The sequence below is a fragment of the Onychostruthus taczanowskii genome, unplaced genomic scaffold, assembly GCF_017590055.1.
Source record: "Onychostruthus taczanowskii isolate IOZ18803 unplaced genomic scaffold, ASM1759005v1 scaffold14, whole genome shotgun sequence".
NCBI classification, from domain to species: domain Eukaryota; kingdom Metazoa; phylum Chordata; class Aves; order Passeriformes; family Passeridae; genus Onychostruthus; species Onychostruthus taczanowskii.
Window position 1 is genome coordinate 3414134 of NW_024498573.1, and position 70205 is coordinate 3484338.

Below are 70205 nucleotides of genomic sequence, written 5' to 3' on the forward strand. Positions count from 1 at the left end.
TTGACCAGCAAAGTATTCACACAGCGGAAGAGCCTGCATCCCCTTCAGAAATGGGAAGAGGGAGCCACTCCTACCAGGAATGAGTGTGGAAAATTCCTGTGAGCCATCGTGGAACACCAGGGAAGGGACAGAGATAATTACACCCTTGATTCTGCTTCTACAGTGCTCCACACACCAGTGAATCAACACAGGAGTCACCTCTCACCACCTTGGGTGCAATTAGGGCTGACCCAGGACTAAGGACCAGGTGACTGGATCCCTCCAACACAGCAAGAGAGCAGCACAGCCTTGGCACGGAGCTGTTGCACAGGTCTGAGCCCAGCAGGAGGCTGCAGCAGTGTCTCCCACAGTCTGCCAGGGGTATGAGTTACTTTGTCTCTACCCTCTACTTTTAAAATCCCTCGTGATTCAAACTGGCTGAATTCTGAAGGCAGCAACAAATGGCAACAAACAAACCCAAATGCTTCAACGCAGACACGTCCCTCTCCTCCTCCAAGGGCTGCCAGCTGCCACCACAGTGAGTCACCTTGACTACAGAAGATGCCCCTACTTCCTTCACCAGGGTTTTGCTGCCTGAAGCTGTTCATGCTCCCTGATGATGGCAGGCTGGACAAGGGCAGGGCTGATGGTCTCTCTACAGCTGGTCAGGCCTTGTGTATGTGACCCAGAAAAGCCCAGAGACTCCCAAAAGCACCACTACTCCCTCTGAAAAGCCCTCCTGATCTCATGGAACATCAGCCAAGGCTCCAGCAAGAGCAAAGAGGGAGGAGCAGCTTCCTGGCTTCCTTCAGTGATGCTCCTCAGCACCAGCCAAGCAGCCTCCTAGCTAAGCTGAACTCAACTTCCCAACAGCAGCTGCAAGATAAGAAGCCAGAAACCTGGATCCTTGTGGAAAAGGGAGACAAGAAGAGAGAGGGGGTACAGTAGCTGCAGCAAAGTAGGCTGTGGAAAATGCCATGCAATGGTTTGATCCACATTCACTGTTCCAAACAAGCTTTTGGGTAAGCACCTGCTGGCATGAAAGGTGGCTGCTGCCATGAGCCTCATCTTGCCATGTGAGCCCGCGATTTATAGAAGTGATTTTTTTCAAACCTGCTCTTGTGAGAATTCGCTGAGAACTTCTCCATTTTACAGATTTAAAAAAGCCTGCACCAAAAATATTCACAGTTTATTTTTTCATGAAACAAGTAACTAGTTAACACGTGACAATGCGAAGCAGAGGTGGACAGAGCAGTGCAGAGACCTCTCTGGTTACAGTGGGAGCTAGCTGGGTGCTGGCACTGAGGAAACCCTACTTACACAATCTACATGACTAAGTCCAGCTCATGGGAAGGCTTATAAATGTAAATTCAAGATTTATTTTCCTTCTCACACATGATAAATACTTAATATACTGAACGCCATAATTATTTTTTAAATTTTTGTTTAAAAAACCTTAATGAATGCCCTTAAGGTAATCTTCTCTCTCAATGGATCTGAGTTGTCCTGATTCCCTTTGTGGAGGAGTCACGCAGAAATGCAAGCTGCTTGCATTTCCTTAGTTTCAGCAGCAAGCAGGAACTGACCTGCCAGTCTTCCCAGAAAAAAAACAACATTAAACAAGAAAGTTTCCATAAGCCATAAAGCTTTTCCAAGTTGTGAGCTATTCTACAAAGGATCTGAAATGATTCGGACTAGAGGAGAGATAGCACTGGTAATGTCCCCTTGTGCCCAGCACACCCGGCCTCTACAGCAGGACGTTGTCTCAGGGTGCACACATCAGGAAAGGAGAATCAGGATTTGTCTTGGTACAGGTGTCTGCCTCCCTTCATAGAAAACTGCAAAGCTCAAGACCGTCTGCTCTGGGAGCAGCAGGCACTCGCAAGCCAGGTGGGAACAAGGACCTGCTCCCATGTTGGAGGAAGGAGGTCAGCATGGGGCTGAACTCTCCCTTCCTGGGGAGGGGCCTGTGGATCTGCCTGGAAGGAGAAGGAGAAGGATACACACACTGGAGCTGCGCAAGGGTCTGGCGGCGGCACGGAGATCCGAGGCTGTGGCCCCAGACTGGTGGAGCTCAGGTAATTACAGAGGTAATGTGTTGTGAGAGTGGGAAAAAGCTGGTCAGCAGCGTTTCCTCGGCAGGACACCAACCCTATCCAGGCCAGGCAGTGCCACCAAAGGAGGTCTGTCCTCCTCCTGCCTGCGAGGGTGCCGGTGGTCACAAGATGCTGCAGGTCCCTGGGACTCTACTGCCTGCCCCACGAGCACCACAGCCAAACCAACTTCTGCCTCAACGCTTGAGTGAACGGCTTTCAGCAGGCCTAGTCTGGACACCAGCCCGATGACCACCAGGTACTAAACATCGCCTTCACTGTAAAAGGGAGAAGAGAAAAAAAGAAAGCCAGGCAGCTGCTGGAGCCCACCGTGTTCCAGTGTGAGAACTACAATTCAGTTGGATGGACGCACACGCGCACACACACATGCACACCAACACAGTCCAGTTAATTCAAGTCTCCTTTGGTTGTAGAAGGGTTAAGCCAGAAGCTACACAAAGGGGAAGGTGTTGAGATGGGTCCCGATCCAGCTACGCCACCCTCGCCTCTGAGCAGTGAGCAGGACAGGCTTGGCTTGCTGCTGGCAATACCAGGTGCGATGGGAACGCGTCCTGAACACATCTGAGGCAAAGGGAGAAGGGACTGCTCAGTCCGCTGGCTCACGCTGACAACAGAGGTCTAGAAGAGACTGGATGGAAATTTGAAAGGGAGCACTGTCCCCCTGGCAGGGCAGTGCTCAGCACCTCCAGGAACCCACTCTGCTCTGCTCCGCTACTGCTGCTTTATGGGTCACTACGTTGTCAAGTGCAGGAAAACACTCCGCGCATCCTGTGCTAAAGGATTAGGACACAAGAATGAAAAATCTCCCAGATGACTTCTTCCAAGATCTCTCTTTTCCCTGACTTCCTCCAGATTTCCTGCTTCTTGGGCCTGGCCAGTCGCAGCTCTGTAAAAAAGGAGCCTGAATGGATACTGCCTATTGCTGAAGAAAACTGCACAGAGCGAGTGCAGGAGCTCCTCTCCCATCTCACTGGAGATGATCCCTGTCCTTGAGCAAACCACACACACAGCATGTCCCAGTAAACACATGGACAAACCTCGTAAAGCAACGCCCTGCAGGGACACAGACCTGGGCAGGTGACATAAAATCCCTTCCCTGCTTCTGGAGTCTGGTAAGGACATACACCTGACTGCTCACCACATGATCCCTGAAACATCTCCAGTGGCAGGGCAGCCTGACTGATCCATTTTCTTTAAATGCAGTAACAAGAGCAAGGCCCTGGCTGTGCCTAAGAACTCACCTACAAATCAAACCTGGAGCTTGAACATGCTGGATCAGTAATGTGACCATTTCAATGGAATTGGAGATTTTTACCCAGAGTGGACTCTTTATTTCAGCTTTACCATTTGTAAAAGGAAGAGGAAAAGGTCACGGATGCTCTCTCCCTCTGGCTGGGCCAGACTCAAGATTTAAGAGAATGTCCTTGCTCACGTCACAAGAGAATATGGATGGGATGTGCATGGGTTAGGGGCTGGGCTCAGGGAAGTGAATAAAAAAAACAAAACAAAGATTCCCCCTCCCTAAACATTAAACGACTTGAGACCTGCCTCCCATATTCACCAACCTCACTTTGGCTCTGAGTCAGCCAACTCACGACAGACAGAATCCTGGTTACGGGCTAGCGCTGTGTTTTGTTCAGGCAAAGGGTCCTGCCCCCGAGGAGTCTGTGCTTTTCCACTCAGCCAAGTAATCTGATCAATTGTCTGAACGTTCGTGACAAGCCACTCCATCTGCTCCGGGGGCACCGGCGCTTCCCTGGCTGGCCGAGGGGTCTGCTCGAATGCACACAATCTCTCTGATGTCCACGGGGTCTGCTCCGAGGGGGCTGAGGCCACTTCCCAGCTGGGCTGAAGGGTTGGCTCTGGTAGTTTCTCTGCTGTCCGGGAAGGCTGCTCCGCAGGCGTCAGGGTTTTCGTGGTGGACCAGTGGCTTTGCTCGTGCGTCTGTAGTTTCTCTGTAGGCCAAGGTACTTGTCCAACCTGTGTCACCACCTTCCCAGCAGACCAAGAGATTTGCTCCCCAGCTAACATGGTCCTCTCTTTCTGCTGGGGACTCAGCTCCATGGCTGGGGCTCCTCTCTCCTTGAGCTGAGCGTTCTGGTCGACGGGACGCAGCGCCTTCTCTGACAGCAACAGCCTGGGAGCTGATGCAGCTAGAGGCTTGTCTAAGGCTTGAGGCCGAGGAGCCACAGCAGGAGCCAGCTTATCCGATGCCTGAGGCCAGGATACAGGGGCTGTAAGAGTGAGAGGCCTCTCCAAGAGCTGAGACCGAGACACCCCAGAGCTGAGAGCCTTTTCCAAAGGAAGAACCCGCAGGGCCCCGGAGTCAGCAGCCTTCTCCGGAGGAAGGGGTCGCAGCACCCCAGGGGAGAGAGACTTCTGTGTGAGCGGGATCCGAAGGGCCCCTGAGCTGAGACCCTTCTCTGTGGGCAGGACCTGCGGTGACCGGGAGCCAGGGGCCTTCTCCGGAGACAGGGACCATGGCAACCCTGAGCTGGGAGCCTTCTCTGTGGGCAGGATCTGAGGCATACCCGAATCAGCAGCCTTCTCTGGAGGCAGGGGACGGGGTGACCCAGAGCTGGGAGACTTCTCTGTGTCTGAGACCCGCACTGTGCCAGAGAAGGAAGCCTTTTCTAGAGGCGGGGATTGTGGTACTGCTGATCCAGGAGCCTTCTCTGAGGGCAGGACTCGTGAGACTGGGGAGTCTGGAACTTTTTCAACGGAAACAGACCACAGCACCTCAGGACTGGAAGCCATCTCCAACGCTGGGACCTGCGGCACCACAGAGCTGGAAGCCTCTTGCACAGCCTGCAGCTGCGGACTCTGGGCAGAGGAGTCGTCCAGCGGCTGGAGCTGATCGGCCTCAGGAGGCTCATCCTCCGGCTGGGACTGCAGCATCCCCACCGTGGCGAGGAGTCTGTCAGACAGTGGAGGATGCAGGCATTTCACGGGGAACTCATCCAGCAGCTCGGGCTGCTGGGCCCTGCTGTCAATGAGGGGCTTGTCCGATAACTCCAAAACCTCGGGGGCATCAGGAGTCTCATCTGCCAGCTGGAGCTGCAGGTCAGCAGCAGTAACAAGTGACTCATCCAATGGGGACTGAGGTGATCCTGGGGGAGATTTGCTCGGCAGCTGAGGCTGCGAGGCGTCGCTGGAGGCCTCGTCCAGCGGCCAGAGCACCGCGTTGCTGGGAGGTTTGTCGGGCTGCTGAGGCCGCAGCGCTACAATGATGGGCTGCTTCTCTGACTGCAGCCTCAGGGACAGGGCAGCCTGGGGCTTGTCTGATGGCTGCAGGCGGAGCGACAGGGTGGTGGGAGGTTTGTCCGAAGGCTGAAGCCGCAGCGAGAGGGTGGTGGAGGGTTTGTTGGATGGCTTCAGCCTCAGTGACAAGGTGGCGGGGGGTTTATTTGACGGTGGCAGTCTCAGAGCCAGGGTGGCAGGTGGTTTGTCTGGTGAAGGTAGCCTGAGGGCCAGGGTGGTGGGGGGCTTGTTTGATGGCTGCAACCTCAGGGCAAGGGTGGTGGGGGGCTTGTCTGAAGAAGGCAGCCTCAGCGCTAGGGTAGCAGGGGGCTTTTCTGGTGACTGCAGTCTGAGGGCCACAGACTGAGGTAGGCTGTCCAGGGGCTGAACACTCAGGTCTGTGTCTGCCTCTGTTTCTGCAGGCAGCTGCTCTGGTGGCTGGGTGTCCTCACCGTTAGTCAGGCCTTCTATGGGAGGTGCATACTCACGAATTTCTCCTGGCTCTAGAGGGTGAGGCCCACAGGGATCATGTTCTGTGCAGCACAATCGTCCATCCAGCTTGGAGATGAAGAGCATTCCTTCCCGGTGCTGCTTGCAGAAGGACCTGGGGCACATCTCGCAGAACGAAGCTGCTTCCTTACCACACACGTCACACTGATGCCACGGGCACTCCCACTTTCCTGCAGCATGGACATGGGAGAAAAGACACACTTCAGGAGTAGGACATGGGCAAGAGACAAAGGCCTGCTGCAAAGGGAGTTCAGGGGAAAGTGAGAACACTCCTGTAATACCCACATACAATTCTACACGTCCTCTTCAGTTTCCGCCTTAGCTTGACAGGCAATTAACATCAATCTGCATTCTCAGAAGCAGCAAGGGCAATGACAATCATGACAAACACAAGCCACATCAGCTCAGACCAAAAGCCCATCTGGCTCCTGCACAGCACTGACCAACAGAGGTGTCTAGAGAGGAGCAGACATCCCCAGTTTGCACATCTCTGTAGCTCTGATTTTCATAGAGAACAGCAGCGGTTATCTGTGCACAACACCCAAAGGACTTTTTAAGCTAACATGTCAGATTCATCTATTAATTCTGGGTCAGAAACCTCCCTTCCTGTTTTTTAGAAAGAAGAAGTGAGAGAGCAGTGATCACAAGGGCTAAGTTCCTATTGTCTCTGAAGCCAAAGGCACATCCTTAACCTCTGGCCATCTATGGCCACGATAAAGCAAAGCTGCTCCCCCAGCAGCTCCATCTTCACAGTGAACCTACTGACCATCAGTGCCAATACCACCAGTAGGCAAAACACAGCATTACACTTCAGACATTGCTGCTTTTCTCACTTGTAGATGATCTCACTGGCTCAGCCTCCTGCTCCCTCAGCCAAGGCTGTGTCTGGCTCTACCAAGTGCTTCCAGTTCGTGGACACAACCAGGTACACGCTGAGCCCCTGAGCACAGGATGAGCAAAGCTGTTTTTCCAAATACACCTGTGCCTCTGTGCTCTCCCAGCTCCCCACACCCCCCCATCTCTCCAGCTCCCTGCCTTGCTGTGGGGAGCAGCTCCTCAGAGAGCAGCCCCGACACAGAGCCCTGAGCCAGAGGGCAACCACGGACACCAGCCAGGCCAGAGCACTTCCCAGCCTGGCTGAACCAAGCCCACAGACCTATGGCTACCAGCTCCTTTCCAAGGAGGCTGGTTCCTGCAGAACAGCACTGAGCAGCTGTGGGCATTGCTCCCTGGAGCTGTGCAACAGCAGCTCTCCACTCCCCTCTCTCACGCTGCTTTTCCCCTGGGGTTGAAGGCAACACGTAGTAACTTTTTCCCCTCCTTTGAAGCCAGTCCAAGGATTCTGTTCCAGTCTCAAAATATGCACTCTGCTTTTATGTATCTTTTCCAATTTTTCAGCATTTTTTTCCAAGTGAGGATGTTTAACACTTCCCATGGTCTCCCCTGTTCCTGGCTCATGCTGCTGCAGCACAGGCTGTCACTGCTCCCCCTGCACCAGCAGCATCCCAGAGAGCCACACAACACTGCCAAGACCCTGCGACCACTCTTATAGAGGTCATTTGTACAGATGGAAAATAAAAAAAGTCAAAACCTGATCCTTTGTTGCAGAAAGGATAAATCCTTTCAAACCACTCTAATGGTCTTTGACAGGATAAAAAGGTCTAATGAATAAGCACTCTCTCCAGGGACAGCCCAGAGCTCTTGGAAGTAAGATCACACAATTAGCAAACATGCAAACAAGCAGGAAATTCCAATTACTTGACAGCAATGCCCATGGCAGAGGAAACATTTGAAGTAGAAAGTGCTGAACCTTTCATGTCCTGAATGATACTCCAAGGAGCAGGGTATGAAAATCACTGCCTATGTGTAAAAAGAGTAAAATTGCTACAACTGACTGAAAATTATTCTCAAAAAACAGTTATTAATGGTCTTGTGGCAAACTGAGGAGGCATTTCAAATTACATCCTTCAGGAATGTATTTTAATCTGTACAATAATTTAAATTTCTGAAAGCAGAACAGCAAATACTCTTACAGATACAGGTAGATAACATCGAGCCTGTAAGGGACTGAAAAAATCCAGTTGGACAGGCTCAGAATTTAAACTGGACAAATGCTCTTGCACCAACAAGGTGTAATTAAATAAAGACAGGTGCAAAACAGGATTGCAAGAGCAAGAAATAAATACGAGAAAAGGATCAAGATGAAAACTCAAGAAGGATAAAGCAAACCATCAACATCACATCAATATAAGTTATTTTTTGCAAAAGAAGTAAAACATAATTTCCGAAGAAATTTTATGTAAAAACCAAAATATAATTATTCTTTTCTGTCAGAATAAGCAAGGCCTCAGCTGCAATGCTGCTAAAATACTTGTTTCCAGTTTTAAAAAAAAAGTGTAGGCAAGTGGGACATGGTCCAGAGTAGATCAAGAATAAAAACTTCAGGCTATGTTTGTACAAGCCAGAAAAGGACTGAGACAACAATCTTGCACTATATAAAAAAATGTATCAGAGAGCTGGCAATTCTTTGTGTTTTTAAGTCAGGCTGTTAGGAGAAACTTTGCAAATGGAAAGTAGGCGAGCAGGCTGGAGGCTGGCCTGTAGTTTTTGAGTATTTTTTTATTTCAATTTTTGTCCTCATGTCACACATACTAAATATGCTTTGGTACTGCTCTCTTACTTATGAACTAATGGGTATTCAGACAATTAAGAGATTCTTTTCTAACTCCTATTTTCCAGCATCGCTTCTCCTCACCATTCAACTCACAATTGTCTTCAACTTTGGGTAAACAGCCAGTGTGATGACCAATACCTCAGCTATTGTTTGGATTATGCTCTGCAGCCCCAAGAATGGGGTCAATTCACAAGCACCACCTCTTAGGCAAGGACCAGCTCCCCTTTCAGCAACTAGTTCACCTTTTTGCAGTCACAGTGGGGTGCAAACCAGGGCTGGGTTGGTTGGGCAACAAGATCTGTTCAAGTGAGAAGGATTTCTCTAAACGTTACGAAGCTGTGAATAGAAGGCAAGGTCACCCAGAGCCAACACTGTGAGCCAAGCAGAGCACTGACCTGCAGGTCTCTTGGTCAGGTTGAGGCAGTCAGCGTGGTACACCTTGGGGCAGCCTGACTTCTTACAAGAGACCAGCTGCCCGCCGTCCCCGCAGCTGAAGCACTCGTCCTCCCGCTCCTTCATCACCTCCGCCTGCGACCTGCGCTTCATCTGCGGCCGCCTCTTCAGCTTCTTGGACTTCTCCTCGCTGAGACTGGGCTGGCTCTGGGGGTGAAAAGATGTTGGTTAACATCCACCTGCTCCCTTCCTGCTGCAAACCCTGCTGACACAAATCCCACTGCCAGCTATACCTGGGACCTGTGCAGCATCTCTAGTGCTGCTCGGTATTTGGCAAGCAAGTTAATACAGCAAAAAGCTCCCAGTTATTTTGAAAGAGCCTGGAAGTCATGCAGCAAAGCTTGACTGGATATGGGATTTATCTAACTAGCAACAGCAGAATGAGGAGCTGGGGCTGCCTGGTGTCACTGAGCTCGTGCCACCTCTCCCAGATCTTCAGGTCAAAGTAGTCAGGTGTCCTGGCACCCATGACTCACAGAATCTATTCAGGGCCTTCCTGCACTTTTTCACATTCATCACTTCCCTCTCCAATTTCAGTATGAATTTATCTGTCATCAGTTTAGACCTATTTGTTCTTGTGTCAATGGTGTTCTTTTGCACCAGAATCACAAAATCTTTACAGCTGGAAAAGACCTCCAAGATCATCAAATTCAACATTTGAAGCTTTTCTGTCTCCCTGAAGAAACCTCTAGGACACACTCTCCTGCTTGCAAACTGAAACTTTCACAGTCTACACACTCAGTCTTCCCAGTGGCTTTTCTCTGCCCTTGAGTACATTTGTCCCAAAGTAAAGTTACAGAATTACACATGCTACCTCAGATAACACCTCTCATACAAAGACAAAAACACTTAGCCAAAAGAACAGGAAATTCCCCCAAAGCACTGCCCCCATTTGCCTTTATTGAGTACATTTGTCCCAAACGAAAGTTACAGAATAAACATGCTACCTCAGATAACACCTCTCATACAAAGACAAAAACACTTAGCCAAAAGAACAGGAAATTCCCCCAAAGCACTGCCCCCATTTGCCTTTTCCACAGCTGTGTCCCACCACAGCTCAGCAGCTGAGCTGCACAGTGCCTCCTTCTCCACCACGACCTTCTCATGGTGGATTTGTTTCTGCTGTTCACTCTCCAGGTGTGTACTGTGGAATATCCAATCTCCATTCCCTCACACCCAGTTATTCCTTTGCAACTGCCCCATCCTCTCACTCTCCCACTCCAATGAGAATTGAACTCTGCATGATCACTATAGTTAAATTATCTGTGTAGTGAAGTAACTACAACTGGACCCAGAACAGGCAACTAAATGGTTCAAGTGCTCTTTTCTCTGGCCTAAGGCTTCCTCCAACCCTGCTCTTCCAACTCCCCCTCCAAGCCAGGCTGAGCCTCCCATTGTGTGGAACACTCAACTCCACAAAGATGATGCTTCTTGCCCCAAGTCCTGACCTTACCAAAGCACCATCACTTTAGTTTATCTAAAGAGACATGAGCTAAATTCTGTGCCATTTTCTACATCTCTTTGTGTTCAAATATGTGTTCTCCATGCAGACATCTCTGTGTGCTGAGACAATGCCTATGAAGCAATTTTTACATCCTTTATTCTTCAAAAGTATCGTGCATAATATTTTCATCACCAAAACATTTAAAAACCTTGGTCTCCAGACTTATAATTTCAGAACTCTACAGTTTGCTATCCAGCTTTCCTGTCACCAAGGAGTTACATCTCTTGATTGTTTCCTTCCCATTCACATGTGGATGTTTCTGCTTTCATACCATCATTCCCCCTGATAATGGGGACAAGCCAGCTCTTCCTTATCACTGAAAATGCAGGCACTGAAATGCCCCCACCTAACCTATGCCCCCGATTTTCAGCGCCTAGTTCCTGGCCATCTAATTACAAAGAGAACAAGAAAATCCCTTCATAGCTATTTTGAAAGTCTAAGAGAGGTCTAACAGCTGGACTAAGCGATTCCCACTTGCTCCCTGCAGTACCACAGACTCCCAAACATTCCTCCACACTCCCGGTTAGAAGGCACTTTTAAGAGTGAACTTGAGTATAATCAGTTTTGTCTTGCTGTATCTTCAGGAAGCTTAAAAATGCATCTATTGTGAGAAGAATACTTTAAAAAAACACCCCAAGGTATTGTTTTCTCGGTACTGTTCTTAGCCCATCTCATCAAGATGGAATGAGAGCCTCAGATATCACAATGGAACATGAATGCCAACTAAAGGGCACCTTTCTCTCATTTCCATCATGCACCTGCAATTTCAAGGCAAAAATGACAGTCAAGCCATGTATAACACAGGGGCAGCACAAAATCAATTGAACTTTAAATTGCAACCCAAAAAGGAGCTAAATACATCAGATGTGCCACTCCCCTCATCTGCCAGCTTCTGAAGACATCAATTTTTTATTTTTGTGAGTTAATTTTTCTGAAGAACTAATCTCTGGAGAATTCATAAAACCTTCCCTATATTTTGATGGGGCTCAACAACTGTGCTGCTGGAGGTTTTTAACCCTTAACTGTGGGCACGGCAGGATCCACATGCCAGAGCAGAGGGATTACAGACTGATTTGGTGAAGCACTTGTAACAAACCAACAGCTGAGACATAGATTTAGCGGGTGACAGCTGGGAACTCGGCCAACTGCTCCTGTTTTTTCCTTTTCCCAGTGAGAACCAGCTCACACAAGGAGGTAATTGAAATCAATTCCTGTTACTGCAACATTACAGTTACAAATCGAAGCCCTCAAAAAGCCAGTGAGCTCTAAAAGCTGGTGGTTTTTCAACTACAGATATGGCAGATTTCTTATGTCTGTCTGATGTGTAAAAATCGGTCCTTTCATTAAAACCAGAATAAAACCAAGAACTTTACTGGAGAATAGATGGTGAAGTAGCAGCCTTTGGCTCTAAAGCAACTTCAGTGTGAAGGAATGTGAGTCTGCTGCCGTTCCATGCATGCTCACAATTTACTTTGGGAGCCTTCACTTTGGGAAATGGGCTGAGCTGTGTTTTCTTGGTTATCTAATGACGTCTTTCCCATGCCTGTTCTTTGCTCCTCCAGTGCTATGGAAAATGTCATGATAAGAAGTAGAAAATTTTTAAAAAAATTTTAAAAAAACACTCTCTTTCTTTTACTCTTTCAGTGTAAAATAAAGCTTCCTGTCGTTATTTATAGCAACTCTGATAACTGAAGACTAAGACTTGCTCTCAGAATGAAAACTCGAATATTTAACTCATTTCAAGCACTGTTCCCATGGCCACACTTAAATGATCTCTTCAACCAGAAACCTCTGCAACCAACGATTGATACACATCTATGCAAAGAGGCAATCTGCAAGAACAAAAGCTTAAAGGAGGCATCATACCTTTGGCCTTACTCCTAGGAAGCCACTGCAGTTTGGGGCACCACATTTACAAACGGTCTTTCCATTTCCCAAACACTCCAGATTGTAGTTGAAAGTCAGCTCAGTCCCTGGCACAAAAGCAGATCAAAACCAAGCAAGTTGTTAATGAATTACACAGTAGAATGTTTTACTGCTAAGGTAAAAGCACTTTTTAAATACAGTGTCACAAATGACTGCCACTACTACACAAGGACACCAAACTATTAATCTCTCCAAAGATCTGTGTAGATTGAAAATTCAGTGCAACCCCTCACCCCTACCACATTTTACAGCTAAAAAGGGCATTGAATCTGTAGCAGGGCCCTGTGTCAGCCTCCACTGATACAACGGCTACATGTGTTTCATTATGTTAGTGCTGCTGCTAAGCCACATGAATACCCCAATGAAAATAAAAATTAAATCTCCTTCCAGATAGCTACAAACCCTCCCTTTTCCTTACAGAACCCCCGAGGCCACTGCAGGCATTGACAGTGTGTTCCTTACCAGCTTTGATATTTACAAGTGCGAAGAGCCCGACCCGAGTGTCACCATTCACACACCACTTCTGAGTCTCACAGTTGGGCTGGCAGCAATGGTTCATGAACCGAGCATAGTTGCCCTTTGGCCCAGCGTCAATGATTCGATCCTGGATTGCAAAAAAAAAACCCCAGAAAACCACATTTCAATCAGCTGTCATCAGCTGCAATCAACCAGCTCTGACGCCTCTGGCCAGTGCTGGCAGATCACACGGCAGCCTCCTGCACATCATCCTCCTCCTCAAAGACACAGGGCTCCCAAACAGCCAGGACAGTGCCACTGTTGCTTTCTGGGAAACAAAGTCTCCCTGTGGCATCAGTACTGGATAAACACCACCCCCACACATTTCCAAGGCAGTGCTTGTGGTTCCAGGCCCCAACTTCTGCTTGAAAGCAAAACAGCAGTTCCTATTTCTTACATGTTAGGGTATGGAAGGAAAACAGGAAGAGTGTGTTAGCTGAGGTACACTGGTGCACAGCTTGTTATGGGGCTGGAGAGGAGAGGGAAGCTGCCACTGAGATTTGCTTTTGTAGTAATGAGGGAGATATTAACACTTGGGTCTGCCCCATCAGCCATACAAGGAGAACAAGATATGGTCAGTGTGAATGTACAGCAGGACGAGGGGAAAGACAAAGCAGCCACTGTTATCCTGTCCCACACTGTAGAGCTTCCTCCCCATGTTTGCTTTCATGGTTTCCTTCTCATCTTTCCATGGCTGAGTGAAAAAGTAGGGAAAGCAGCTGACAAAATCACTTAAACCTCTGAAAACCAGGAGGTTCATAGCAACAACCTCATCTGCAGGACCCACTGGGGAGCCTGTGGGTGTAACTAAATCCATCAATCTACTCAGAACAGCAAGACCTGAGATCTGAACTCAGATGAAGGTCTTCCTGTGCCTATAACTTACATGCCTCTTCTGGCACACACCAACCCTGTTCTGGGCTCTCCAAAGTTCAGCTGCTGGGAAGGATCCCAATGTTCTCAAATTCAGCCTCTTATGCTGAAGTAGGATCTACAGCCCTCAGACAACTGTCCTCAGCTCTAATGAATACACTCAGGCAATGCCTGTTCAGACTTTCCTCCTAACCCTGAAATCCAGCCTGAAGCTCCTCTATTACACATTAATTCATTAGGCATTTCAGAGGAAATGCAGACCAGCTCATCAGCAATGTTTAGCATCTTTTTGCTAGATGGAGTATCATGCCTTCCTTCCCATCTTTTTACTTCTGTTCAGGATGCTGGCAGGAGATTCCTTGCACATACCTTATCCAGTGTCAACATGTAGAAATTGGTGATGTCGTGCTCCTGAGCATAGCGGATTCGGGCCCGGCACTCCTCTTCGTCAATGAGCTCCCCAACATACTCATTAACAAATTCACCCTGCCAGACACAAAACAACAAGTTCATAAGACAAGACAAATTATCTGCAGGATGGAGGGACGTCCACCTTTGTGCTGGAACTTAGCTCCTGTTTCCTTCCTAAAAATCTCTCCCTGTGCTCTGCAGCCAGTTTGGCCTGTAACCTTCACCAAGAGCCCTGAACCATACATCCGTTTCACACGCTCAAATAACTCAAAATAAATTAAATAAAGAACTGTGACCACCAGGTTATTCTTTGTGCCAAAGAAAGAATAAGCATCCAGGGACAGCACAGAAGTTAACCACAAGAACAGCACTTTGCTGCAAAGCTCAAAGCACAGCCCTAATTGCATTCCAGCTGAAAACAATATCCCTTTGGGGACCAACATACGGAGCAGCAGGATGCACCTGGAGCACCTGCTCCTGCAGTGAGTGCAGAAGCTCTCCTGTGGTCAAGTACTCCAGCCATTAAAGAGAAACCCAGCTCTGCTCCAGTGGGGCTAACAGGTCCCCCCACTAAATAACTGAATATTTTCTGTTTCCAGACTGTCTGCTGAAAGTGAAACAAGCACATGGAATGGCAGAGATATCCTTTAACTAATGGCACGGCAGCCAGCAAAGTTTTCAACAGGACAGACTCACATTTTGCCTCTTCTATCAGGGCCTCCCTCTTATCATGTCATCACTACTCCCTTTTCAGACATTCTTCTCTTACTATGCTAATAGTCCTCTGTTTCACTTTATCCTTTATTAGCTTTGGGGTTCTTTTGGATTTAACATTCCTCCTCCTTCATTCAGCACAGATGTGTGTCCAAAGAATTGTTCTTCTTTGCATTTAAAAAACACATACAAGTGTTTTAGGTGGAGATAATCAGTTTCAGCAGTAATAACAGCCATGTCCAAGACACTGCCCTTTTTTAAGTTCCAAGCCCTGTTTTCTGTTTCTGACACAAGATTCTCACGCTGGATAAGCCTGGCTAGTCAACAGTGGGGGGGAGGAATAATCATTGTTCCCCATCTGGAAATCCTGAGCACCATCCCATTGTTCTTACAAGCAGACTGACCAAGCAATCACCTTTCTTACCCTGTGGGACATCAACATGCAAATAATTTTCTCGGTCAGCTGAGCCAAAACAGGAAAGATTAAATCAAATTTTCTTTCTAAATGACATTCTACAGCAAGAAGTCTTCTTCAAACTCACTTTTCAAACCAAGAGCGACCAAGAGAGAAGCGACAAGACGAAACGACACAGAAAGAGCGCAGGTACCTTCCTGATGTCTGTCTTGGCCTGCAAGCCCCAGCCTCGTGCCAGCGTGCGGAAGATCTGGACCTCGGGGTACTGGCGCTTGGAGAAGCACTGGTTCTGGCAGCGCTCTCCAGCAGGACACACCAGGGGGTGGCACTCGTAGAGCAGCATGCGGTTGATGCACTCCGAGTCCAGGCCGCAGGGGTTCTCGTCCGTGGGTTTGCAGTTGCAGCGCGGAATCTCGGACAGGTCTGCCGTGAAGATCTGCACCTTCCCCACCGGCCGGTTCACCTTCAATGCACACGAGGGACATGAGCTCTTGGGAGCTACAGGTTACCCCGACAGGCACTTCTGTACTCCACCCTTGCCTATGAGCTGACGGGCTGTGGTGACTTAGTGACAGCAAAGGGCAGAAGGACACAAGTACAGGCACAGCTGTACTTCTGGGAATGCTATTTCGAGAGGCAGGTTAGAGGAAAGAGCTCAGGAGGATGCAGGTTCCCCATTAGCAGCACCTGGTGCAGTGAATATTCTGCGACCCTTGCAAGGTGAGAGGCTGCCAAGTGTCCCCCTCCCATCATCCAGCTCAAGTGGCCAGCCCAGTGCTCTTGCTGGGCACACAGCATCCCTGTGATCAGCACCAAACCACTTTCTGCATCAAACTGCACCTTTTCCAGTCTGAGTGTCAGGTGCTTTTCCTCAGCTTTCCCTTACTGCCCTGATTTTTGAATGTTACCTTCAAGCTGGTTTGTGCCCTCAGATGTCACACCTGTGACACAAGGCCTACCATGCAGTTACCTCCCTACCCAACTGTCCTGCAGATGTAAATGGAAGCCAAACCAGACAAGGCTGGGGTTGGAAGACACAAAGAGGAGCTCAGAGTTAAGGCAAGGAGCTCTCTAAAAACCGCTCCAGAAGGAAGCAGAGTGCAGCACCAGGTGGAGAAGCGACTGGCGTGTCTGTGGCATGAGCTGGGTCCTTGGGGTTTGGTTAAAGGCAGCAAAGGCTGAAAAGCAGGCAACAGAAAGTCAGGACTTTGGAGAGAGACACTGAAGAAAAGTTCCTTGTTGCTCTTTCCCTGGGTGAACCACTGTCTCACTCTCCTCTCCCAGAACATGAAAGGAAGGGATTTTAGCAAACCTATTCCAGCCCCCATATAAATTACCTAGTCCCACCCAGAGACTTTCCACATTGACAGCCTGTCTGAGGCTGGCCCAGTCCTGATTCCCCTTTGTTTAAACACAAACCCTGCAGAAACCCCCCATTAAATCACTTCAACACAGTCTCCCCCCCACCTTTCTCCTAGAACTGTGCCCCACCTCCAACCTTCCTTGTCACTCAGGTTCTCCTCTGCTGCTTCCCATCTCTTACCCAGACTCATTAAGAGTGGCAAGACTCACAGGATTGGGTCAATCCACTACTGGTACTGCTCTAGTACTGCCACTGCACACCACATATGCCCAGCACACCTTCCCTATTCTCTGAGGCACTGCTGAGAAAAAAACCAAAGCAGGGCAATGTTTGGACTCATCACAAGCCTGACATGATGAAGGATCCCAAGTGTATTTTGCAGCAGCCTCTCAGGTGGGTGTTCCTTGGGATGCACTTGAGGTGCTGACATTCTTAGAAGGAGTGGACACAAACAGCTTCATCCATTCCATCCTGAAGCCTTCTCCAGTTCACCATCTGCTCCTGCAAACTGCTTTGCTTTCAGAGAGACCGACAGCTTGCACCCAGACCTCAGAAGAGCTGCCATGACTAATGACCACAACCGTCATTATTTATATAAAAGGGTATTTCAAAGGCTCTAAACTGCTTCCAAAGTTCCTTCATGTTGTGGCCAGAGAGGCCTAAAAATAGCTATAATGAGAAACTACTTCCTCTGCTGAAGCTGCCAGGCCCATACTTCTGCCACAGCATTCAGTTGGGCTCTGTACACCACACAGTAACTCATGCAGGATATACCTGCCTGCCTAAAAATCCTAGCTAGATACAAAAAGTGCCAGAAACCAGTTAAGCTTTCATATTTTGCCACATAAAAAAAGAGAAGACAGAAGCAGTAAAAGAAGCAGGAAAAAAGAACACAGTCCCTGAGTCAATGGGTTCCTGGTCAGTTGGGACCCACTTCTCAGACACAGGCACATGCTTGGCCCCAGCTCTCAAGTCACCTCTGTCCTGTAGCTATTGCTGCTCCAATTCTAACTCAATAATAACAGTAATATTTAACAGCCCTTAATGTGAATAGTTCCCCAAAACTGAGGAAAAGGGCTGATATTGCAGCCTATACACATGCTTCAGTATTTCTGTTCAGTCACCAACTGATACAGAAAGAGAAATAAAACAATAGCAGATGATAGAAGATACTGTGGGTTAGCACACGCTCCACACAGCCTTGCTGCACTGCACCCTGACCACCTCCTGTCCTGGTTTGTCCACCTTGCCATCAGCAGCACGGAGCATTTGACCACACTGAGCATTACCAACCCTCTCCCCTGAGTTCTCAAGGTACACAGACACTTCCTTTGGATCACACAACTGACATGGTCAGCACAGACATGATCAGATCTGTTCCAGCAGACCAGAGCTCCTCTGTCAGTGCAGCCCAGCTTGCTGAGGATGGAAAGAGGATCAAAGGAACCTTCAAGAACAGCCAGACACCCAAACATCAGAAATGTTTCTGTATACCTGTAAATCACCTGCACCGACAGCTCAAGACTTCTCTTCCACACCTGCCCCCCACCACCTCCCCTCACCTTGATGTGTTTGTAGGGAGGAGGTTTCTTGTCATTCTTTTTGTCTTCCTGAAGTTGTCTCAGTTCTTTCTGTGCTTTCAATTCTTCAAATCTCACAGCAGCTTCCTGAAGAGCTAAGTGACAGAACAGGCTCTGTTATGAGGAACTCCCTCTGCTCACGCAGAGCTGAGCAGCCACTGTCCAGCCAGTGCTCACATGGTTCAACAGAGGAGGGTGAAGAAAAGGCCAATGCAGCAGGGAAGTGCAGAAATTAAAGTCAAGGGCCTGCTCATGGGTGATGAAGCATCCCATCTGTTGGCCATCTTTGCCTGCCCTCTTGGGCAGAGATGCCAGGCAGCTACACCCACAACTCTCAAGTGCATGTTTATATCAAGATAATGACTCTATTACACACAGGGAAGCTGACACAGCAGAAGCTCACTTGAATTTTGAGACATTATGTCAGAACTGGACAAGCATTTGAGACCTGCATACCCTTCTCCCTCTCTGGGAGTCAAACAAACACTCTGAGCATGCTGGATGATACATAAGCAGCAGCTCATTCTACACAATTAATTTCACTTCAGTTATAAGAATACATTTTTCTCTGCTACATGAATGACACTTTTCCAAAGAGGAATCAAGAGGGTAAGACCATGTACTTCCTTGGATGAAGACAAGTTACCTTTCTTGTATATGCCATCCACGCCCTTTCCCATCTTGTCTTTGCTGCTGACATCACCTTCCATGTAAGGGAACACACGAGCCTGGTGGGTCCACAGGTAGTCCTTGGAGCCAAAGAACAGCACAGGGAACTCACCGATGTCATGTTTCATTTTCTGGATGTTGACAGGAATTGTCCTAGGATGGCAAATCTCAGCTGGCCACCACCTGCAACACAGGAAAGGGCAGATGAAACCTCTGGCTTTCCCCACTTCCAGCCACCTCAAAAGTATGCTACTGCATGGAGACATGGGAAAAAGTGTGTGAGGGCTTACCAGCAAGGCTGGTGGGGAGAAAAGAGGCTACTGGAGAAGGAAAGCTCACATTTTACCAGCAATGTGCATGCAAAAAATGCAGAGGCCTGCTGCAATGAACCCTGCAGAGAGGAGCAGCTCCTCACCTCCATCACCATGAGCACTGCATGAAGAAGGGATGGGGACAAGTCTGTTCTATCTTCACCTACCTGTAGCGCCCAACTTTCACCCAGACTACTTCTTTGTAGTGTGGCTTTTTGCCTGCCTTGCAATCATTACAATACCAGCTTCCCTCTGGCATCTCAATGTTTAGACACTCACGGTGAAACGCAGCCGGGCATGACTCGCAGCATAAAAGGCTGCCCCCTGCAAAGAGAAACAGGAGAAATTTATCAGTCACTGTGCAGAAGCCCTGCACTCCCCATTTCCAGACAGACATGGAAAAAAGGGAATGATGGTCTCCTGCAAGCCCTTTTCAAAAGTTGAGCCCTATTCAAGGTGAAAAGAGAACTCTTCTGATAAGCCAGAAAAGGTCCTAGCCTGAAGCTGGACTTAAATGTGGAAAGACAGAGAGGCAGTCTGCTCTCTGCAGCTCCCATTGGGACATTCTGGATGAGAAAAGCTCCTGCCCTTTGTAACAAATTCTGGGCAGGGCATTCCCTGGTGCCAGGGGACCCAGGGCTGAGCACCTCACCTTCCGAGCAGACAAAGCACCAGCTGACGTTGACGTGCTCGTGGTTGCGGCAGCCCCGGCGCGCCGTGAAGTGGTTGGGGCAGATGATGCTGTTGGAGGCCAGGACCACGGAGCCGGCGGCCAGGCAGAAGTCGTTGGAGTGATACGCGACCGGACACCGCACGCAGCGCATCAGGCGACCTGGCACCGACAGCCACAGCAGTCAGCCTCTGAAGGATCACCACTCCTTCCCACTACAACTAGACTCTACTCATACCTAAGCTCAAAATGAGCTTTGGAGAAGGAAGCTGATTTTTAATTTTTATAGACCACCCATGATATACTCACCGGATTTCTATTAAGTTATTTAATGTAACTAAATATATATAAAATTATAAAATCTGTAATACCTACAACCTAAAATAAAATTGCATTATTTAGAAGTGAAAAATCTCCTGCATGCTGTGCAGAAACAGTTCAAGAGTTCACAGACTGGGACTGCTTCCTATCATACACAAATAATTACTAAATCAGCTCCGACAGTAATTACAGATGGGGTGTTCCAAGTGCTTAGCTGCACATAATGAAATCATCCATGTAGTTTCTGAAAACACAAGCACTTGCCTCTTGTTTATCAGATTTTACCCTGAAATTCCAGAACTTCCAGGCAATTCAGACTTCCCTACAGGCCTAGTTTATGTGAGGTTTTTGAGAGCCCATTTTCAGTTCCTCACAGCAGACTATAAACAGGAAGAATAGGTGGAAGAAAAGGGCTAAATGTGACCATTGAGAAGCAGCAGCCAGTCACCAAATGTTCAGTGGGGAAGTGGCTGGCTGTGGGCTTTTGGCCCTGGTGCTGTTTTCTACACCAAATATTGATAAACGGGGGCAAAAAAAGCCTACTTTGACACAGACTCTGAGGATAAAAATAGAGCCGGTCTTATTGTCACCCATCTTAAGATACCAAGGATTAAAGAAAGGCAGCATTAGAAGCAAACATACACAGCAATCACAAAAGTTTTAAGTTTGATCATGTGAAGTAAAGGTCAAGGCATTGCTGCAAACAGCTCAAACAAATGTTTGCCTAGGAAGCTTAGCCCAGGGGTGTCTCCACTACAAGATGAGAGTTTACACAGAAAAAAATGGATTAGTAGAACAATATCATAGTTTGCCCTGTGCTGCTCTCGATGCCGCTGTGTTGACAGCCCGTGCTGCTAAGCAAGGCACCATCTGCAGCACTGGCACAGTGAGGAGCAGGTGGGAGAAACCCAAGCGTGTCTGTACAGCTCCAGAGATTTACTCAAAAACCCACTGAGGCCTGAGGCAAGGCTGGGCGTGCAGGAATCCGAGCCTCGGGACAGCCTGAGAACATTCCAGCTGCCATGGCCGGCCATGGGGAGTGCTGCAGAGCCTCTCGCTCTGACACCACCCCTTCCACTCCCCTGGGAGCAGAGCAGCCACTCCTCAGCAAACACAGCCAGTGCTGTGGCAAGGACACAAAGGCAACAGAGCAAAGAACTGGTGAACCAGCTGGACACGAAACAAAGAAAAACCAGGTGACTGCACGCCCCAGACCACCCTGGAGGACTCAGGTACCTTTGGAGGCAGAGATGTTTGCTGGGTTAGCAGCATGGCAGGTCATGCAGATGTGCAGGGAGCAGCGGAAGCCCTTGTTCTGCATGACTGTGGGTGGGTATTTCTGTATGCAGGCTTCGTGGTAATACTTCCCACAGAGGGGCAGCAAGCACCGCTTCACGTCCTCCCCGCAGCTCTTGCACACAAAGCAGGTGTGGACCCCTGGAGAAAGAGCAACACACTGGTCACACAGGAGGGCTAAAGGAGGGCCTGGTGCTGTCACCAGGCTGCCTAATAGCACAGCACAACTTCCCAGCCTGCTGCACCCATCCCAGAGCACTGGTCTCTGCACCAGGCTGGTTTGGCCTGAAGCTGCAGTAGAATTCCACATCAAAATAAATATTATTATAGCTGAGACTTCAGGTCAGGGAGAAAAGAAAATTTTAAAAAGTCAATAACCCCACTTTGAGATTCCTCCTTTCCAGCCAGAAAAAACTTCTCCTCCCCACCAGACCCCTCTCCATAGTCCCAGGTAAGAATCTCTTTCCCAGCAGATCATGGACATTCACTTCTTTGTACACCAAGTCTGAATCAACAGTAAGGCTGGCAAATATTTGAAGCCATTATTAAAGGCTTCAAATCAATAAAGACTAGGTTTAGATTAAACATTAGGAAAAAATGAGGGTGGTGAGGTCATAGCACAGGTTGCCCAGAGAAGCTGTGGATGCCTCATATCTGGAAGTGTTCAAGCTCAGGTTGGACAGGGCTTGGAGCAACCTGGTCTAGTAGAAGGTGCTCCTGCCTGTGGCAGGGGGGTGGAATTTGATGATCTTTAAGGTCCCTTCCAACCCAACTCACCCTGTGATTCTAATTAGAAAGTCATTATCAGACACCAAACCAATAATCTGAGCACTGAGAGCTACCCAGCAGCTCCACAGCAGGCACATCACTCCAGCCAAGGAAGCACCAGGCAAGCCCACAGTCCTGCCCCCACAGAAGCTGCCCTACCTGTGGAACACTCATTGCAGATGAATTTGCCCTTCGGCATCTCGGAGAGCCCAAGGCACTGCAGGTGGAAAGCACCACAGCACTGCGCCTCACACAGCAACAACTCCCCTGGCTTCTCACAGATCTGTGGGAAAGAAACACAGTATCAGCTTGAGCAATTTTCTTCCCAGAAGCATCCCACACAGCGGCAACCCCCGTGCTGGCCAGAAAGGCCGGCAGAGACCCCCCGGGGAAAAATGCTACATTTTCCTTGTGTCAGTTAATTCAGGTAGTTTGTGTATAACCACTGTTATTTACCATCCAACCCTGATATCCTACATTGGGTAAAATGTATCTTACGCTGGTCACATCTCCCTAACCTCTGTGAAGTTTAAGAGGAAGAAAGGCTAATGCAGGAGAAATGCTTGACACGTAGTGCAAAAAGCTGGTTAATTCTATAATAAGCACTTGGAGGCTACCTGGGCTTACCTGGGGCACCAATGTGTCCCAGAACTTACACAGAAACACTTTACAGTGGGATAGTTTCAGAGAGATTTCTTCAGAACACTACCTGACACACATTCTCCTTGAGAGCTGCTCCTCCTCCACGCTCCCCCTGCATCTTTTTGGACGAAGGCACTCCATGGTCATTCTCTGACCCCTCCTCATGACCCTCTTTGGGGCTTGCAGCAGTCCCATGAACCGATGTCTCCCCCTTTAAAGAGAAAACTAGGATTAGGATTGTCAGTAGCACCTATCCTGACTTGGAAACTACAAATTCAGTCACTGAGCACTTAATGGGTTTGGCAGGTGATCTGTGTGTTACCCACCCTGGAGAGAACATCCCCCATTACAGTTCCACCAAAAGATTTACACGAAAGGAAAGGAAAGAGCTCTTAGTTTACCAGCTGATTAAAAATACACACTCAACACAATTATCTTCCTGTGCATAACCCCTCTCTGAGCAAGGAATCAGCCCTGAATGGAAACAAATCAGGTTGGCTAAGAAGTCAGAAGCACCCCAGTATCTACTTGCACTAGAAATACAAATGAAAAACCTCAATCTTCATAGCACCTGTCACACACTAAAAGAACTACATTTTCCTCTACACTTATCTCAGCTTGTCCTAACCCATGAAAAATAGAGACACAAAGGTACTCAAGGCCTGTGCTGGTATGAAGTCAGCCAACCCCAAAAGCAGCAGCACAGCAGGGCATTCACACCCCATCCTGACTGAGGTGTGGAGTCTCCCACCGTCCTGAACGAGCATACAGCACTGCCTGCAACATCCACTGGGGAAAAACCATCCTGGGGAGAGGCTGGCTTTCAAATGATAAAGGCCCAAGCACACACTCACAGGCCAAGTCAAGGATCCTGCCACAAGGCTTCCTTCCCAGTGTCCATGGCACCTGCCAGGCACTGTTAGGAGCAAAGCACAGCATGTATCCTAGAGACATTTGTTTCTGCCACAAAATACAGCTGTCCTGCAGCTACACCCAGCAGCAGTGCCACAGATTTTGTCAGGACAGGCAACTAAGAGCCTGGAAATACCATCCTTCCAGCTTCAGCCCACTTGGGAGTTCTAGGGAACACTTCAGTGGCCTCAGCAGCCCCAGCTGCCACTTCAGAGTAGGTACAATTTAAGGACATTAATACTGCATTGAAATGATGCCTTGAGCTACGTGCTTTGAGCCAGAACATTTTAAGGACTCTGCCACTTTTAAATAAGCCAGCTCACTGCAGGTAGCTGAGTGATCTCAGCGCACAGCTGCCAGCTCCTCCCTGGGTCACCAAGCTGTAGCCATTGTATACCCAGGCACAAATAGTACACCTGAGAGACCTTGTGAGAATTCTAAGTGCTGGCAGAAGCAGCAGCCATCACTCCCACACCTCCAGACCTGCTTGGTGCAAGCCTGTCCAGCTAACAATCACAAGAGGGAGCTTTGCACCACTTTCTGTATGGGAAAGTCTGAGCTGTGGTGCTACTAAAGCTTGTAAGCTGAATGGAATGCCTTTTGAACACATTCTGAATCTAGGCAAACAAAGGACATAAAGCTGGAAGAACCTGGAGCTAGTATTCTGCTCAGATAATGATGCTTTCTTTGCCTGAACTGTTGGTGTTTCCCCTGTTCCCTGAATGTACCAGTATGACTTTATTTGGGGACACTTTAAAGCCATGTGCCTTCTGTGGAACAATGATGCACAGATGCACTGAGGGTATATTGAAGTACACATTACAAAAGTGAATGGTATAAACTGACTTTATTGAGAGAAAAAAAGAAGAAAAAAAAAGCCAAGCCCCAACTACAGGCTACTGCCAGTCCAACATACCTTACAGAGTACAGCCTTGCTCTAATACTGCTCCCAGAGAACTGCCCAGAGCTAGACAGGATGAGCAAGGCCCATCCTTTGTGAACATGGAAAAGGGCATTGCCACTCAAGGATCTGCCACTGTTTCCCCTCCTTCCTCTGCCCAGCACAACCACTGCAACACTACAGACCTCCTGCAGAAAGAAAGGCTCATCCCAGGTCTTCTTCCAGAACCATCCCTGCTGCTGTGTCTGGCACAATCCCAAAGCCTGACCTGTTCTTTGGCACAGCCTGACCTCGGCTCACAACCTTGACAACCATTTCAACAGCATTTCCCATCCCATTCTGTCAATCTCTTACTGCCCTGATGTTGTAAATTTGCACTCCTGGCTCCACAGACAGGCAAGGTCAGAGAAAGCTGCTTAGCTCAGCCCAGGCTGACAAGCTTTCCTCTGCCCTCTTTTCCTTGGAAGGCAGCTGGATCCAAGGCTTCCCTGGGCTGTATCATCCAACCATGTATTTTTTCTAGCAAAGTGGAGCTCCTTTCCCAGTGTGTGCAGTCACTGAGGGAGCAGCATGGTCTGAATTCCACATGAAAGCACAACTGCAACTCCACAGCATCCCAATACTCACCTAAGCCAGGGGATGAACACCCACCACAGCAGCTAGAGAGACACAATTACATAGAAAGGGAGGCTGGCAAAGGTGCCAAGCATTGACCTTTTTTTTTGGCATGGTTTACACCATACCTGACTTCTGATACTGAATACAAATGTCTACATCTAGAGGCAGCTAAGACTGGGTTTCCTCTGCAGTCAGTAGTGAGTACAGGACTCAGAGCCACGGCCTAGATCTTTGCTGCTCTGAGCTGCCCCTCTTTTCACAGAGAATTTGCTGTCTCTGAGTGGGTAGAGCAGACAATTTTAACTGGCCCTGCCCAGCACTGGCAAAGGTATTTGTACAGGCTGTTTTTACACATTAGTCCAGCTGAGCACGCTTCAAAAAGAACACTAACACCAGCACAGGAAAGCTTACATGGACCAAGGGTATCACACCAATTTAGTAACTTTATCACAAATGCCCTTTCCAAAATACAACAGGATGGCTGGAACTGTTTGAAGTGGTGTGAGGTTTGTGTTCTCCTGTAAACTGTGTTACAACAACAAATATAACAATATTGATCTATAATTGGCTCCTGAAATACATACTGACTATCCTGCCTGCTGCTGAACCTGGGCCACTGGAAGTGAGAGGCGATGGCGAGAGGCCCAGAGGCGTCCTGCCTCTCCCAGGAAGTCTTGCTTCCCCTACACTTGCTGATAACTGGCTCATTCCTAAAAGGCAAAATGTGCTTGTCAGAGATATTTATACACTGATCCTGCTAATACGTAGCAGAGGGAATTGCCCCAGTTATCCCTTTCTGCTGAATGGCAGAATACAATCAGAGGCTCTTGTGAGCAGTCACAGTCCCCCCCCAGCCCCTCCAATGGGTTCTTGGCTCATCCTGGTGTTCAAGTGTAAGCAGAAGGGGCTGAAGTCCAGTCTAGTGCTTGTGCTTCAAACTGGTTTGTAAAAGGGCAGGAGTCCCACCCCCAGAGAAGACCTTTTACAGCAGTTTGATTTCTGAAGTGCAAAGCAAGATGTCAGGTAAAACCTGGTTCCATGAATTCAAAACAGCCTCTCTCACAGAGAATTAGCTGAGTACCATTTTGAAAACACAGCCTGAGTTAAGCATCATTACAAAATAGCTACTAGATCAAGGCAGTATCTTCAGCCTAACCCCAGCTCAAGCAGCTGCATCAGTGGGATAATTTCTCAAATAACAGGCCAAAAGATGTCTCTGGCTTAGGCTCTGCCAAGTACCCTGGGAAGCAGCAAACAGGTTAAAGGAGCATGAAGATCCAACAGTACCTCAGAGTGTGGGGTCTCCCCCAGCCCCTCCTCATTTTTCTCCTTCTTGGAATGGACTGCAGCAGAGGTATGGCGCTGTCTCTTCCGCTTTCGCTGTTTCTCCAAGAGCTTTTCAGAAGCTGGGATGCAACAGAAAAACCATTCAAGCAAAATGCAGAAATAATTCCCTTGCTGCAGGTGACACCAGCAAGTTCTGCAGCCTGAGAGCTTCAGGCTGGGTCCTGTATTCTTTGAGGGCCTAAGGGCTGGGGCAATAGCAGCCTCCAGGCATTCTGCCCATCACAGAAACACCAGCTCATACTGGTTTAAGCAACTTTTGCTGGGCTGCTGAGCAACAAGCACTTACACACACACACAGAGTTCCACAGGCACTGATTCAAATACCACAACAGTCTGCCCTGCTATCCCTGCCTTCACTCACCTTCTCCCAGGTCCTGGAAGTGGGCTGGTGAGTAGAGCTCAGAGCTGTCACTCTCTGAAGGGCCAGTACCCTACAAACACACAGGAGAGAGAGTCAAGTCACCAGATGAAAACAGAGACACACACTCCTCAGCTGTGAAACCTTTTGGAATCACTGAAAGACCTAATTTACCATCCAAGTCATGAATTTATCAGTCATTAGAGATTTACAAGAAAATATTTGGTTTGTGTGATAAATCACACATGTAAAAGTCTGTCTCTGGGAAGGGAGGAATGTAGAGTCTGATTTGTTATGTGCTCATCAGCACCATTCACTGCTTCCTGTGCTCTCCCAAAAAGGCTGCTAATACTCTGTAAGGTGTTGGGAAAAGACATTCTCTTCTGAGTTTACATTTTACAGACCTTAAGACTGAAATACACTGGTCTCTACATTACTGCAATGGAGATAACTGTACTAAGTCTGTGCCTCACAGTGAAAGAAAAAGAAAAAGGAAAGAAGTGTTATTAGTCAACTCTAGGAACAGTGGCAACAAGTTCTGTGCAGGCACATGATCTGAAATGCAAGTTGCACTCTTCCCAACCATGTCACTGAATATTGAGTGTTCAGTGGAGAAGAGCAGCATCTTCTTTTAAAATCTGAACCAAACAAGGTATCCTACATGTCATTCACTTCAAGCCTCCATCCTGCTTCAAGCTCTGCACTTACATGCATTCACCAGCTCACTTGGGAAGGTAACAAAGAAAACACTGCTCAGAGGAAATCTGATGGAAAAGGACAAAGCCTTAGGTTCAAGTACAAGCTACACTGTAACATGACAGAAAGCCTCTGTGCAGAACACTTCTGCTCATACCTTTCCAGACAGCATCCAGATGACTCCTTTTCCATATAAATCGATTTTTAAAAAATTAGATTTTAAGCCAGTATTATCCTATCCCCATTACAAGCGTGGAGGGGTGGGGGACAGTGGATTATTTCATCATAACAGAGCAACCAGCACCTTTGGGAAGGGTGGACCTTTGCTCCTGGGCTGCAGCCAACAAAAAACCACATCCCATTGCACTGTGTCTTGTTCAGCAGGATCTGCTGTCTGGGCCTGCTTTCTATCCAGTTTTCTAAAGAGCTGGAAGGGAAGTACCTTCTTTTGGGGAGTCCATTCCTCCTTCTTTGGCATAAAGGCAGTGTCCAAGTCATTGGATTCCAAGAGCTTTTTAGTGGGTTTCCTTTGACGCTTGCTTTCGAAGTTTCCTGCAATGAAACCCTTCACATCAGATAAACAGGGGTTTTCTTGTCTTCCATCAGATTAAGACTGTTAAGTAAATATCAGCCAACAGTTCAAAATAATCTGTTTCACCCTGTCTTTGAGATCATAAGCTCCTAGGGCAGAGATGCCAATTACCTGCTTCTGTACAACTTCAATAAAAAACAGACCTCAGTCTGCCATGACCTTCAGGCTCACCTCAATATGTAATATAAAAATCCACCTACAAAAGAGAGGCTGTGAACTCACTGCCAGCAGGTAACACATGCTGGCAGCACAATTCACATCATAATTTCCCAAACACTTTGATCTGCATAAGCCAGTCCTACCACTGACACAGCCCTGCCTACACTCCCACACCTCTCACACCAGCACTCATGCTGCTGCAGTAAACAGGCTGAAGACCACAATCCTGGTTAAAACTACTTGAGAGAAGATACCCCAACAAAACTATTTCCTACTCAAGCTTTATCCTGGCCCTCAGGAGGTAGCAAGACCTGGGCTCCTTCACTAATTTTGGCAACAGTATAAACTTAGAACCAGGAAATGCTGATGTTGAGTGCAGACACTTCGCAGGCACAGCCTGTTACCCATCCCACCCCATTCATCCCCTGGCTTTGACAGTCTCAGCTGTGCCCTTTGACACCTCTGTAGGCACAGCTCATCCATCACACTCCTAACCCTCAAGACAAGCTTCTGCCCACACTGTGTGCTTCAGCAAAAGGTGAGGGGAAATGACTGAAAAGAGCTACACAACCTCTGCAGACTGGATGTTTGTTCCCACTGCTGCAGCCTTTTGTGTTCTCCTGCATCTCCAATCTTGGGTTCCCATCCTCAATTTTTCCTCCTTTAATCCTCTCCATCTTCCCACTTCCTTGTGGGACCTTCCACAAGTCTCCAGAGGCAATCCCTCTTCCCTCACACATGACAGGCTAACTGACCTCCCACTGACCAAAAATCTGCCTGCTTGGTTTATTTTTTTTTTACTACAAGCCCTTTAGGAAGAGTGTTCCCTCCAAGCTAGCACAGCCAGAACACCAGGGCTTTAACTCTGGACATGTATTTAGATGCTATCAGAGAATAAACATACTGAAAGGAGACTCTGAGACTGACACTGCTGGAAAGGGAAAAGGCCCCTCAGACTATACCCCTTCTACACCGTGCCTTACTGAAGACCAAGACCCTCGCTTGCTGCTCACACAAATCCCCAAAAATTTCTACAGATGCTTAGAACCAATCAAGCAGGAAGTTCTTCCAGAGGGAATTTTGTGCTACAGCTCCCTGAGCTCCCTAGGAGAGCAAAAGACCACTCCATGAGCAATGGAGCTTAGACTTTGTGCATCACCCTCAGCACAGCAACGTCCATCTACAGGGATTTACAGCAACAAGAGACCGTCAAGCTGAAGGAATGTCACTGTTTGGAAGCAAGGACTCAGAGGAGTTGTGGCCTCCTTCCCATGGACAAAAGAGGCATTCTGTGCAAGGATCTAAGAAGGACCACCACAGTCTCTAGGAAGCCAATAGTAGCAGGTCACTGGACACCCTTGCACCTGCCCTCTCTCCCTTCTCAACACAGCAACAGTCAGTGAGTGAAGGAAGGCAAGAACAAACAGTGGCAACAGCCACTGATCTTTTCATGCTGCCCCAAGAATAATTTTTAAAGGAACTTGAGTTACTTTCACTTACAAAAGCAGCATCACACCACCTGCCACTTACCTGATTTCAGGAATCCCTCTTCCGCATCTGGAGAAGCAGAAACTTCAGAAACATCTGAGGAAGACAGAACCACCACCTCTGGAAAATCTGAAGATCCTCCTTGAGCTTGACTAGGGGGATCAGTGGAGTGGGATCCTAGTTCTGAGAAACAGGATCTGCTAGTTTCTGCTTCTAGGACGGGAGGGGACTCTTTGGTTGAAGATGGAGTTGAAACCAAAGAACTTGGCCCCCGCTGGGTATCTCTGTCAGGACTGCATTGTGCAGGAACGCCTCCTTCAAATTCAGACCTCGCCACAGAATTCACCTGGCATGGTGAAATATGTTGGTGAAAACATTCATTCTGCATGGCACTGCACACAGCAAGAACACTCAACCACAAAGAACATAAACACACACAGACCAGAGCCCTGGAGAAATAACCACAAAGAGCACATTGGCCTTCACCCACCTTTTGTAATTGCTCCTGGCCCTTCTTTGATTTTTTCTTGGGTGCAAACAAGTGATCATATTCTTCTGCATATTCCAGAAGCCGTTTACTTGGCTTTCTAAGGCGCTTCCTCTCTGAATGTGCTAAGAAAAAGGAAAGCAGCTTCAAGACTGTGTTTCTGAGATGATCACAAGACATCTGTGGATAATAGCTGTTCCTGCCTTCTCTTCCAGAGGTTCCATGTGGGAAGAGCTGATAATTCTCTCTTTGAGACAGCCCAAAGAATTTTTGAGTTTTCTATTTTCCAAAATCCCAACTTAGCAGGGGGGATTTTTAAGGACTTCAAGCAGTTTAGGTAAGAAATCAAAACATAACAGACTGAGAGGCTCCTGAAATTTCACCCAACATGTCCCTACAAGCTACATCTAACTTGCCTGCAGTACTTCTACCAAAACCAAAGGTCATTAGCAACTCATTACTCTTTTGCTGTTTACTCAGACTCTTTTGGTTTTAGTGCAGGGGCATAGGAAAACACTGTTTTCCCATAACACAGTCACTAGTTTCACTAGGAACACATAAGCTTAATTCCTTCCCTTCCCCTCCTCCCTGGCATTTTTTTATATACTACAAATTCCCCATCTGCTACTGTGAGCGCATTTATTGCTTTGTTTGCTCCACAGTGAGATCAGGGAGCCAGTGACTGCGGCACTTGTCTCTGCACAGTGTGGTAGCACTGCAAGGTAAAAGGTGTTTCCTCACCACAACCCCAACCACCCGTGCTACACCAACCACATCGACACGCCAACGCAAGGCAAGCTCCAAAAAACTGAACCCTGACACCATAACAGCTCTTCTCAGCAAGCTGCAAAAGCAAGGTGATGCACATTTTTGTCTTTTTCTCACTTCCCAGAATACCTCTGAATATCTCTGACTTTTCTCCTATTTAGCATTCAAAATCATTAAATAATATGGCCCAAAGATTTCCTCTGGTCAGGAAAACACCTGTGGTCTCCTGGAAGTTTTGGAACAAACAATAAATATTCTCTTTGCTTCATTTCATTTGTAGGAGGTGGTTTTTTCTTCTTTAAAACGGAAGCATTTTATAACAAAGCATTTCAATGCAACGCTTCAGAACAGGGATGTTGGACAAGATTGCTACATTTTATTGTGGCTTTGTGGTTAAACAAGCATGAAAATGTCAAACTTGGCCAAAAGAGAAGAAAGAAACAACTTTCTCAAACACAGCTATTTTCAGCCTCTATTAACACTCTGCACAGGTGTCTGAAACACACTGTTCAGCACATAAGCAGTTATGGGATGAGTATCCTCACCAGGCAACTATTTAGAACCCCAAAACAGTGCAGCAGAGTACACAGCACTGTGCCAGAAAGGCTGGCTTAAACTGCTTTTTGTTCCCAAAAGGAATCCCATACAAGAATCCCAAATGCGGACCGACAGTGGCAAATCACAGACCTGATGAAACTATTATTTATAAAATTGGTTTACATCAGCCAATTGCACCAATCTTCATGTCTGCCTTATTTGCTCTAAACCACTGTACAAGGTTTGTAGCAAAATTATGCCCAATGCTGCCATTTAACTATGATGAAGACTTTATGCAGTTTGAGCTTAGTGGAAATGGCACAGTTTTGACTGCAATCTGTTCTGATCTCTTACACTGAAGCTGCTTGCTGTGGGCAAGTATTGGTCACATCTCAAAGCACTGCAGTCAGTCCAGTTTCCAGCATCAGTTTCTCTACTTTCTAGGCCTTAACATAAAGGAATGGTCTCAACACAGCATTAGAGTCCCACCAGCACTGGGATGTTACAGCAGCCCTGACAGTGGCACTGGTGCCTCCCCACAGCACATCTGTACAAAGGGGGGTGAGTGTGAACAGAGCTCACGTGCTATTTAGGGCAGAGGAATTAGTTTATGCTGCAGTTTCTGATCTGGTACTTTTGCCAGCAAACCCAGGCCCTGACTGCTGCTGCTGCATCCCTGTGTGCAGCACCAACACCCTGTACACTCCTCTCCACTGTCACCTCCACGCCCAGAGCCTGCTGCCTTCCTCTGTCACTATCCCCCTAACTTTACTGCCTCTCAGCACCTCCTCTTCCCTAGCTTGCTCTGCAGACTTCATCTTCACCTCACAGAGCATCACTGCAGGGATGCTTCAACTGCCAAGGCACCATGAAGCTTTAAGAAACTGCCTGGATCTTGGTGTGAAGGAAGAACCCACAGCACAACCCAGAACGTGCATCCTCTCACCTGCTCTATAGAGACCTCAGTCCTCAAAAACACACAGACCCAGCCAGAGTCAGTGAATGATTAAACTGGCCATGACTTAAAACCAGAACTTTTACCCCAGGTGTTACACCCTATAGGTTTGTTTTCTGTGCCTGCTGCAACTTGCCTTCGGCAGGTCCCACAACCACCAAGCCAGGAGCTGCCTTTGCCACAATTGAAACAGAAGTGCAGGCTGCCTCCAGCAACCACAAAAAGCAAAATACACACATCAAAATCTGCACTGAGAGAACACATAAGTGACAGAATGCACACAGGCTCAAAATTATGATGAGTTGTATTATTTTACGATATCACAATTAGATTAGAACAATTTAGTGTGGTGAAACCTATGCAAAAAACTAATTTTATTGGTTTTATTAAGGCGCGGTTCCCCAGATTCCCTGCAGAAACCAGAGGATGGTACAAGTTGAATATGGTTCTGTTGGCCGTATTCCTTCCACACATCCTTTTATTTCTTCCTTTGGCTTTAACCAAATATCCCCACCTCTGTGGGGGAGGCAGGCCTCTCTTGCCTTTTGGTCCTCAGAAGCCTCCTCCTTCCTACGCAATTTCCCTTCCAGTGCTGCTGCCTTTCTTCTGTCTGCCATATTCCAGACCCACCTCCAGCCCAGCCTCCCTGGCAGCTTCCCTCTCTTCTGCTCTCTCTTTCACCCATCAGGCAGCCACACCAGAACTGTAAATTAGGAAATCTGTGGGGCTCCACAAGTCACTATGAGCAACTAATAAAATTCCACACTATAACCCAAAAAACTCCCAACACATCATCTTGAAGAAATCCTACAGAACAAACCAAAAACAAACTATGTCAAACAGCACTATGAAAGATAAAAAACAGAGCAGCCACTGAGGCTCAGTTTCCTGGAACTTTCTAGCACTGACCTACCCCACTAACACCAAACTTGTTGGCTCTAAGGAACACATAATGAAGGTGCAAGTTAAAAAAAAAAAATCCCAGGCTCCGAAGAACTCTTTTTTTACCTTTCACTGCAGAAGAACTAAAGATTTTTAATGTGTACAAAATTTTCTGACCAATAACCTGAGTACAAACTCATAATTACTCTGTCTCCTTTGTCCTCCATGCTTACAGAGAACTGAAACCAAGGTCCCACACTTTCTTCTGCTCAGACGTAGATATCTTCACATTGTCAGACAGCCACAAGTTCTGTAACTTAGCCTTTAAATGAAAAAGTGTAAAATGTATACAAATACTCTGGCGCAAGTCCAGCTCCCTTACCTTGTGCAGAGAATTCAGACTGGGGAGCAAAGTTGCCAAGCTCTGTTTCTGAGTCCATCACACTGGTGTTTGGCTTACCACATACATTCAAACGTTTATCAACTAAGTCTAAACGATTCTCAAAGTCCTGAACTGCCAAGTCTCCCTCAAGCACCTTTGAATGAGGGGAATGCCTACGTCCCAAGCACTCATTTCCCTTCAGTGAAAAGCCACGAGAATTCAGGCCAAAGGCACTCTCCAAGTTTCCTTGTTCCCTAGATCTACTGATGTGCTTATTAGATCTAGCACTGCTTTGGTTAAAACGCTGCCATCGCTTTTTGGGTGCTACGTGATTGATATCATTAGACTCATCACCAAGAGAGCTCTCACTATTTGCCTCTGAATCCAAGTCTGGACTCTCCCCATTTTCAGCAGAATTGCAGCTCTCATTATTTCTACCAGCTTCAGGTCTCCTTCCAATACGACCTAAATTGTCATCAGATAAACAGGCAGAGTCTTCATCAGTTGAATGCTCTGTTAAATCAATACACTCTTTCCTCTCAGTATCTTCTGCCTCATTCCCTAGAGGACTGGTAACCGAACTGTGCCCACGGAATGCATGTTCTCCTGAATCTCTGGGTAACCGACTTAGCAACTTACTTGGCCCTCCTGGTTTTAAGTCCTTTCTGTTTGAAACTGTTTTATCTCCAAGCTTTGATGACTGCTTAGATTTTGAACAGTTGCGTTTGGACATGCAATTTGTGCCGTTTGTCCCAGAAACAGCAGCACTCGCAGGCTCCCTTTTACCAGTACCAATCCCTGTCAACTTGGTTGGAGGACTGCGTGAAAATGAGGAGTTGCTTATAGCAGAGTTTGGAGTTACTGTTTCCTGGACACAATCTCCATTTTTTTCTATTTTATATGGGGGACCTACAATAGACAAAGACTTGAGACCACTTGCAGAATTGCTTCCAGAACCATCACCTGTGCTGGTATTTCGAAATGGGATTATATTTTGACCAGTCATCAGTTGCTGCTCTTTTGTCTTACTGTCATGCATATCCTTCAACATCATTAACAAGGTGCTGAATTTGTAATCTGGTTCAATAGGCAAACGACCATGACCAGAAGCAGAAGAGAAAAGCAAAGGTACTGTGGCCTTTGGAGTGCCAGAGTCACTGGCATCATCGTTCATGGACCGATACGACAGTTCCTTCAGCTCCGACAGAACGTGCTTCACCACGGCTGTTTCGATTTCAGCAGAATCCCTGGGTTTCTCATGCATGTTGTTTAACAGTTTCTGACCATCAACTTTTCCACTTCTCTGAAGAGAATCTCTTGAAAGGCCAGAGAAACCTTTGGTATCTGAAGAACAGCGATTCACACCACCCTCCTCTTCTGCAAGAGAAGGCTCCAACCCAGCAACCTTTTCTTTATGTTTACATTTTATACTCCTGGTTCCAGGTAATTTCATGCTTTTCGGTTTCAAGATTGCTTGATTTGTAACAGCAGGCCAGGAGCTGTCCTTGGAAACACTTTGGGGGGTAGTGTGCTTGTTTGCTAGGGAAAGATTGTAATTTCTCACATCTGAAGAGCACTCAAGAGGTGTCAATGACATCTCAGCATCAGACAATCCTACTTCAAGCTCCCCATCTGCAAATTCAGCATCAAGTCTGTTGGTTACTGAACCTCCCAGAGCTTTGCGATCTCTGTGCGCCTTCTTCCTGGCCCTTCTGCTGCTCTTCTGAGAAAGATACATCGAAAGTTTAATGTTTCCACTTGATGTCATAGGAAAGTCCTTCTCCACTTTATCTGAAGAATCACTAACTTCAAGAGTACTAGAGGCTCTCTCTGAACTTTGGTCCATGGTATCTACATCACTGTTCCCATCATCAGAGAGGGAAGAGGATGAATCTGATTCAGTTTGTTTTTTCTCAACACCAGCATCAGAAGCAGAATAGTGTATTTGTAATTTGGAACTGCACAAAATGCCCAGGGAACTCTTCTCTCTCTCAAAACATGGGCTGGAAAACAAATCTCCTTGGAGGGTGTTTTTCAGAGCATCACTTTTACGATTCTCATAGTCTGGTTTTAGAGGTGTCTTCTCAAAACGTCTTTCTCCAAAGGAGGACAGCAAATGGTTTTCCCTGGTGCTACTGGACGCTGTCAGGCTGTTGGCAATCCGGCGAAGCTCCTGAGACGCGTGTTTCTCTGGCAGGTCCCCAACAATCACGTTTCTAACTACGCTCTCTGGTGTTTTGTCTTTGATTTCTTCCCTCGATTCTTCCCCGCTGGCGCCACTCTTTTTTACTCTAGTCCTTTTTCTGCTTTCAGAGGTTGTTTTCACCTGTGGCTTGATGTGCAATTTTCCTTTTTCACTGGCCACGTGTCTGGAGTCAAAAGCCAAGGATTTTAAGCAGCCGTTCAGTTGCGTGTCCCTTTCTGCTCCAGGGCCATTGGTGTAGTATTCCAGCTGCACGTCCTTCTCGCTGTCCGGCTCGCTGGAGTTCTGGCTGCACTTCTGATCCTCTGGCCCCCCAAGAAGAATGTCTTCTGCCTGTCCAACACTGACTTCCCATTTAGCCCTAAATCTCTGAGGAACCTTAAAAGTTGGAGACAAAAAAAAAAAAAAAAGACAAAATTTGAGTAGGTACCCAAAGAGACAAAAGCGAGGAGCACAAGGCACAGAACACAGTGACATTCCTGCATTTTGCATCTTTAAGACAATTCCCTGCAACTGTGTCTGGCAGACACAGGAAGTACTGCTGGGTAAGCACCCTGCATTCCAGCTCAGCCCTGTGCATTCCCAAAACAGTAGAAAGGTCCCTGGCAAGTAAAGGTCTTCCAAGAATCGATGTCTTGGCATGCCAACACACCCTAAACACAACAGCCTGTAAAGGGCAATGCATATGGTATGGATCCCTGGCACAGAAATGCAAAGCTACAGCCAGCAAGCCTCACAAGGCAAATACAGCATTGTTTTCCTCAAAATATCTGAGCAGACCTGTTTGCTGTCCTCATTGTTGATTCTTCCTGCATCCCCTGAATTCAGAGCACGATCTGCCCTCTCCATCAACTCACCTCGGGACTAACATGAGATCCACACACATCTAAGATGTGCTCTCTCAAGTTCACAATGTTCATTCCTGAGAAGTCTCCCAGTTCAACTCTGCATCTTTAGAAAAACCAAAAAGCTCTCTGCATACTTAACAGGAACCTCTGCTAATACTCAAAATTAACACGAAACTTGTTTCTTATCTGCATATGTAGTTTTTGGCTGCACAACAGCGCACCAAAAGCTTCACAACTGCTTCTAAAATCAAATCCAATTCCAAGGCAGGAGGAACAACTCACATTGCTGACACTTTTCTTCTAAAGAAAAACTCAAACCAACAAAGTCTCATCTCAGCAGACTCAAGAAGTTTCACAAAGCCGGACAGCAATCCAGCCAAATACTCTCAGCTCTGCATCAATTTTGGCTTCCAGGGGTGCAAAGATGGACATTTATGTGAGTAACAAGCATTTGATTCCCTCTACTGCAGGCATGCTGGCACTCCATTTACATACAGAATGAGATTTCAGCCATGCAGCACTTCTAGAACCAGAGAAGTTACTTGGGAGCATGTCACTAGTTGTTGAGAGCACAAGGAGAGAAGTCCTTAAAGAAGATACTAAACATGCCCTTGGAAAAGAAAAACCAAATAAGGCCATTGCCCCCAGGGACTCACATCTGCAAGAGCACATTCAATCTGATGGTTCTGCACTAACACAGAGAAAAAGAAAAACCAGATACCATTGCCTAGTATAACTATTTGCTCTCTTACAGCAACACAGTAGCCTCTGTAGTTCTTCACTTCAGCAATTCTAACGAGTTAATTTCTGCAGTCACCTTCCTAAAGACATAGACCAGACCCCTGTGTCACATTACATTAACTGGCTACAACTGCTCTGGGCTGTTATGTTTGGAAACGGAGATGGTGCGATGAGCCACAAAACTCATTCCCACAGGCTCACTGACAAAGCATTTTCCAAGTCAAATTATAAGTCCTAACAGGTTTCTATAAAGAGAATTACTGAAGCAGTGCTAAAAATCCCACTGCTTTATCTCAGCCAGCGATCTAGTGAAGCATGCAACTCCACCTCTGATTCAGATCAGCCAAAGGAGGCTGCCAGGGAGCACAGAAGTTTTTTAGCAGTGCTGCAATCCACAGCAGGAGAGGGCTGTGCTGCTGAACAGATCCCACACCAACAGAGCCCAGATTCCTCTGCCTTCCAGAGCTGTCCAGGGCAGTAGAAGCAGGAGGCCACACCCCAGCACAGAAGAGAGTCTGGAAACTCCTGGCAGTTTATAAACTATGCTGTTGTAAGGACACAAAGAATCCCTTTCCTGGCTGACTTGCTGCAGTCAGTCTCACAGAAGCTGTCAAAGTACAAATTCAGGCATAAAGGAATATTTTGTACTGTGAAGATTCAAAGAAATAAAAACATATTACACAAAACAGCTCTTTCACCTTGTGTTTGTATCCTTTTTCCTTTTGCTTTCCTCTTTTCCGGAGAACAGGCAGCTCTTCAAACTGATGTCTCCCTTCAAAGAGGACAACAGCTTTTCCAGGAACCCAGGTTTTCTCTGAAGGTTCTCCTAAGGTATCCACATAGTACTCTCGGTATGGTCTCTGACCGGAAACTATTTCAAGAAATTTAACAGAATTACCCCTTGTATGTAACAGAATAAAGACACAAAAAGAGACACAGAAAACAGTAACAATTTGAGAGGTAATTTTCAATTACATTTTGCTTAACAACATTCCCACATAAATGACAGTTATGGGGGATTTCTACTCACAACTAAGGGAGACCCCTTTGTTTGCTGCTGTCTATATTCTACATTGCTAGTCTATTTTTAAATTGTTTGGGCTTTTTTTTTTTTTTTACAATTGATTAACACGCCTATGACTGGTCATCTTCCTACAGCAAAGACTGCTTGCAAAAAAAAAAAAAAAGTAAAGATATGTAAATATTTAACATGCCTATGACTGGTCATCTTCCTACAGCAAAGACTGCTTGCAAAAAAAAAAAAAAAGTAAAGATATGTAAATATTTTTTCCTTGAGAGACACAACACACCAGGCAGAATATATTTTTTCTGCTACTCCCTGATTAATGATTAAACAGTCCAGAGCACTTGACCGTTGGGAAAGCACAACAGTGCTGGGAACACCCAGAACTGACATCCTTCTGGACAGGATTTAGTCACTCAGATTACACTTCCAGCCCATTTGGTTTGTGCTACCTCTTCCAGGGTGCCAGCACAGTGTGGCAGCCTGGCCCTAAGCGATGTTGAAATTGAGATTCTAACCAAGACCACTGAGAGGATGACAATGACCAGAACAACATCAAACCAAGTGCAAAGATCACAGGCTTCATCCACCCCATTCAGTTCTGGGACTCAAGTCATTGAGCCTATACCTTCCAGCTCCAAAAACCTTCCAAGCCAAGAGCTTGCTGAGAAAAGGTAAACTGCCTTTAACTAAACACCATTCCTCAAATCCCAAGAGAAGAGCTTTCAGCACAAGTGACAAGGTTGAAGCGACCTGCCTTGTTTTGAAGGGCTTGTTCCCTTGGCAACAGGAGAGCCAAGGCAGCAGGACCGTGCTTCCTACAGTGCACACAGAGCCCAGCTCCTCCTGCCCAGAAGTGCCAGAGCTCAGCTCCACCTGCCTTGCCACTTTGGCATTGGGAAGGGAGGACAAGCAGATTACACACAGCCACAGCTGGAAAACACCATTTTCCCCTGAACTCCACTGGTTTGAACACAGATAAAACAATGATGGGAGAGTTCATCATGTGGCTGGAGATCAGGCCTTCCTGGAACTTGCTGACAGAGCTTTTCCTCCCTGTAGAATTCCTTTATTAACAATCCTCATGCACAGGCTGAGAGGGAAATACTGGACAGCTATATACATTAAATCCTGCCCAAAACTTCAGGAGGAGAGATGTGAGGGGACAATATATATCAGCATATCTTCTGGAAACATCTCTGACAGGATTTTGAGAGCTGGAAACAAACTATTTAAAATATCACATTCACTATTCTCTAGAGTCATGATAAGTGCCTCCCCAAAGGATGAAGGGGGAGGTGAAGAAAGAAGACTTCAGCAACCAAGCTTGGGGATGATGTGAGCACCATGCAGGAAAAGCTACTTCATGTGTAGAGAAACAGCAATGGCTCTGAGCTGATGGCCACTCAGAAAGAACTCCACTCATGCACAGCACTTGTTGTGCTTAGGCTGGCAAGGGCCACAAAACCTGGAGACAAATACAGTAGTGACTGGCAATCTCACCAGTCTAGAGCTGTCAGTGGCAGAGGACACCAGTTCAAGGGGTTTCTAGTTGCCCAGAGAATAAAAAGAATCAGAAGGGGAAACCAGGAACAAATAAGCCTTTCTGTTTGTGGCAGTCTCCCCGTGGCATCTGGTATGACACTAAAAGCAAACAATTCCTCATTTCCCTTCTGTTCTTTTCATCACTCACCTATCTCTGTCTTGATCTTTCTCCCTTCCTGGCTCTCTCCTGTGGTCAAGCACACACAGCTCTGTTGTATTTGTCCATCTCTTCTCCTTGCACTCCACTCACTCACACTATACCCTGAACATTCACATACATGGCTCCATTTCTTGGTTTTTCCAGAATTTCCCTATCAACAGCTCCCTAATTTTTTGTGCTAAACAAGACCCAAAAATTTCACTTCCATGCACATGCTCCCATCACACCCTCAGGCATGTAGCAGCTACACTGCACTACCCCACACTCCACTCCTCAGCCTCTCCAGCCTCCCGTTCTCCAAGAACAACTCTGTGTCCTCACACATTCCAATCTTCCCAGCCCTGCTTCCTCACCTGTTCATCTCCTTTTTCTCTGCATAATTTTTTGAGAGGCTGCTCTTCTGCACTGCCCTGAGCTTAGCCCAGCTATCTGTCCTTCCAACAGTCTGGGAAGAAAAGACTAAATGTCCAACAGCTCTCTGCCACTTCATCACCCCCAGCCCCTTCTTCTCCCTGCCACCTCCCTCATTTAGCTTTACTTTCTTGTTTTCCATAGCACAGCCTATTTCTTCACACCTTTCAAAGGCTAGAAATGCTTTTAAAATTAATTAAAAACTGCAGCATCCTGCCATACACACCACCTCCTCTTTGTGGTCTGAGTAGATACAGTACCTTTCATTTTTGAGTGACAGTCCAGCACTGGGTCATGACAAATTGTGCATGGCCACCATGGGCGTCTGTTGAACTTGGCCCAAACAAGATCCCCAACTTCATACTTCACTGGAGGTTTCTTCTTGGCTTGGATCTTTGGGGAAAAACCAGAATACAAGAAATCACTAAAGCTCCAGATGCTTTTGAAGAGATTTGCCTCCCCCCCTGTGTGCAGATTACACGGGACAGCAGAGACATTTGCATTAAAAAGCAAGTCCTGATTTTACTTAGTGGCTCCTACACCTTCAAAGAACACAATGGTTCTCCCCATTCTTCTGCAAGAACAAAACAATAAGAGGATTTGAGTAGGTTTTTGTTATTTTTTTAGTAAGTAACTGTGACCTCTGGTAAATGACTGCACTCAAACTTCACACATTTGAACAGGAAAATATCTGGAGTCACTACTAGACCCCATTATTTTACCAACACGAGTTTGTTAATTTCAAAGGTTGCAACATACGGAAAAAGTAACAGTAAGAGACAGTGAAATTTTCCTGTCTGAAACATGATAAGAACAGCAAGTGTTTATCAACTGGGGAGGAAAAAAAAAAGTTGGTATCTACAAGTTAGTAACCTTCTTGCTTCTCATATGTGTTCAGGAAAAAGCTTCACCAGAAGCTTTGAAACCAAAGACAGGCAGAATCACAAAAAAAAAAAATTATATACTGATGTTTAGCTTATATGAGCAGATCTGGTGTTGCTCTGCCCCAAAACTAAGGAGCAGAGAGGGAGTTTAAGAGCAGGCACCTCGCTCTAGGACACAGACAGACACAACACTGACCTTGCCTGTCTCCACAAGCTGCTCACAAGTATCAACTCTGCAGACACAGCCACCCAAATCCACTCAGCTTCTCAGGGCTGTGCAGCAGCCACAAGAACACCGAAATCTTTCAACACACAAACCCTAAAGCTGTTTAATGCCATTTCTGTGTCACTACCCAAGAGCTGAGAGCAGATCCCGCGCCCGTTTGCGAAGCACGGAGCCTCTCTGGCTGCATGTGCTTCACCAGCAGGACCTCTGCCAAGGAGAGGATCTAGGAGCTTTGGTGTTGTGAATCATTGAGCCAAGACGAGATACAATAGGTTTTCACAGGATATAAAAGTCCCTGTACCCAGCTGTGGGGTATCCTGCCTGTCTAGCAGCACCCACCAACATGTCCCAGGTGGGTTCAGCATTTTAAGAGCTCCAAGAAGCACCCCAGGTATTTTTGCTGCCGTAAGTACAAGCAATATGCTCCTCATTAAAGTTGTTACAGCACAAACATGCACCCTTCTGCTTCACTTCTCCATCCTGCTAACCACCCTGCTCCAGGCACGTCTCTTGCCATACCCAGTTCAACATCCCAGCAACTAAAACACAACAGACCTCTCTAATAAAAGGTATATTCCGTTTCTCATTGAGTTTTATGGGTCTTCTTCATGTGGTTAAAGAAAACACAAAAGAACAAACTCTGTCACATGAAAAAAAGGCACGTAATGATGTTACAGACTACATTATTGAAATTCTTCTCACTCACTCATCGAAAGCCACACAATAACTTATTGCTGAGCAGGAGTTCAGGAAGAGGGAATGTGAACAGCCCCGGGCAGGGGGCTGCAACCCCTTCTCTCTGCCACTGCCTTGCTGCAGCCTCTGTGTCTCCAGCTGTATCTGTGAGCACAGGACCAGAGGTGCTGCCTCAGCTGCTGCTTTTAAAATGCAGATGCACTTTCAGATGCAAACCCCTTCTTTTTTAAGTCTGTTTCCCTGCTTGAGTTCTTCTAAATGTGACTTTGGCCTCAAATTTTTTTTTACAGATTTCCAGCCTAGGCTTTGAGGGGCACTTGTATATCCCAGCTGATTATCTCCGATGCTGCCATACACATACAATAGATGAGCATCTTCCTGACAACTGTAACCTGAGCCCAGGCACTGGACAGAGCAGTAAAACCTCACTGGAGCTTTGCCAGAGCCATTCACATTGATCCACCTGAACGACATCCACAGCCCCTGCCCTTAGGCAAGTCTGCATTTAAATCAACTCTTTGTCAACCTCCAACACCCCATCCCAGTGAAAAGGTGGCTTTCAAGAAACTATTCAGACAATGTCTAAACCTCTTTCTAAGAAGTCAGCAGCTATTCTCATTCCTGCCCAGTTTCCTCTCTCATTTCCCCAGCATTAGCAGTCAGGTGCTGGACTCACCATCACCCACCACTAAGTCCCCACCAGAGGTCACAGAGGCAGATCAGGAAGCATCATGTCCTGAGGGAAGCCTTGTGACAGGATGCACTGCAGCAGGTCACTGGCTTGCATATTTTTCCTCTCTAGTCTCCCTAAATCCCACCAACCTGCCAGAGATGCCTTAACATTTTTTTTCTTTACATGGAAAAAAATCTGCTAGGGACTTTCAAAACGTGTAGCACTGAATAGCCAACAGCAGAGGAGCAAAAGCAGCAATTATTGTCCTTTCCAGGTACAGTTAAGTCTCTTCCTTTAAACTCTGCAGCATGATAGAAAAATTATAGCCCCAAAGCACATATGTCTTATGTAAGAATACAACAAGTTTCACTCCTATAAAAATTAGAATTTAATATGCCAAGATTAAACTGCTGATAAATCCTGATGGCCAAAAATTTAGCCCTGCAGTAACAGTGACTTTTCTGTGAGCTAGGAAAAGCCAAAGTTTTTTTAAAAATTTCAATTGTAGTTCCGTACATCTGATCACAGCACTGTTCACCTTCAGAGCATGGACATATTCAAGTATTTAAATAACAAGAAAATTTGTGAGGCAGATTGGGTAAAATCCATGTTGTAACCCAGTGGAAATACACTGAAGAAATTAAACCAGGTAAGAGTTTTGGTTAGTGAGGAAGGAAAGGACAGGGCCTTCTCCATTGATGGGGAACAACAAAGTTTTGTATTGTCAGATGCTCTCCTCAAGGGAGTCAGTGCTGTCTACTCTTTTATCAAATGTTTGGCAATTATTTGCTGCTCAGATGGGACAAGCTACAGCCTAAACGTGAGACGATACGCAGCATTTCTGATCACTCTGTGCTATTTTTGGACCAAACAAGACTGCACCTTGCAGATGTTTTTTATCAAACCCTCTCCACCAAAGACCCCAAATGATCACTGTGGAAGGGGTCACAAGCCAAGATTCAGCCAAGATGACACAAAAACCACCTGCAAAGTCAACTCTTGAATCTGTACTACGCCAACCAAACACACCAGTCTGCAACTCACTAAGTGAAATACCAAACACTGGTGCTCAGTTTCATGAGGAAGCTTTCTATTTGAAAGCCAAGTATCTTTACCCTCCTGAAATTCTCAACATACAGCAAATAATGAAACATATCAAGCAAAGAAAGCTTAAATTTCCAAGTGTTTTTATTTTGCTAACCATACTGTCAGTCTTCAACTGTCTGTCACTAATCTTCCTCCTTTGAAAATAACCACATCATTAAAAAGTGGAAAAAATAACTCTTTATCCAGTAACCACTCTTGTCTCTGTCACTGGAAGCTGTTGTTCAATCCATTCATCTTGCTGGATGAAGTGGCACAAAGCAGAAGCCCACAAACACAGACAATGCTGACAGCCACAGGGTGCACCTTTCCTGCAGCACTGGACATCCCTGAATAAAAATCAGAGCAGCACCAGCCTCTCCAGTGCAGCTGGAGACGCAGCTGCAGACACCCCACGTGCCCCAACAGCGTGACCAGGGATGTGACCACCTTGGCAGAGCCACAGCAAGACTGAACTGCACACAAAGGGGCAGAGATATGTCTGCTGTTACAGGCAATTTCAAATCTGCAATTTCACATAGCCAAAGAGACATCTGTCCAGAGATCAAGCACTGATCTGCAGCCATTGTAGCCCTGCACACTTCCAACTCAGACCTGCTTTGGAAAGCCATCGTGGAAACATCTGGCCAAGAAAGCCCTATCACAGTTTATTCCTGACTTAATGATAAACAATGTTACTCAATGAAGCCAGGGACAGAACATGATTTGCAGAAAGGCTGGGGCAGCAAGAGACTGTGTATAAGGACGATGAAGAAAAGCAAGAAAGAAGCCACTGATCCCCCAAAAATAATGGAGGAAGATTCTGCCAAGCCCGTTTCAGGCACAAACTGAAAAGAATCAAAGCCAAGGATGAAAATAAAAGGAGGAGGCCACATCCAAAGGGTAATTAACTAATGCAGTGTAAACAATGACACTAATAACCTTTTCCTCTGAGTGTACAGCAGATACCTGCCCAGGGCCCTGCAGCAGCAGCATGGGATAGGGATATCTCCTGAGCAGATCTCACCACACTGGTAGCTGCAGGTAAGTCACACCCCACATGAGCCGGCCCAAATATCACTGCCAGGGGCAGAAACAGCAACAACTCTGCCCCACAAACTTCCAGTGCTCTTTTCAAACCTTCTCATTCCCAGGCCAGCAACTCTCATGCTTCTCCCTGCATTCCACATATACCCAGGATAAAGTTGTTCCCAATACCTACTTCTTATCAGTTAGAACTGGAAGCTTGCTGAGGATCAGTCCACAGCCTGCCCCCACCACCACTTTTTATTCCTTTAAGTTTGGTGATCATTAATTTTTTCCTAACACGGTGAAATGATAAGAAGTCCATCTAATTTCTACGAGCCACTAATGCCAGACATGGCTGAACTGGCTCAAGATCAAAAGCTTTTTTACCAGAAATAAACCCTACCAAAATGAACTTGAGGGAAAGATGACATTTGAAGCTGCCTGGATAGCCTGGGCCTGACAGCCTGCTGGAGAGGGACTTCTTACAATGACACAGAGTGACAGGACAAGGGGGAATGGCCATAATCTGTGAGTAGGTTCATATTAAATGTGAGAATGAAATTCTTCCCTGGGAAGGTAGTGAGGCCCTGGTACAGGCAGCCCAGAGATGCTGTGGCTGACCCTGGATCCCTGGAAGGGTTCAAGGTCACACTGGATGGAACTCTGAGCAATGTCATCTAACAGAATATTCTCTGCCCATGGCAGGGCATTGGAACTACATTGTCATTAAGGTCCCTTTGAACCCAAATCATTCTGTGATTCTAAAAAGAAGTTATCCACTAACACAACCAAGCCCACAGATGGTGTCACAGGTGCCCTGTGCCTAGGACAGGCCGCTCCCAGCTCCTGCCATTTCAGCAGAACAGGTTATTCACCCTCTGCCCTCACAAAGGAGAGGCAGCAACTGGGGCAAGCTCTCCCTATTAAAATACTCCCAGAACAAGCCTGGAAGGGCATTGCTAAAGCTGCCCCCAAGAGTCTTCAGGAGATGGAACTTCCCTCCAGCTACAGCACAACCTCACTGAGTTAGCAGAGTTTAAGACAAAGAGCAGTTTTAACCTCAGCACTGAGCTGTCCATACAGCTCCTGTCCCAGGGGATCCAGATCCTTTAACTCTGGTCATAGAAACGAAGCAGCAATGGATGCAATTCCCACACAGTGACTGCTGCTGACAGACAGTTAAAAGGTCAGCCCCTACCTCTGTACTGCTCTTAATGAAGGGAGAATGGAAAGAAGTCTGAGTGATCCACGGTTCATTACTTCACTCAGCCCCAACGCTTGTGCACTGAGAATGAACAGACACAGAGAGAAGGAAAGAGAGGAATTGGGAAATAACCTTTGCTTGGGAATGCTGCATGGTAAGGTAAAATGAGGAGACTAAGAACAACAACAAAGCAAAATTAGTAACTGCTTGTGATGGAAGCCAGAAATAATAATCCTCATTAGCAAAGATTCATATTTTAAAGAACATTTTGTGAAATCAAAAGCAATTTGATTGAAAAAAAAAAAACCAAGCTTAAGAAATATTTGAAACGAAGCTAGCAGAGATCACCAAAGTTTCCTCTACACAAAGTACCATTACCAAGCACAGGAGCTTTAAGCCCTTACAGAGAGGCTGCAATGCTGACCCTGCACACCCTGTGACAAAACTTAGAGGAATCAATCCCTGCACAGGGAAAGGGGCAATCCCAACTGGAGTCCATATGGACAAAACCTCCACCCAAACCACAGCACACAATGGCATATCAGAAGAAACCAGAGTAATAATCACACTGGCACTTCATGGCAAGCTTCAAACCAAACAGAGCAGCTGGAGAAGCCTGATGGAAGCCCATGGGCAGCCTGTGCTGCTGGGGACCTGGGGACATGCTCTTCATCCCAACTGCTCCAGTCTTCTTCAGCACTGCAGCCAAAAGCAAACAGATGTCTGACCTACGTTCATGTCTGAGAAGTACAGTACCACTTATCTGGGATCATTATCATCCAGAAGTGTTAAATACTCAGTAATCCAATATTCACTAGCAAAAAATACAACAGAGATTATGACAGAGACCAAACTTCTGTTATCAACACGTTTGCAGGTATTTGTTGTCTTTGGCCAGTTTTTACTACCATCTTCCAGGGTACTGAAGTTTTTCAGGGTTCATATGTACATATGAACCACCCTGAAAGGTTAAAATAAAGGGAGCAGATTGGACTGCTTTGAGTAATTCCTACATCCTGAAGCATTTCTATCAAGTTCAGGAGTTATCCACATACAGATATTAAATAACGAATGTACTGATGAGAGAACACAAAGTTTCACTCTCCAAGATAACTGGGTAACAGCATCCCTGTTTCACTCAGTGGAGGCAGTTTTCCTTAGGGATGGGATGGAAGAGCAGTGGAAGAGAAAGCTTTGGCACTTCAGCATCCCAGCTACCAGAAATGCACCAAAAAAAAGCAAGGTTTGAGGGAGGCAGGAGGAGGAAGTGGGAGAGAAGGGGTGTGATTCACCCAGATCCCCAGTGGAGAGAAATCCACTAACACACAGAAGACTTCACTTCCAGGAGCCTCAAGCAGAGGACAGACTCTCACACTTGCTTATCTGCACACATTTTAAACGATAAGCCACATTGTCTTTTAATCAGCACTAATTGTTTCAGCAAGCGAGAAACTGCTGGCATTACCAAAACTTTGCAAATTCTCACAAAGAACAATTACCCACAAATATCTTCTTATGTCACAGAACAAGCAAAAAAACCACAAACTGAAATCAGGTCATCAGATTTGTCCCCTTTTCAGCCTTAGTTTTGTGCTCCTCTATGTATTACCGAATTGCTCACAAACAAGACCTCAGATAAACACAGTGTTCATTTTTCAGAGATGAAGTTTCTAAATCCATGAAATGAAAAACACATTCAAACTGTGCAAAATGAAACTTGGCTATTCTAATTTATATATGTATGTTCTATTCATTACAGCTTAAGCTGTAACCAGAGTGAAGCAGAACTAGAGAACAACATGTACAGTGCAAAGTGAATACCATACTAGAACCTCAACAGCTACAAAGTGTGAGTTTGGGTTGATGTAAATAAAATTAACTGGCTTTTTGCTTGTTTTGGTTTGGTTGTTGATGTCGTTTGGGTTTCAGTCCATGGGATTCTTTAAAAGCAACAAACATTTAAACGGGGGCGGGGCGCTTACAAATCTTATTTTCTGCAGAAGTTTTTATTTACCCACAGGAATGGAAGGGATAATCCTACTTTGCTACTCCAAATAAAAAGATGCCTCTTACACAAAACCATAACCTCCTGAAAATGAGGAGGCATTCAGCATGTAAACCCCCCTACCCAACAACTACCATTTTTCTAAAAGAAACAGAATTTCTATTCATATAAAATTAAGTTTGAATTTGCACTTAAAACGTCAACTGCTTTTTCTGAGTTCCTACTAAAATTTAAATCAGAATTTTTGAACACTATGAGGGCAATAAATTTATCTTATGCTTATTTATTTCTTATTTCTCTTATTTATTTCTTTATTTCTTCTTATATTCACACTCAAAGCCATGACCTGAGGAAGGTTCATGCTTCAGGCACCAGGCACTACAAACTTATGCTTCCAAACCTTTCTGTGATGAATTCAGCTTCCTAAACATTGTGAACATACTGTGAGAGGACTGTCAACTAGAATCAAGAGGAACCTGACTTGTTCTACTGCTGTTATTTAGAAATCTGCTGGCAGTCACCACATTAGCCAGAACAGCAGGAACAGTAGGAAGTCTGAATAGGTGCTTGGGGAAAACCAAACAACAAACCAACATCAGGGCAAGGGGAGGAACTATTAAAAGGGTGATAACCACTCTGCTCCTCACCCTTCTTATGAGGCAACTGCAGGTTTCTATCTTTCCACCAACAATGGGAGGGAAAAGTCATGAACACACTCCTCCAAAACAAGTGGAACATGGAAGCCTCAAGCAGGGCTGAGGGTGAGAGCCTCCCTGCACACTCAGCACTGCAGGCAATACAGGAGCTGGAAAAGAAACTGGCAGTTTCCAGTGTGCTGAGATACTACTGTGCAGGAAATTCACTGTTCACTTTTTCCTAAAGAATGCCACACCAAAAGGCATTCCATCCTCTGGCTTGGATGCAACACTTGAATTGCTCCACCCAACTCAACACTTCTGGTGTCTCACATGCAAAAGTCAATGCCTGAAAACATAAAAGGAGTCCACAGTGCATTATTTCTGATGAGTGTCTGAAGGTTAAAACAAATTACTCTGCTATTTTGTTGTATAATTATTTTACTGTAAAGCTGTTTTTTTTCCTGAAGAGCCCAGCAGTGGGATGTGCTATCTCCAGCACAGCATCCACAGCTGTCCCAATTTCTGCATGTGACCAACAGAAGTTCCCTACCAAGAACTCACTCAAAGCTTTTCTTGCCAACCCTTCCTACCCCAGCGGCCTACTCCATGAGGAAGAGGACGGGAAAACACAAAGGAAGACTCCAGAACTAGAGAAGTGCTGCCCTTTCCCTGTGATTCAGGCACCAACAGTGCTCCCAAAACCCTCCCCTCCCTGATGCCACTCATGTGGTGCCCCTTCCACCTGCAGCCTTGCTCTTCACCCAGAACCCCAGCAGCACCTCAGCCCCCCAGAGACAGCAGGGAATGCTGCTGGAAAAGCCATTCATTCACCTGTGGATTGTGCAGCTCCACCACTGCCAAGCCTACAACCAGTGCAGGCAGTGAGTTGGGACAACTTAGCACAACCCTTCTGCTCTGGTTGTGCTAGAGACAGCAGTGAAGGCACCCAGACAGGACCAGCCTGTCCTTGAGAGGAGAAGTGGTGATACACAAGGTGACTTTTCTCCCAATTTCTCTTTGCCGTTTTTCCAAAGAATTGTGCGAGATAAATCTTAATGATAACCACAAAGAGTCAGCATGTCAATTTTAACAAGTGCTTTACCATCCTTCAGTAGAGGAAAGACACACTGCTGAAATTCCTCTGGGCTTCATCAATGCTTTTGGACACAAAAGAGATGGATGCACACCCAGGCCATCTTTATCCCTGTCACACATTTAATCACTGCTGCAGAGCTACTGTGAGCAGCCACACTGGAACCAGATTAATAGAACAAGAACAGAGCACTTCAGCTGGCACCTGCTCCAACACACGGCAGCATCTTCCCCTCTCCTTGGCACTGGGGTCAGGAGCACCCACTCAGATCAGCCAAAGCAAAGCCTGTGCTCCTACCCAGGGCTGAGCCAGCGGGCTCCAACCTTCCCACCTCACAGCTTTCCTCAGCATGGAACCACAGCTCTGCAGCCATGACAAACTCCCTCGTGCTACCATTCTTCACCAGACGACTCTGTGCAGACAGAACAAAACATAGGTCATAATTTTTTGGTATTAAAAGCAGCATTCACCTAAACTGTCGAGTTTTTTAAGTCCTAGGACAACTGCCTGCCTGATTTCTCTTTCTGATGTTTCTATTCTCTCTGCCTTTCTAAATGCCAGAGCAAATAATTGAAAAGCAATCAAAATAAGCTGTCAGTCACAGGCAAGAAAAGCAGAAGTATATTCCAAGCAACTGTACTGAAAATTGACCATCATCCATAACACAAATTTCTGAGTTACAAATATATTTTAAAAATCATCTCAATTATATATTAGAGAACATTGCTTTTTTCTTGGGGCCCAAGTAGCTCGTTGACCATATTTAGAGTTCACCTCTTGAGTGAGCTGCAGATTTGTTCAGTTAACTTGGGGAAATTTTTTAAAAAACACAATAATTGTTGCACATCACACACTTTAACCCCACTTCTGGGAACAAGGGTTTAATAAGGTACAACAAGAAGCTTCTACATGGCAAGAGGCAATGAACAAATCCATGACTTCATGCAGAATATGCTGCTCTGAAGTCAAAGGTTACTGCTATAGTGTCAAACTGAGCCACTATCACTGATTTTAATTTTACCAAGGCTTGAGAAGGAGTTGTAACAGTTAAACGTCAATCACTACCCTCAACAACCCAAGATTCATTAGGAAGAAAAGGTTCAAGTTGTGGGAGATATACTCTTCCAAAAGAAATCACCAGCACATATAGTCATTTAGCAGGGTCTGAGAGGCAGCATCCAGCCAAAAAAAAAAACACCTGCAAAAGCCAATTTAATTGCTCCTATTGCCAGACTTACAACTTCAAACAGTTTATTAAGCAGGACATTCTTTGAACAACTTCTCTCCTGCTCAATTTTAAAAGTAAATTTTAAATTTGGAAAGCAGAAATTACACAGAGGTTTCTGTCATTACATGCAGCAAAACACCACTTTCTAAACTGTCCAATCTGAAAGAAAATACCTCTGTTTTTGCTATTTGCAAACAGACAGGTTCAGCTTCGGAACATGAACCGCAAAGACATCAGTCATTCAAATTTCACACGGCACACCAGGTATTTTCTAGAGAAACCAAGTCATTTCCTGTAACACAATGTACGCAAACAGATATTTCACACCTAATCAGCAATCAGAAAACAAATACAATGAAACAAGGAGAGGAAGGGCAATCTCACCCAAATGCTATGACAAAACACTTCCAGGATCCAACCTGCTGTGCAGGAGAGCTCTGGATCCTACAGACTGTTCAAAACCCTCAGAAAGAGCTGCTCTCACAGCCTCACACACTGCAGGTCCTGCTGTGACAGCTCCTAACACCCCCCACTCACACCTCCACCATGACCAAGAGGCAATGCAGCATCATCACACCGTGAAAGCATGAAGTCATTAAGGACCTTAAAAATTTATGGTCAATAACACAGGCAAGGACAGGACCCTGACGGTGGAAATTCCCATTCTTCTGGGCACTCACCATGGCTGAAGTCCTTTACAGGTAAGTTTAGAGCTATTTGAAACAGGAATGCCCTTCAGTACAAGGCCTGGTGGGTGCCATCAGGCTGCACAGCAAGGCAAGATCTAGCTACAGGCTCTTTTCTGTGAAATAATACCATCTTCCAAACAGTGTAAATCCTAATGGCAAAAGGGGATGTGTGCCAGATCAGAGGCATGGGGACAGTAGCACACAAAGACCCTGTTCTCTCCAGATGCACAGAGCAGGAGATAATGCTTGCAGGAATCACTGACAGCCAAACAGAATTCATCTCCTCACCAGGAAGATGTCAACTGACCAAGGAAATTTGTGCTCCCTGCTAAAACAAACCACTGCCATATCTACTATATCTCAGGAATATGATGTTATCAATAGCTGGTTACACCTCGGATCAACAGTCTGGAGTAGGAGATTCTTTCAGAAATGTTTACAGGAGTAGTGAGGATCACGTGGCTTCAGTTCCTTCATTTTATTTTTAGCAGAGAGAGAAATGGCACCAGACACGTCAGTTAATAGATCAAGCAGGGGAGTAACTCTCACACAGGCAACACCAACACTTTATAATGAAAGTACCCTCCCACAGCTGCAGATCAGAACACAACTCAAGGTCATAATGGATTAATTCTAGAGAGGACTCTGCTGGCCTTCAATAATTCCAACACAGCGCAAACAGCGTGATTCTGGTAAGGCAAAAACCTTCCAGGAGCCTTACAAACATGCCACACTCATTCCTCACACCCAGCCTCTGGAAGCAGCCATTCTTAGGGATAAAACATCTGGCTCTAAATTTCCCCATACCTCACTTCCTCACTGTCATTACCTGAACATCACACTCCTGCATCGTGGGAATGGACAATAAGGAAGTAATAATGAAAAGTGACACTGAGCCTCATGCAAGCCTCTGCACATCCTGAAGTCTGAAACCATCAGTGTCCCATGGAGAAAACAGCTTGAGAATGCAAAATGTATACACAGCAGGAGTGGCCCAGATGTACCTGAATCCAAGAACTCTCTGCTTCCTCAAACACTCAACTCTGCAAATCAAATTTTTCAAACATACTTCATACATAGTAACTAAAAACCAACAAACTGAAGTATTAAGGCACCAAAAGTTACACGAGAAGAGCAAATTTTGCACGACAGTTCTGCAAGAAACAACTCCACCTTGCTCCAATTCCTCAGCATCTAAATTCAAGCAATATCTACGGCACTCAGACCTTCAGTCGCTGTACCCACCCTCCCAGCACTGGAGTCTGGACTCACATAATGCTGCCCAGGGCCTCTGCAACTTGGAAATGCCAGGAGAGCACTACAGACAAACTCACATCGGGATGGTAAATAACAGAGATAGCCAAGAACAACCACCCATTTAAATTTAAATGGCCATAGCCCAACACGTGCACAAGGCAGCAAGCCAGCAGCTACTGAATCACCACCTCTGGAGAACAAGACCCAAGAACTGATGCTATAATTTCCTTCTCAACACAAAATCTGTCAGGAGCTACTGGAAACTTCAGACACCCTTAAGGGAGGATTAAGGTGGCACTTAAAATAGTTTTAGTTCGAATATGCACATCTCTCTTTACAACTGAATGGTACCTGAGCAACCTCCCCTGTTTGGGGAAATGTCTGAGAGCAGCGGGTGCCAGGGCTATTAACAAATCCCCATGCAAAACAATACCTGCCACCACCCCTCCCGCCTAGAGGCATTACTTAAATGCTGGACTTTGCATCTCACTTAAGACTAAACCAAATTCTGGCCCTTCTGCTCCAAGCACTCTTGACATTTGAGAAATTTGCCTTTTCAAAGCAAGCATCTATTCTCACAAGGGGCAGACACAGACACCGGAGATACACACACACACTTCCCTCTTGGCAAAACAGGAAGTTTGAGCAGCAGTGGCACACTCAGAGCCAAGAGCTTCGAAAATAAAAGCTCTGAGACAGTCATGCTGTAAGGTGGAGGAGCCCCATCAACAAGCAGCATAAAGCTGATAGCTGTTAAGAGTAGACAAACAGCTGTGCAGAACTCCCAGGGATTCATGATGCTTTTTTCTGGGGGTGGGTTTTTGTTTTAGGTTTTAGCAAGTTCTCAAAAAAAAAAAAATTATTCCAGTTACCAAACACAGATGAGACTGGCATTAAATGCCTAAATGAATACATGACCTGAAGAGCAAACCTGGGTATTTCTAGCTACTATGTCATGTTCAACCATTAAAAGATTTGAATTGCCTCAGAGGTAACTTGGCACTTGGCCCTGTCTTTTCCCATTCCACAAGCAGTGGAGCTAAATGAAGGACCACTCAGACAACATGCATTCACTTACTGAAGAAAGAATGCAAGACTTAGGGAAAGCAGGACCCCAGGCTGCCTAAAAAATGCTTTTCTTCTTTGCGTTTTTTTTTGGAATGCAGCTGTGCTTTCAAGTCACCAGAACAACCCAGCAAGGCTAACTACAGCACACAGGTAAGGCAGTTTCACTGAAAAGTCAACCCTCGTTGCATATTCAAATAACAGGCTCCGTCACTAGGACGGTTTTGTCACTCTACCAGCTGCAGTTCTGTGGAGCACGTTGTAAAGGCAACTCTTGTGAAAGTACCTCAGCGAGCTTCTGTTTACAAAGTGAGACCCTCCCACAACTGCATCACCGAGCACATGTCTGCGAGAGATCCCGCTTTCCTCTGCAAAGCAAAGCTGAAGAGATGCACAAACCTCAGACCCACAGCAGCCTCTCACCACCAGAGACCGAGGGATTCCTCCCAAGGAACGCTGAAGAGTATAAACTGTTCCACAAACAAATTAAGCTGCTGTCAGCATCTTCCTGAACTCGCCCCTTGCACGGGCACTCTGTGACAAGGGCTCCCCACCTCCCAGAGCACGCAGCAGGAACACTGAGTGTTCCCAAAGGAACACAATCCTGCCTCCCAAGCACTGCACGCACCAGCACGATCTGTCCGGCATCAGCGGCTCTACTGAAATTAGAGAGCAAGATGGTTTCGGTATTAGTCCTATCAAAGGAGCTAATCTTCAAACCCTGCATCAATACTTTAAGTCCAGAGTATCCTCCAGCAGGGAACCCTGAGGTGGAAAAACATATTGAAGAAATACACAAGAAAAACGCAAAACAACGGAAAACTGAAGGAAATATACATATACGGCTGCAAATAAAAGGTTACACTGAGAAACATCTCTTATACTTGGATTCAAAAGCAAATTACTCAAAAAAAACTACTAAATGCATCTATCTCCTTTCAGAACTCCTACTACAGTTCCATCAGTTGTTTCTTATTAATTATATTATAATTAAAGGAATTTGTGAGTATGGAGAGAAATTAAAACAAAACAAAAAGTCCGCCTGAATAAGAGGCAAGGTTTGCTGCCTGTGTCAGGCCATGACACGGCCTCTCCCCGGCCACCGCCAAGGTCTCACAGCTCGGCAACCTCAGGCCTGGCCAGACAAAGAGCCTCTGACAGCGTTCAGCCGGAGCGGCAGGAGATGGGAACGCTCCCTCCTGCCCTGCTCATCTGCACTGCGCTCAAAAAAACCCCCTTCGAACGGGGAAAAAACTCCACCGAACTCCGCAGCGAGTCGCTGGGCAGAAGGATGATGCCTCTTATTCCTGACGGGAGAAAAAGCGGTGGGGGGAGCGCGGGCGGCCGCGCCGGGACACAGGTGCGCGGTGAGCGCGGTGACAGCCCGCGCTGGCCGCGGCACGGTCCCCTCGCTCGGTAAGATGGCTCCCATCCTCCGGGGTGCCGGGGCGAGGGAGGCAGCGCGGCCGGCCCGGCCCTGCCGCACCGCAAAATGGCAGCGGCCACGGCCCCCCCGCCCGCGCCCCGACGGTGCTTACGAGTTGCAGGGCCGCCGAGGACTCCGGCTGCTCCCCGGGGCCGCCGTCCGGCACGGACTCGGCCGGTTGCAGGCGGCTGTCGGGGCCCCGCTGCGGAGCTGAGCGGCCGCGGCTCCGCGGGCCGGGCTCTGTCGCCGCCTCCTCCTCGTCGTCGTCGTCCTCCTCCTCTTCCTCGTAGTCGTAGTCGTCGTAGTCGTCGTCGTCGTCCTCCTCCTCCTCCGGAGTCTCGGCGCCCTCCTCCTCCTCCTCCTCCAGTGCCTCCTCTCCTCCGTCCCGCAGGAGCAGGGGGAAGGCCCGAGCCCCGCGGGGCACCTCGGCCGCAGGGTCCTGCGCCGCAGGCAGGCGGGGGCCCGGCGAGCCAGGGTCGGGCAGGGCCTCAGCGCCGTCGGCGGCACCGCCGAGGTACTCGGCGTTGATCATGGAAGCCAAGTCCTGCAGCCGGCGCAGCGGGATGTAGCAGGACGACGGGTCCTGGCCGTAACCGGGCTTGGCGGCCGCCAGCTGCATGGCGGGCGGCTCGGGGCCGCGGGCCTCGCCGAAGGGGCCGCCCTTGGGCTCGGCGGCCGACAGCGAGGTGCCGAAGGGGACGAGGCAGCTGCGGCGGCTCACTTCGCAGGCCTGCTCCATGCCGGGCGCCGGGCATCCACCTGCGGGCACAGCACAATGGGGTCAGCCCAGCCTGTACCGCAAAATGGCAGCCGCACCCGGGGGCCGCGCTGGGCTCCGCCGGCCCCGCTCCGCCACCGCCGGATTACAGGCCCCAGGCCGCGGCCCGGCCACCCCGGCTCGGCTCGGCACGGCCGGCGCCGGGGTCGCTCGCCCTGCTGAGCGCTACCGCAGGGCCGCCGCTCACCTGCGGGTGCCGCGGGCGGCTCGGCGCCTGCCCCCGGAGCGGGCGGATGGGGACGCCCTCCCGCGCACCGGCGGGCCGGGCCGTCGCCCTCCGCGGGGCTGCCGTGCAGAGCCGTGCGAGCCTTGCCGAGCCTCGCCCGCCGGGGAGCGGCGCCGGGTGCCCGCGGCCTGGCTGTCCTCGCCGGGCTCCGCCGCTCCCGGACAGCCGCGCTCCCACCCGCCCTCCCGCCGCCGAGCGGCAGAGCCTGGAGCCCCCCTCCACGTCCCGGCCGTGCGGGAGCCCCCGGCCGTGCCGGCGCCGCGCTCCCCCCGCCGGGCTGGGCCCCGGAGCAGCCGCTCTGCACACCCAGGCAGGGAGCGCCCGCTGCCCGGGCCTCGCTGCCCCGCAGGCGCAGCTTTTCCCCGCTGAAACGCTGTCCTGGAGCGGCTGCGGGCTGGCACCTCAGCGGGGCACTGAGGACTTGCCTCCTCCCAGCCTGCACACCTTGGCAGCCCCACTGAAGGCACCTGGCTTCCTGGTGCCCCTGCGGTCTTGCCCAAGCACTCCCTCTGCCCTGTCTGTGGCTGGTGATGGAGCAACCATTTCTCCCAGCATCTGCTCCTGAGGAGCCTCGCCGAGGTCCCCAACCCAGTGTCACCCCACTGGTGTGCTGCAACCACAGAGAGACTGCCATGCTCAGCTCATGCCTCTCCAGCACACCCACGGAGGGTGGGGTGACTCGCCAGGAAGCTCGTGACATGTTTGTACCTTCGAGGTCCCAGCCCAGGGCTCAGCTGGTGGCACCTGACCTATTTTAGGCCCTTTCCCTCCATGCTCACATGCCATGGTGACATGTGAGAGTTGTGGCCACGCTGTGGCCCAGTGCTAAATGAACTTGGCACTGAGTTCTAGTATCAACACAGTTCTCCCCACCTTCAGAGAGCTGGGGCATCACCCAGCGTGCCTGGATCCCTTGGTTTACACCTGAATGGGGGAAATACAGGCCATTGTCCATCTCTCAGCGATCGACTGGTAGCTGCAGCCTGGCACACCTGGGAGAGGGTCCAACAGCCAAGTTTCCTCCTTTCTCATTGGAGCAACCTGCCACGTTCCTAAAATAAAGCTGGTGGTTTATTTATACCCCCCAGGGGCAGGCAGGGCATGTGCAGAGCAGGAACGCCTGGTGTCTTCCCAGAACCAGGTGTCTGAGGCCCAGTGAGTGACCTGGGGAGATGTTTAGGGCTGTTCCAAGCAGGGCAACTCCATATCCTGGGCACTGGCTGTCACCTGCTGCCCTCCTTCTGCAGAAGTGCCCCCTTTAGGCTGCGAGGGGAGAGCCAGGGCCACCATCAGGACACGTCCCAGCCTGGTTTCCCCCTGGGAGCCCTTGGTCCATGGGCACACGGCACAGCACATCCCGATGGGACAGTGGTGTGCAGGGGCTGCACTGCTTGGGCAGCGATGCCCAGGCAGCTCTGCGCACCCCGAGGCACGTCCACATCCCGCTGTCCCAGTGGGGCCCCGCAGCGATCCACCTGCAGCCATGTGGGTATGGCTCAGGGAGGAGCAGGGCAGCGGTGGTGGGATGCCCTCAGATGCGCTTCCCATCTGCTGTGTCACCTCTGCCCGTGCCACGGCCAGCTCCCGCAGGAAGGGCCCTTCTCCAGCCCTTCTCTTCCGGCAGTGGAACAGGGAAATGGCATCCCGGCCACAGCCTCCCGCTCCCGCCCGGATGTGCGGCACAGCGGGCAGCGTGGCCGGCCCTGCCGCCTCAGGGCTTTGTCTGCGGGCTGCAGCGGGGGGCGCGGGCGGCTGCGGCCTCCCCACCGCGGGGTTCGCCCTCAGCTCCCCACCCCGCCATCGTGCTCACCCCCAGCCCAGCCCCGCTCCCAGTGCACGCCGGGGATCTGGCCGGTCAGGCCGGTAGCCACGGATCCGCCCGGCACTGCGGGCTCCCTCTGCAGGCCCCTGTGCCCGCGCACAGATCGCATGGTGTCCCCACGGGAACGGCCCGGTGCGCCCACGGGAACGGCCCGGTGCCCCCGCGCCCGGCGGGAGTGCGCATCCCCGGCTCCCGCCATGGCCGCTCCCCGCCGCCGCGGTGATGCCGAAGGGACCGCGGCCCCGCACCGGGGGCTCCCGCGCGCTCCCCCCGAGGGAGATGAGGGCGTCATGGCCAGCCGGCGGGGAGCCCCCACCCCAGAGTGGAGGGAGCTGAGGCCCACGCGGGTCCCACGGGAGCCGTGGGCAGGATGGGCTGGTTGCGAGTTGCCTCCGGCCGCGGATGTTCGCCGGGGCGGGGCCTGGGGGGAGCGCGGACCCCGGGGGGAGCACCGGGATCCTGCACAAAGGGCCGGGGGCGGTGGCTGGAAGCCGTGGCCGTGGGGCTGGATCACGGCCGGGAGCGTGGGCGAAAGGGTTAAGGAGTCGCGGCGGGCAGGGGGAGGGCTGGCCCGGCCAAGGGAGAGGAAGGAAGCAGAGGAGGAGAGGAGCGGAGAGCATCCTGCCCGGAGGGTTTGCCGGGGGCCCCCTTTCCCCCAGGAAGCGGTTTGCGTGGCTCGAAACCGCAGGGATGGAGCGGCGGGAGCAGGGGCGATGGGTGCGGCTCAGCCCGGCTCCGTGCCCGCAGGCTGGCTGCACCGGCCCCGTGTCCCTGGCGCCGGGGCTGCTCCTCCTGCCGGGCTGACCTCTGCTTCCCAGGTCCCTCACCTCGCAGTCCCCCCGCCCAGGTGCTTCCATGGCCCCCCGAAAACTTGCGGGGGGCAGCCCACGGACACACAAGGGCAGTGGGTGCGGGCAGCACCGCTGGCACGAGCTGCAGGGGACAGGAGCCATCACTGCTGAGCAAATCCGCCCGGCGCGGAAGAGCTGTCGCTGCACTGTCACCTGGAGGCCGGTCTCTGCAGCAGCCATATGCAGCACGGGGATAATCCCGAGGGGCCGAGGCCCAGGGTGCCCGTCTGGGTGCTGCAGCTGCTCTCGGGGACCGCCCTGCTTCCCCAACCCTCAGGTTGCCCCCCATCCTCAGCTTAGGGGGAAGTGCAGGGCTCTCAGCCCTGAGCAAGGAGACTGAGCTCACGCTGGGCTTTGATCCATCCATCCAAGGTAGAGCCGGGTTCACCAGGCTCGAGTGCCCATGGGGTGCCCTCCCCACACTGCTCCTATCACCTGGAAGGATACAAACAGGATGCACGTTGGGACACAGCGTAGCTCTGCCGCCCAATCCCCTGCCCTGCCCCACTCCCAGCCCCATCCCCCGGTGCGGATGATGGAGAGCAGAGCCAGGATACATCCCCATGCCGCAGACCGTTTTTCCCAGTTGCGTTTGTCATCCTTCCAACACAGTCCCTTGCCTGTCCTGCCGCGGAGGCCACTGTCACCAGCCAAATGCGGGTGGTGTGCGACACTGGAGCTGCTCACCCCCTCCGTTCTGCCCGCCCCGCGCAGCTGCTCCCGCCGGCCGGGAGATGGGGCTGAGAGTCCGCGGCTTCCCGCAGCACCGGCGGCTCTGGCGGGCGGGCGGGGGGCTACGGGCGGGGGGTCCGCAGCATGGGACCACCGCCCCCGCTGGTACTCCCAGCCTGGCCTCTCCCGCTGGGGCGGGGGTCCGTGGTGGGGCTGGGGGTCCGCAGTGTCGCTGGAGCCTCGGCTGGGGGGGAGAGCGGGTGCGTGGAGGGAGGTGCAGAGGTGTGTGTGTGTGTCTGTGTGTGATGCTGTACGTGTGTGTGTGCATGTCTGTGCATATGTGTGTGGATGGATGTGTGGATAGGGATGGTGCTGTACATGTGTGTGTGTGTGCATGTGTGTGGGTGTGTGCATGTGTGTGTGGATGGTGCAGCACACGTGTGTGTGTGTGTGTGTGTGTATGTGTGTGTGTGTGGATAGGGATGGTGCAGTACACGTGTGTGTGTGGAAGCGGGTGTGTGTGGGTGCATGGGGGTTTTGTGGGGGATGCAGTGTGTGTGTTTGGCTGGAAGTGAGTGCTTGCACGGGGGGATGTTCCTGGAGGGGGTGCCTGAGGTGTGTGTGCAAGGTGCTTCTGCATGGATATGGACACATATCCACATAGACGTGCGTGTGCAGGTGCTTCTGCATGGATATGGGGTTCGGCACATGCCTACGTGTCTGTGTGTGCCCACATCAGTGTGTGAGGTGTCCCTGGACGCAGGAGCTGTGGCGGGATCCAATGTTTGGATTCCTCCACAGGAGAGATGGGGCCGTGCCTCAGCCTCTACTCCGATGTGTGGGTGCTCATGGACCCCTTTTCTCTGCCCACTGGCCCATGGGGGCTCTTCCCTCCCTTCGCTGCCTGGGCACATGGGGCACAGGCATGGGACAGTGACAGGCAGGTCGTGGAACAGGGGCTATGGCAGGCAGGAGCAGCCAGAGGGGCAGTGCCAGCTCCTCCTGCCAGCAGGGCAGACAGCAGCCTGGTGCCTTTCCGCCCCGCCAGCCTCATCCTCTCCTGCCCGGGGGCAGAGGCTTTCTGCATCTCACAGAAACCAGATTCTCCCCAGAGATAAAATCCTGTCGCCTTTGTTTTGTGGAGAAAAGACAACATCAGCTCCCGGCCAAACAACAGAGTCGTTAAGCGAAGGCATCTCCGGGCAGGGGCTCGGAGCCACATCCCCGGAGCTGGAATGAGGAACCAGCTGGTGTCCTGGCCCCTGGGGTGTTTTCTCCCCCAGGGCTCAGCATTCTTCCCAGGACCAGAACCAGATCCATCAGCACTCAGCATTTCCCCAAGGACTACAGCAGCTCCCCCAGGACTCAGCATCTTCCCCACACACCCCCTTCCCCCACCCCAGACCAGAACCACCTTCCCTAGGGTCAGCATTTCCCTGGGGATCACAGCATCTGCTCCAGGAGTACAGCATCCCTCCAGAACGACAGTACCAGCACAGTGGGGTGGCTGTGAAGCTTCTCAGCCCCACCAACACCCCACATCCCATAAAGACTCACAGACATATCCCAGAAACATGCAAGGGGAATCTGCAGCCCTGGAGTGGGCAGATTCTGGGGGGGGCAGCAGGTACATGGCCCCAGAGCTTGGGCAGACGGGATGCCCGTGGGCATGGCTGGGCAGAGATCGGTGCCAGGGCCCAGGAGCAGGCGGCAAGGGGGGGTTGCAATGGTGGGGGGTGTGGGAACTCTGCCTCAGGAAACCAGCAGGATTTACTGGGCTACACACTAAATCCCCCTCACAAAAGGGGCCTGTTCGTGCGGACAGGATGCTGGTGGCTCAGCCACACTTGTTTGGCCAGCAGAGCCTGGAGGATTAAGGACAATTGGTTCAGCCCTGACAGAAAATACCAGGAATGTTAAACAATAAAAACTGCCTCCAGTTGTCGTGGGGCTGCAGGACGCCCCGGGCTGCTTCCCTGCCCAGCCATGGCCTCGGCTGCCCTGTGCCTGGCAGAGCTGGCTCGGGCACAGCCCATGCACCCACTGCTGCAGCTTTTGGGGGTTCACTGGGGGATGCGGTGGTGCCTGGGGATGGGCTGAGGGCCATCCCCCCAAGTTGAGGCAAGCAGGTGGGCACAGTGCTGAGCACAGCCAGGACCTTGGAAGCATCCCTGGGCTGCACTGGTGTGGGTTGTTGGGCTGTGGGTAGCAGCCACAGCCTGCAGCTGCAGCAAGACTTTTAAATGTGCAGGGACTGAGTGAGGCTTTGGCAGGGGATGGCAGGTCCCCGCTCACCATGTCCCCTTCTGCCCCACTCCTTCCCTTTGGTATTAATAATTAGCAAACCCACCTATGCCTCACCCTGTGAAATTGTCTGTGGTCCTGTTTTCCACGGAAAGGGCAGTGCAGGGTGAGCAAGAACCGCCTGCCCTCTGTGCTGCCCTCAGCACGGAGACCCCGTTCTGAAGTGAGGTGGGGACAGGCTGAGCACAGCCCCTCTCCGTGCTCAGTCTCAGTCCCGGCCGGGATCTGGGCAGTCCCTGTGGGCAGCTTGGGCAATTTGCCCTTCAGCGTGTGAATGCCCTATTCAGGGCTGTGTGAAATGCATTGGTTCTGGCACATTACAGAACAGCTGGGATCCTTCCCGGGCAGGCAGGCTGCCGGCACAGGCAGGTTTCACACCTGCCAGGGAGCTGTCTGCCTCCACCCGCCCTGCTGGAATGGGGGGCTCCTCCCAACAGAGAGGGGAGCTGGGCTGGAGATGGAGACTGCAAGTATGCCAGTGGAGTAGGATCCCCAGAGCAGCCCTGTGAGGGGTTGTGAAAAGGAGGGGACATCAGGATGGCTCTGAAAGCTGTTGGGCTCCCAGCACATACAATTCACAACACCCATGGCTGTGTCAAGTCCCAAGTTCTGTGTCTTGTGATCCCAGACCCCGGCACCACCACAGCAGCAGCCAGAATCTAGGGACTCCCAGCTGCCCTGGGCCCAGGTCCTGCCCCACAGCACCTGCCAGCCCCCATTACCTTGGGCTGTTTTGGGGCAGGCTGTGCCAGAGCCAGCTTCCATGCTGGAAAAGGCAACTTCCAGGCAGGGGGCTGTGAGTGCAGCTGGGAGCTGAAGAAGGAAACCAGATCCTGGGACTAATGGCCGGCAAAGCCTGGCTCTAGATGAAACCCTAGACCCAGGGAGCAGGCTGGCAGGAGGGGGTGAGACAGCTGCAGCCCTCCTTGCCCACGCTGCCGTCATTGCTGGGCACCACAGGGCAAGGGGGGGCAAAGCAGGCATCAGAGAGCAGGGACTGGAGACCCCAACTTGTGCTCCCAGGGGCTTTGGGGAGACAAAGCCCATATCTTACTTTTATCTGGAGTGCTGGGCCAGCCCGGGCAGGAGGGTGCGGGGGGTCCCCAGTGCGTGGGGCTGGGCCCCAGAGCACTTTCCCAGCCTGGGAGCCTATGGCAGTTGGGGGATCAGTTTCAGGGCAATGCTGGTAGCGGAGTTCACGGTGGCTTAGTGCAGCAGTGGCTAATGGGGAACAGATGCAAGGGTGCTTTGTGCTGGAGCAGGCCTGGAGGCACAGGAGTGGGGACATCACTTCCTGCCCCTGTGGCACTGTCTCTGTGTCCCCCAGGAGTGATTGCAGGCCCTGAACTGGCTGGGGCAAGGAGGCAGTGAGGAGGCAAACTCTGACCTGCCTTCCAAGCTTAGGTGAGCTATTTGTGCTCCAGGAGCAGCCCAGAAACTGCACCGGGGTGTATTCCAAAAATAATTTATCAGGTTGAAATTTCATGTACATAAATATTCATCTCTGTGGCTATGTACAGATGCAGCAGGAGCCTGGCAGCAGTGGGGCTCCTGCCCAGAGACACTTCCACTGAAGCGCTGGCCATAGCCCATCTCCCTGGGCAATGCCATGGGCATGCCAGGCAGTGCCCACATGGAGAGGCTTTAGCTCCAGCTGTCCCACAATACCAGGCAGATCTCAGCCAGGGCTGATGGCTCAGTGCCCAAAAGGAGCCCAGGGAGAGGGTCACCCTGCCCTGGTGCTGTGGCTCAGGGCCCTGCCCACCCACTGCTCAGCCCAGACAAAGCAGGTACCTTTGGGAACCCGGACCCCCTCCCTGCAAGGGCAGAGGTGGCTTCAGCATCACCCTTCCCTGCCCTCCCTTAAGTCCTCACGCTGGGGTAGGAGAAGAGGTGAGGAGCCAGCGGCAGTGGGTCATGGGTGAAGACGGAGTCATCAGAGGAGCAGGAGCTGGCAGTGTCCTCGCAGGAGGGCGAGTACTGCTCGAAGGGCATGGAGAGGTCCAGGTACTGCAAGGAGGGATGATGCCATGACCACCAGTGCTGTCAATGCCCACACTGCCCACCCCTCACCCATCAGACTCCCCTCCTCTCACCTCCTCTGAAACAGCTGCCAGGATCTTGTCCAGCCCCTCCACGAGCTGCTTGAAGGTGGGGCGCTGTGAGGGCACAGCGTGCCAGCACTCCCTCATCAGCATGTACCTGGGGACGAGGGAGGGTTAGCAGGGTCTCACCTGGCTGGGTGCCCCCTGCCCACCCACCTGGCTGGTACTCACAGCTCGTGGGTGCAGTTGGATGGCCGGTCCATGCGGTGCCCCTCCTTCAGCAGCTTGAACAGCTCCTCCACAGGGATGCCAGGGTATGGGGAGCCCCCCAGCGTGAAGATCTCCCACATCAGGATCCCAAAGGACCACCTAGGATCACACATAGCAAAGGGAGGTCAAATACATCCTAGGGCTCTCCCCCAGCCTGGCCCACTGCACCCTGCAGTGCTGTTGGAGCAGGGATGGGAGAGGGCAGATCACCCCTGGGGAATGTGCCCCATTGTCCCCACAGAGTATCCCCATTCTGCTATGGGGATCCTCTAGTACCTGCATAACCCCACAGTGCTGCCTTGTCCCACACCAACAGCATCCTCAACCCACAGCCACAGACCCTCATTCCCCTCAGGACTCACACATCGCTCTGGTGGGTGTAGACACGGTCAAACAGGGCTTCGGGGGCCATCCACTTCACTGGCAGGCGACCCTATGAGAGCAACCCCCTGCTCAGCTCAGCCCTGACTGGGGGTCCCTGTGCCCCTGTCCCAGGAGCCCCACTCACGTTGCTGGTTTTCTTGTAGTAGTCGATGTCGTGAACGTCCCTGGCCAAGCCGAAGTCAGCGATTTTCATCACACTCTCTGCTGTCACCAGCACGTTGCGGGCAGCCAGGTCACGGTGGATGCACTGCCATGGGGAGCATCACCCGCAGGGGTGTGAGATGGTGACTCCAGCTCCACATATCCCCTTCAAACACCAAAATCACTGTTTCCCTCCCACACAGCCCCCAGCACCTCTGCAGTGGTGGGGCCATTCCATCATCAGCCTGGTTGCAGTGACAGGCACAGAAAGGGGGCCACATATCCCCAGGAGGTGGGTCAGGCTTTGAATCCCATATTTTTGGGGAGGTACTGCCTTGAGCTTTGCTGGATGGGGCTAGCAGGCTCTGGACAGCCTATGGGAATTGGCTGGGCTCCCTTTCCACAGGGACAGTGGGTTCACCAGGGATACACAGCTCCTCTGTCACCACCACGCCCTCCCCAGCTGCACCCAGCACAGGTAGTCCATGCAGCTGTGCCAGCCATACCCGTTTGGACTCCAGGTACTCCATGCCACGGGCCACTTGGTAGACGCAGGAGACCAGATCCTTGAAAGACAGCTGCTCCTCAGGCATTGCCATGACATCAAAAGCGTAGTCAGGGGTCGGGGGGCGGCGGGCACGGAGGTACTCGCGCAGGTTCCCCTTCGCAGCAAACTCCACAATCACGTACAGTGGCCCTGGGAAGGGTGGCCATGTGCTCAGCCCCTGCCCTGCCTTGTCCCTTCCCAGTTAGCCACTGACCCCAGTAGTCCACATCCCTAGTCCTGCTCCATGCCCATGCCCTGCCCAAACCCTGCCTGCACAGCCCCCTCACCATCCTGTGTGCAGACGCCCAGGAGGTTGATTATGTTCTTGTGTTTGTCCATGAGCTTCATCATCTCCATCTCGGATATGAGGTCAGCCAGGTCCTTGTCGGTGGCGTTGTCTAGGGAAGGAAGGCTGTGTCATGATGCCAGCTGGGTGGCACCCCTGCCCAGCACTGATGCCACCTCTGTTCCTGGGACACTGGCACAGGAGCCGTTACCTTTCAGCATTTTGACAGCCACGGTGACGGCTCTGTCCGGCCGGTCTCTGTCTATGCCGTAAGCCTCTGCCCGCACCACCTGGCCAAAGCAGCCTTCTCCCAGGGGCTTCCCCAGCACCAGCCTGGCAGGAAAAAGCAGAACTATGAGAGATCAAAGGGATGGCCTTATGGTGGCCAGAGGTCTCCCCATCCACCACCAGCATGCTGCTGTCCCTAGGGCAGCTGGGGAGAGCAGCCCCTGTCCCTGCCCTGCATGGAACCGTACTTGTCCCGGGGGAACTCCCACTTGGCGTCAAGGGGCAGGTCCAGCTCCATGACACCAGCCAGCATTGGGGCACAGCTGGAGGAGAGACGGGTGACCCGCATCAGGGATGTGCTGGACTTCCCGGAGGAGCTGGAATCCAGGGAGAACTGTGGAGAGAGAAACAGGTCCTCAGCCATGCATCCCATGCTCCAGGGCCCACAAAGATGCAACAGAAAAGCAGAGATCTCACTTGGAGCAACGGGGTGAGGGAGCTGCAGGGGGAAGTGAGAAGGACAGCCCCAAGGCTGGCAACAGGGTAAGGTGTGATGGGCACAAGTGGCACTCCTGGAGCCCACTGGTCACCAAGGTTCCCCTGCATTTCTAGGGCTCAAGTTTGGTACCCACCTGTCGGATGAGCGGGAATTTGGAGAGCTTGTGGACTGCCATAGGCTCCAGGTGCTGCTTGCTCGACTGAGTCTGCATCCGGCACAGCACCACAATAATAATGGCCATGGCCACGGCCAGTGAGCCCGAGGTGTAGATGATGATGTCTGTGTACTTGGTCTCTGGGGCCTCAGCTTCCCGCACCAGCTCCTCTTCTGCAGGGAGTGAATGAGTTGGCCTGAGGCATGCCCTCTGCGTGCTGGGGATCCCAGACCCACGCCAGGACCCCACCCCTACCTGGCAGGACGGTGAGCCAGGCAGACTGGTAGGAGAGGCCGATAGAGTTCCCTGCCAGGCAGGTGTACTCGCCAGCATCCTCCATGGACACATTGCGCAGGTACAGAACCTCCACCTCAGAGCTGTTGATATCTGCAGTCTGTCAGAGAGGGATGGATGGTCAGTATCACTCTTTGGGGAGCTCTGTGCACCCCTGTCACCACTTTAGCGTGGGTATCTGGGACCTGAGTGCTTCCAGCCCTTGTTACCTTGAGCACTTGCACATAGGGCACCCCATCAGGGCCGTAGTTGCTGCCATTCACTTCAATGTGCTTCAGCCACTGGATGTGGGGCTGGGCATCACTGTAGACCTTGCAGAAGAACTCCACATCGCTGCCCACCAGGGCTGTGGTATTGGCGGGCAGCCCAGCCTGCAAGATGGGCCTGTGCGGGGACCTCTCTGCGCACAGGGAGCAGAGCAGTGTCACTGACATGGTGGTCTAGAGCAGAGGCTCCTTTCTCCCTCCTTCTCCACCCACCATGGAGCTACAGAGAGCCCTTCCCCAGCCCTAAAACAGACCAGTGCAACCCAAGTCTGGTCTCCATCCCATGTCCCTGGGTTGTGAGGGACATGTGAGCTGCATCAGTGGATAGGCCACAAACAGAGGCTCCTGCACCCCTTTCCCTGACCCCACCAGGCACGGGGAAGCCCAGACCAGCACCATGCTGAGGAAGCCTCACCCAGCACGTCCAGGAGGTAGCTGTAGCGGATGCTCCCAAACCTGTTTTCCACCAGGCAAGTGTAGTTGCCGCGGTCAGAAGGCACCACGCTCTCCATCACCAGGCTCCAGTGCTGGTGCCGGAGCTGCAAAGGGGGAGGTAAGGCAGTGAGGTGAGTTGGGGAAGATGGATCCTGGGAGGGAAGCTGTGCTGGGAGGAGCTGGCCCGTACCCGGATGCCCCCGATGCGGTGCTCCCCTCGGAACTCGCGCCCATTCTTGAACCAGCGGATGCTGGGGCTGGGGCTGCCTGAGGCCGGGCAGCGGAACTTCACCGTGTTCCCAGCAGGGACTGCATACAGCTTCTTGTCCATCCGGTGTGGGTGAGTCCAGTAAGGAGCTGGGGACATGCAGGATGTTCAGTGGGAGGGGGTCTGTGCAGGGAGCAGGAGGCAGCAATGCCCCATGCCCCTGCTTCTGCCCCACCTGCCCTCTCCTGTAGTGCCCCAGTGTGGCACTGACCTCTGTGCACATAGACAGACCCCTCATTTCTGTCTCCGTGGGGACTGTCCCCATCACTATCTTCATCATCATCACCTGACGCCAGGGAGTCTGCAAAGGGAAATGGGTTGAGAGGGACATCCCTGCCTGCAGGGCTGGGCGGGCAGTGGCTGCATTGCTGCCCTGAGGGTGGCTGGGTGCTGCTGGAGCTCCTACCCACGACAGAGATGGTGAAGTTGCGCAGGACCTCTCCAGTTCCCCGTGCCCGGCACACGTAGAGCCCCGAGTCCTCGTAGGCAACCTCTGAGATCTCCAGCAGGCTCTGACGGAGATGAATGCGACCCCCCGAGACAAGTGGCCGGGACTCCTTGTACCAGACCACACTGGCACCACTCTGGTTGGCGTCACAGTACAGCTTCAATGTGTTGCCTGGGTCCAGTAGGAGATGTTCGTCTTCTGACTCCAGCAAGGGTCTCTCAAATAGCTCTGGAGAGATGTGGTGAGCACCCACCCCAGTGCTCACCCCTCCCTGACAGCAGGTCCCCTCCATATGCCCATCCTAGTGTGGTGTGACACAACCCAGAGCCTGGCTCTGCCACCTCAGAAGCGGGTAAGGGCTGGACTCTGCCCTGCAGCACGGGGACATTGTTTCCCCAATGGCATGTCCCCGTCCAAGGCCACATATGCCACTATCCTTCCACCACTCCCAGTGGCGCAGGGTGCTCCAGCTTGTTCTGCCTTATTGAAAGAGGGCAACAAACCCCTCCAGACACCCATCGTCGGACCTCTACACACCCCAAGCACGCCTGGGACCCCTACAGCGTGGTTGGCCCTGGCAGTGCCCGGGCTGGCAGTGGAGCCCAGCTTGCCGATGGCTAGCAGCAGCATGTGCACATTGAGGGCAGAAACAACCTGGCTGCCAGCACAGAAATACCACGGCAGCCCCGCTGCCCACGTGCAGGAGCCTGGAGCACACGAGTGTGTCTCCAGCCCAGTGCAAGGCCAGCACAGGAGGGATGTGGGGCAGCTGGTCTCTGGTCCCCAGAGACGCGTCCTTCTCCCGCACCCACCATCGCGAGGCACAGAGTGCCCGCATTTCGCCAGGAGTCACACAAAACAACCACAGCCCACAGCGGTCTCTCAACCCCTCTCTGCCACGCGTGTCCAGCGAGCGAGCCAAGCCCCCGCAGCACAGGGAGAACCTGGCTGGAGCCACCCTGACCCTTTCAGCGATGGAAACGCTGGTCCCTGTGCCATGTTCCCAGGTCCCGCCAGCCCTGCCCTGCAGGCAGAGCGGTGGGGCTGCGTGCCCAGGGCAAGCACCCGCATCCCAGCCCGGGGTGGCCGCCCAGCTGGGATGGAGAAATTATTCAGAAGGCACGAACC

General features: G+C 49.9%; 2 protein-coding genes across 7 annotated transcripts in view; both read right to left on the reverse strand.

Moving 5' to 3' along the window:
* Window positions 1-1149: 1149 nt before the first annotated feature.
* Window positions 1150-57327, reverse strand: NSD1 (nuclear receptor binding SET domain protein 1). Of its 5 annotated transcripts, none has more exons than XM_041397581.1 (24): window positions 57125-57181; window positions 56272-56918; window positions 41224-41356; window positions 38522-38694; window positions 34032-36612; window positions 30511-30632; window positions 30063-30366; window positions 28224-28333; window positions 27089-27158; window positions 26668-26786; window positions 23017-23160; window positions 22467-22590; window positions 21480-21680; window positions 19905-20084; window positions 19420-19576; window positions 18919-19124; window positions 18255-18367; window positions 15523-15792; window positions 14159-14275; window positions 12863-13004; window positions 12341-12447; window positions 8913-9117; window positions 3659-6013; window positions 1150-2350 (listed from the first exon to the last, which is right to left on the reverse strand). In XM_041397581.1, exons 2-23 carry the CDS (start codon window positions 56896-56898, stop codon window positions 3660-3662), a joined length of 8559 nt encoding a protein of 2852 aa, XP_041253515.1. In that variant the 5' UTR covers window positions 56899-56918; window positions 57125-57181; the 3' UTR covers window positions 1150-2350; window position 3659. The 5 variants fall into 5 exon arrangements, with proteins under 5 accessions (XP_041253515.1, XP_041253514.1, XP_041253513.1 ...); XM_041397580.1 differs by having other exon boundaries at window positions 1150-2866; XM_041397579.1 differs by lacking the exon at window positions 57125-57181 and adding an exon at window positions 57193-57327 and having other exon boundaries at window positions 1150-6013.
* A 6934-nt stretch (window positions 57328-64261) lies between these two features.
* FGFR4 (fibroblast growth factor receptor 4) overlaps window positions 64262-70205 on the reverse strand; it is a 6998-nt gene continuing 1054 nt past the window's right edge. The window contains exons 3-18 of one of the 2 annotated variants that reach the window (XM_041397447.1): window positions 69036-69248; window positions 68841-68930; window positions 68552-68718; window positions 68342-68465; window positions 67870-68060; window positions 67622-67760; window positions 67346-67539; window positions 66962-67107; window positions 66697-66818; window positions 66487-66597; window positions 66159-66349; window positions 65636-65758; window positions 65490-65560; window positions 65089-65226; window positions 64909-65014; window positions 64262-64822 (exon numbers count right to left, since the gene is read on the reverse strand). In XM_041397447.1, the coding sequence (XP_041253381.1) occupies window positions 64676-64822; window positions 64909-65014; window positions 65089-65226; window positions 65490-65560; window positions 65636-65758; window positions 66159-66349; window positions 66487-66597; window positions 66697-66818; window positions 66962-67107; window positions 67346-67539; window positions 67622-67760; window positions 67870-68060; window positions 68342-68465; window positions 68552-68718; window positions 68841-68930; window positions 69036-69248 (2273 nt within the window). In that variant the 3' untranslated portion in view covers window positions 64262-64675. Of the gene's footprint in view, window positions 64823-64908; window positions 65015-65088; window positions 65227-65489; window positions 65561-65635; window positions 65759-66158; window positions 66350-66486; window positions 66598-66696; window positions 66819-66961; window positions 67108-67345; window positions 67540-67621; window positions 67761-67869; window positions 68061-68341; window positions 68466-68551; window positions 68719-68840; window positions 68931-69035; window positions 69306-70205 lie in introns of both variants that reach the window. The other variant, XM_041397446.1, reaches the window with a different exon arrangement.

Coding starts and splice junctions, on each gene's coding strand:
- NSD1 (XM_041397579.1), bottom strand. CDS start 56,898: ATGGAGCAGGCCTGCGAAGTGAGCCGCCGCAGCTGCCTCGTCCCCTTC. Junction 30,367..30,510: donor GCCAGGAGCAATTACAAAAG/GTGGGTGAAGGC, acceptor TCACCATGCCAG/GTGAATTCTGTGGCGAGGTC. Junction 20,085..21,479: donor AAACATCTCTGCCTCCAAAG/GTACCTGAGTCC, acceptor TGTCGGTGCCAG/GTCGCCTGATGCGCTGCGTG.